The sequence below is a fragment of the Schistocerca gregaria genome, chromosome 1 (assembly GCF_023897955.1).
Source record: "Schistocerca gregaria isolate iqSchGreg1 chromosome 1, iqSchGreg1.2, whole genome shotgun sequence".
Taxonomy (NCBI): domain Eukaryota; kingdom Metazoa; phylum Arthropoda; class Insecta; order Orthoptera; family Acrididae; genus Schistocerca; species Schistocerca gregaria.
The window spans coordinates 100,171,451-100,243,539 of NC_064920.1; positions in this window are offsets into that span (position 1 = coordinate 100,171,451).

Genomic DNA, 72,089 nt, shown 5'->3' on the forward strand with positions numbered 1-72,089 from the left:
CGAAGAGGGCATCTCACGTTTGCCCTTGTGACCGTTTCACATCGTGTAATAGACGCAAATGAAAGATTATCAAACGGTCGGACTACTACCTCTCCACCTCTTAACTTACTCTAATGATGTCTGACGCTCTCAACGTTTCTACTACAAGTGGTCGTTAAAACGCATATTGCTCTTTCCTCATTACACCTTGAAACACGTATTAAAACATCCAAATAAACAGAACATTACACTTCGCATGTAATTTTATGACAGAAACGCGTATGTATTCGTTTGCCACGATTTGATTGTGTAACATTACAAGAGCCACGTTACTGATTTCAGAGTTGTTAAAGGACTTGTACAAATATTTCTAGGCGAAGACAGACCTGATTATGTACTTCTATGCCGTGAAACCGGTTGCAGCAACCTGAGCGACCACAGTAAGACTGCGAACGCACGAACAAGAGTAAATGTTACTAGCATGCCAATCACGATTCAGTACACACTTATTTGACACCTAGCTCGCATGCGTGTCTAACAACACCTCGAAAGCCATGGGTCAAGTCAGTCAGGTACGAGTCGTGTTTCTTGGATTCTTAAACTCATTCCATTACCTAACACGCCAAAACGTAATATAAAAAAAAGAACCTTGAACATCGTTGGGAATATATGGGCTATTTAGCCCCGACCCATGTATAACGTTTCTCGTATTCCTTTGCACATGGGCATTCAAGTAACTTCCCTTGTCTTGTGCATGTGCATAGATAGCGAGTCAGGCTTGTAATTGAGAGACCGTTTGTAGCATCAGTTTATGGCGGGTCATGGCCCATCAAACATAGGCCGGTGTGAGGTGGAGCGTTTACCATTAAGTTTTACTTTGTACACATGTACTGTTTTTCTTTTTCGTTTATAAATGTATAGCTACTGTTTTTTAATCATTGACAAAGGTCTTCTTACGCATTTGTGAATGTTATTGTTCTGAAGAAGGTGTAGTTATATACGCCAAAACCTGGGTTAACACTTAACGCAGGCCGTTGTGGCCGAGCGGTTCTAGGCTCTCCAGTCTTGAACTGCGCGACCGCTACGGTCGCAGGTTCGGATCCTGCCTCGGGTATGGATGTGTGTGTTATCGGTAGGTTAGTTAGATTTAAGTAGTTCGAAGTTCTAGGGGACTGATGACCTCGTAAGTTAAGTTCCATAGTGCACAGAGCCATTTGAACCATATTTAACGCTTAACGCAAGGTGTTTTTCTCGCAATCGAGGAGGGTTTTTAGTTTGTTAATAACTTAAGGGAAATACAATGGATCGTGTATCAAACTAGGAAAGTATCACTGTACATGGTACCACCACTTATTCCCTGGTAGAGCAGGTACTAGGTTGTTTTGAGTGGATGATCGACAGATGAAGTACTTTGAGACATACCTTCACGGAAGTCTGGTGGCTTGCCGTTAGTGCTGCATATTAATAGCTTGTCGACCGTCTCCATAGTACGTCAGTATTTTCACACAATATCCATGTTTCTATTATGAAGAAATATCTGAGGAAGAGTATGCTCACACATTCAGTGGGATCGCGTATTTTTTCCGAGAGGCGCTAAGATTGGCAACACAAATCTTCAAAAATGTTAAACTGTGTAGGTGATTTTATGAACCCTTCGTAGGCAAGGTTTTTTTACACGTTAGGCCGAATGCTTTAAGGCAGCATATTCAACCAATAATAATCTGGAAAACCTGTCACATGATGCTAGCAGTGTATGGTCCAAACTGTTTCTCTCTGGGGTTTTTAAGATCACCATTGGGGACTGCTAAAACTATTATAGAGGTCAAACAGGCAGAGCCATTGCTACTAGATATAAGGAGCACATTCCAACTAAAAGTGGTGACGGCACGCGAGGTTCCTCCTTCGCGAAGCACCTGATCCAAATGGCACATGAGCCTAATCCCCTAAACAGCACGGAGTTACTTCATAATTAGATTAATGTTATTCGATTACACATCCTGGGAGAAATTGTGATTTTGAACATCTGCAACTAGATAATGATGAACTTCAGTTAAACAAGAATGTTTTGAATATTTTATGATATTACTTAGAATATCATGACCAGATGAAGATTGGTTGGCTGAGTCTGAGCAGTATTTCGATGTTGGCGTAACACAGATGGTCCGTGTATGATGTACGAATGCTAGCCATTACTTGAAGGGATGTCTAAAATACACTACATTTGAGCACATGAAAATTTGGTATAAGATTCCCATCAGGTGGTCTTTCCACATACGGTGCATACATAAGGTGGGTCACATGGTTTTTAAATAACTAAGAGACCTGCATCCATCCCATAGACAATTAGCTATATTCGGCTTCTTAGAATCGCAGCGTCCGTTCGATCTCCGCCACCAGTATACGAAATTGCATCCCCAGGACCGCTTTGATTTCTCGCATTTCTTCTTAGTCTATTTTGACCTCCTCCTCCCCTCCCCCCGTCCCCGTCCCCGTCCCCGTCGTCTTCCTATCTCATAGGGGTGTTATATACCGCTCGTGTGGGTTGACATTCATAGTCAACCTTTCTTCCTCACTACCCACCCTCAAAGTTTTAGATCATCTTTTCTTTCCTAAGTTCACCTCTTCCCTTTGTTCTATCCATTTGCTGACTCCTAATCCACCTGCGTGCACACCCAAATGTCAGCTTACTAAGGCTGACTGGAATCTTTACTATTCCATGGCGAGCTTTCCAAGTTGTAATGGCCAGGAGGAATATCTTACAAACATTACCCTTATTGCCGCAGAACCATCCATTCTCTGCACTTCCTATTACTATACAGTGACGTAGTCCCATGGAGGAGTGAGGATTGGTGTGGGGTGAAGCAATTCGAGCATGGAGGTGTGCTCTCCACGTTTCTTAACGTCATCTCTAACATTCTGCGTGGTGTCAGTCTGTTCTATATCGTGTCTCCATACCACTTTCGCCCAACGACGCTCTGAGCGTGTTGTTTTAGGGAATTTACTAGTTTGAACCTGGGACCTGTTGCTGGTAAGGAGACGCTAGACCACACATGACATGTAGAGTTCAGAGGAGTTCAGTGAGACTAGCTATGATATAACCAAATACTTAATGATATCAGCGTCAGATCCACTGCACACCCTGTAAAATAATCTTAACGCTAACTAAATTTAATGGAAGGGGTTCAAGCCTTTCCTATTTTTAGTTAGCTGGTAAAATAACGTCGAAACAGTCAAGTTTACCATTGGGAATTTTATTCTACTCACAAAACATTGTTTATAAATAGCACTATTGATAAAAGGAAATCTTTTAATACAGGGTGGTAAAAATCAACTGCATTCAACAAAAATGTTAAAGAATATCCCCTGAATGGGATTCTAAGTTCTACAATGGATCGAAGGATGACCCATGTCATATATCTATAATATAGGTTTAAATTAAGTTTCCCGAAAGAGAAAACTATCAAAATGGTCTACAGTGACCCTGAATTATCATTAATTACTTATCTAACTTGTCGTAAATTACAGTGGCTGATGTGGCTTCTCAGTAACTATGTAACAGAAAAGTCATCGCGTTTCAAATTTTTACTTCAAGTGGGAAATGAGAAATGAGAACACCATGAGCTTTAATTGACGATCGACACTAGTATTACGCAAAAAGGGGGTGTAACAGATGAGACTTCTGCAGTTCTGAGTGAAGCTTTATGGGGTGTTATGCGGCATCGCGCGCGTTGATTACCTTGTAGGTGTTCGTTAGGGGGCGACTGGCAGCACAGCTCCGCTTACCTCGCTGTCTCTGAAGCAACTCTCTCCTAACTTCGTTACTACAGTTTATTGAAGTTGATTAAAAAACTATCTGGCTGTGTTTTCATCTGACCAATCAGGTTCTCAATGTTAACCTTAAGCTCCGCCTACAAAAATTCTGTCTATCCAGTGAGAAATGTTACACTTTTGGTGGTGGGGCAATGTTTTTGAAGTTGGCAACTTAACAGGGACACGAGAAAGTCTTACGTTGAAACTTGCGGCTGGGGGGGGGGGGGGGTCCTAGCGGTTAGCTGGCGACGTGGGTGTCTGTCCCTTAACGTAGGGCCCTCCAGCTTAACACGGTTCTTCTCTTGGCTTGATCTCGTTTCTCCCCTCGGAACTGCGTCTGTCTCGCGGTGGGAAGGTATGACATGCATTTAGGCATTCTTGTGTTAGTATGTGGTTTTTTATTTGCTCACTCGTTACCCTTATTACTTTGGTTAATTTAATGTCACGATTAATTCGGAGTTATGTGACATACTAATGAATTTGCTTATTATGTCAGGGTCTTCATGGAAGGTGTTGGATTTGCCTAACACCTTACATGTCTTCTGACTGCAAAATGCATTAATTAAAATTAGAAATGTGCACCATGCCCTCGTGTTTTTCTGGATAGCTAAAACGCTAGCTGGATTTCATTCACTAGTTCTGTTAACTGTACTGCTCCCTCTTCCTATAAGTATGCCAAACTCCGACAGCCCTATGGGACTATAATCCATTCCCCAGTTTCAGACTTGACGCTAGCAGACTGTCATCTTGGATACTGTTGGTATCAACACCGAAATCTCCGCAAAATAGCGGCGTAAGGTCGTCTCTCACATTGTCACCCGGCCTCCTTCGAAAGGAAACGAGCGGAAAAGGCTTAGCCGATACTACTCCTTTCTCTAAATCGTGAGTGCTACAATGGCGCCTTTTCCATGTGGGAGCTAGATTATGCTCCTCCACCCCAGGGTCCGACGCCGTTAAAATTCGCATGTTACAGCAGCTTTTCGTTGCGGGCAAGTACTTTCTGCTTAATACGTGCAACTGTATCTGAGAAGAGGTCATGTTTCCCCGATGTTGACATGTAGCCACTTTCACACACATACCCAAGCCCAATAGTGACAAACTTCACTTCTAGCTACCACCAAATTTTTCCCACCAGCTGTGTTTGTAAGAAGATGGAGTGTACGATTCATGCCCTGATGGTATTATGGCTCGGGTCTCTCAATTTACTAACCACTCCATCGAGTGGACTTCGAGCACGCTTTACCTCACCCCTCTCGTTCTTTTATTACCTCCGATGATGCCTGTGTTGCCCGAGTGACGACACCTGTTGACAGACGGCATCACCGCTGATCCTTCCTTCATAGGAACCTTGTTATCAAGCCTCTCTGAGGTTTGGACTACCTCCTCTCAGGCCTCTCGTTACGAAAATAGCATTATAGCTAGGTTGCGTATTGGCCATTGTCCTTTTAGCAATCGCTATTTGTTAAGTGGTGCTCCCCACAACTATGTGCACACTGTGTTCAAATTGTGTGTCCCCCTCATTGCCTGACGGAATTACCTTTAACTGCCTACGTTATCGCTTTTTGATTGTTTTCGGCCGTTTTAGCAACCGATACGCTGTCATCCACGATTTACTTTCCATCCGTCGTTGCAACATGGCGAAGGCCGTTTATTTTTTATTTCTGGACCTAGTTTCTCTAAGACGTATTTTGTAGACATTTCTCCACGTCCCTCGTTTTAGCTGTGTTCTCTTCCATCGACTGGGATTCTGATGTAATCGTTTTTGACTCTTCCCTTTGTCTTCGTATTGTACAATTCTTCGTATTCTCCGTCCTAAAACCAAACAAACCAGCAGTTGTGTCTTGAGGTAGACTTGGGTGCTGAGGAGGGGTAGCCCACATGTACTAGTAACAAGGACTACTCAATGAATGCGTCAAGGAAATCTAATACTCGTTTGGCAGTGGTGAGGCCAGAGGATGGCAGTAGCGTGGTGCAGGAGCCAATCGTGTCAGCTAATGAAGCTCATTCTCAAGATACAGCTGTGGTGGTACTGTATCTGATACATGTCACCAACAATCGTCCATGCAGTAGGATGGAGACCATAAATCATAAATATGTTCTTTGAAGGTGTTGCTCGTGGCATAATACGTTGCGGTAAGGCAGATGAATCACCCACTGTGTGTGTTGTCTGACCTTTCTGGTATGTCCGAAAAAGAAAACCGCTGCACCTGTAATATATTTACGCCTTGATGTTATTTTTCGATATATCTGATACGTATGCAATGTGGATGCACTCTAGATCAGACTTCTTGCAGGAATTAAGCTAATGCTGCGAGCCACGACGATGGCAGACAGGAGCGCTACAGAAGTGGTGTGCGACAACGTGGGCGTTTGGGTTGAACGAGAAACGTATCCGGACGGGTGGGACGATTAAGGTGACTGCTGGCGTGAAGGAGTAATCCGGTTTAGAGTCTCCGCCAGGAACAAGTTTTGACACATCACCAGTGAATTATTTGAACGCCCTCATGCAGTTCTGCTCGATTTTTCTCTTTCATCACGTATTTTTCGTATCCAGACGCTTGTGAAGTTATTTTAGTTTGACTACAAAATACAGTGCAGCATACCGTAGTCATGAATTTCTGTAACTTATCTTCCTCATCTTGCAAATCGAGGAAATTCGCCAATGGTACATCGGCTTCCCTGCTACGTATTAAACGTAGTCATAATTAAGATTTATCGTTTGTTACTGTTTTCATTTAAGTTCTTTGGATACTTTAATGTACATCAGGTGCATCAAATTGTAGCGTTGATTTTTATTTTCATAACTTCAGCACACATGAACACTGACAGACGTTTTAAGTTAATAAGGGAAACGCGAGAGGAGTGCCTTTTGATACAGGGCTTCGTTCGAGGGAGCAAGAACTCCTATTTAAAAAGAAATGTGGATCCCGGTGGCCGATGCAGCTGCAAAATCGTTCCTGTTGTACCTGAATGGGAGGCTGCCGGCCCAGTACTGCGATGGTGCCTTTGCCCGTTGTAGTTCAAACAGCACACAGCAATCACGTCAAAGTTCTGCATTCAAGTACGTCATTTGCCTGTGCAAACTAACTTTTCGATAATTCTGAACGTTTAAAATCAAATGAACGTGAGGTGCAGCTGAAAGAAAATAAAACATACTTTACATTTCAGTCCTGCTCCATTTCCTCATGATTACTTCCCGTTTAAATTGTTTCTAATGAGCCTTGACGGAATCAGTAGCACCTGTAAAATTTATCCCTCAGAACCCAAAGAAAAAATGTAACAGTTGTCTTCTACACAGCGGCATTGGACATTCTACACAGTGAAATGAAAGGTTATAGCGGAGGAAGAGTTATCTAGCTTTAAGGTATTAAGTAAGAATTTTCTATTACTTTTCTTAAAAGTATGTGAAACGAACTATAGTTCTACTAAAGTGAGGCAATATCTTGCCATGGTGGTCATGTGTAGTGGAACAGGTGTAAACCGTGTCGGATACGAAATAGTGACATTACTGCAACACAAAATTTCTGAAAAGTAAAAGTATCTAGAGTGGTTGTAGTACATTATGATTCTGACACAAATGTAGGACAGAGTCATCGCACATGCTAGCCATTATTTTTACCAGTAATTTCTTTGTTTCCAAGTAAAAGTTAATATGCCATGCTGTACCGTCGTTACGTGTTGTATCATGACACAGCAACCACACACATTAGCCTCCCTAAAATACGTAATACTCTAAAGCAGCAGAAGTAATGAGAAACAATAACTCACTGATCACCTCTACTTGAAATGCTGATTCACAACGCTATTACACTTGGGCATCACGCAACACTAAACTTGTGGTACAGCAGCAAGAACAAACAATAGTAACTACTTATGTGTGATGCAGTGATCAGACAAATCATTTCAGTTCCAACCTATCTGGCGCAAAGAAGAGTGGTTCTTTTAATGTGCAGTTTAGTTATACCTTGGCGTAAGTGGCATGCTAACAGTGTGCCCTCGTTTGTTACGGAATCATCCGTGCGAGAAATCATATATATAAACAAAAGTAAAATAATACTGTTTCAGCGAGATGCCCAACCTGAGACTAGGAAAAATAGCCTGAAGCACACGTTTCTGATCCGTATTTTGGATTCAAAAATTTGGACCAGCACTGGCTGAGTTAGAAGCCGTTTTTTCTGTCGATTATGTTTTGATTCTCAAATTATGCCGAATTTTCTAGAATAACGCCTTTACTCACAAATTTTTTGGCGTTTTAATAAATTACATGATGCATGTCTATGCCCATAGGTCCATCGTAAGATGCTAATCGCGAAATACAAAATAGATTTGCTTCTGAGTGAGGTAAAATGCCATTTCCTGTTATGAGGAAGTTGGATATTACGTTTTGTGTTTCGTTACTCATGGGCGGTAAATAATTGAGGCCAGTGCAAACATCTATAACAGGAATCGAATTTTTAACGTTCCGAGGTCACCTTACGTTGGTTTCTTCATTCTGTCTGGAGTGTGACGAGTGAACCGACGGAATGGAAGCACTTGAGAATTCAAGACATCCAGAAACAAATGGCTCCAGTGTTCCAATCCCGTAATTTGGAGGGGGGTACATGAGATCTGAAGAGTGCATATTGAAGTGCCGAAACAAAATAAAGTAACTTCTGAAAATGCACCTCTGTTTGGAAAATGTCTTTGTTAAACGTTTCACCATCCTCTGTTCACGTTCAAAATGGATGGACAGGGGATACTTCGTAGTTTTAAGTTCCTTTCAACAAAATGTTTTTCTATGGTGACCTCAAAACATTACAATACTCTATCGTGTTCGGAAGGTAAGTGCTCCACCGTTTTTTCCGGTGTTTTTCATTATTTTCCTCTCTCGATTTACGAAATGCGAAACCTGACATGAGTGCGTTAAGCTTAAAGACAAACTATCGTAAATTTATCAGTACAAAGTCTAACTATTCGCAATAATGTTCCCTCTCGTGCTCTAATTATTCTTGCGATCGAGAGGTTGCAATGGAAACTACTTCTATGGCTAACAATATTCTTCTCGGGTGTGCAGTCCGATCATAACTTGTTCATGACAATACTTCCGTGGTGCAACTCGCAGCGATCTTCAGGTGAGAGTGCTGGTGCACGATCTCGCCGGAACTGACTTCCCAGCGCAAGCAGCGGCCCCTATATAGGCCGCAGAAGGCCCACAACGTGTGCGCGAGAAGGTGCCGTAACTGCCCTCTAGCGCAAATAAACATTCAGAATTCTGAAAAGGTATCATATCAAAAGTATTTTTCGTCCGGCAGCCAAGATTAGAGCGCTTCTTGGCTCTTAAGAATGACTTGGGTTTGAGGAAGCCCTGTATGTACAAGATTCCTTGCGAATGTGGGAAGGCTTATATTGGTCAGGCAATCCGTATCATTCAGTACCGATGTGTTGAGCACTAGCGGCAAACACCGTTGCTTCATCCTGAGGAATCTGCAGTGGCGGAACACTCGCTCACCGAGGGACACAGACCTAGACCCAGACCCAGACGAGACCCAAGTGGTTGCCCCAGCATCTCACTATTGAGACTGTGTTGTAAAAGAATCCATGGAGATTCGTTTATCTCGTAATCTTGTTAACAGAGACCAGGGATATCGTTTACGTAAGACTTGGTACCCGGTGTTATCAGACATAAAGAAACAGCGGTCTGTGTTTCGAACGTCGGAATAAAATTTAATTTTTTTAAATTTTTGATAGGCGAAATAGAGATCGCCGTTTCCACCACTGGCAGCGCGGTATATTTATTTGCGCTAGAGGGCAGTTACGGCACCTTCTCGCGCACGCGTTGCGGGCCTCCTGCGGCCTATATAAGGGCCGCCGCTTGCGCGGGGAAGTCGATTCCTATCACTACTTGGTGGCGAGTATAGACTAGGTTTTCCGTGGCTTCATTGCAAGGGGGTGCAGATATGCAGCCAAGCGAAGTGATTTTGAACACGTTTCCTGAAAATTTGTCTTTAGCAGCTAGCTCGGCAGACCTCACGCAATGGAAATATCTTTCACCTTGTAGCAAAAAACAGGCCGGACCTTATCGACAATGTCAGTACATAAGCGGGAATTAGCTGTCACGATGTCATTATAGCAACTATGATTACGAAAGTTAATAAACCAGTCAAGAAGGCTAGAAGAGTGTTCCCACTAGTCAGAGCAGTTCAGCAGTTATTAGCATCTTAGTGAAATTGCATTATTTAGTTCCAGTAAGACTAACGTGCAGGCATTGTAAGCGAATTTTAAGCACATTGTAAATCTGGAGAGTTATATGCCTATTAAGTTGGTGAAGGACGGGAAAGACCCACCGTGGCTCAATAACTAAATTATTGGTGAGGAAGCAGAGGCTCATGCACTCTTGGTTCTAAAGAACGCACTAATGACAAACTAAATTCAGTAGAGATTCTTGCTGCTGTGGGAAGATCTACAACGTATGTTAGAAGCATACAACAGATACAGTCTTCGGGTAAGGCAGAGAACCCGAGAAAATTTTGGTACTATGTGAGATCACTAAGCGGGTTGACGGCTTCCATTAAGTCAGTTGTTGGCCAATCTGGTGTCGCAGTTGAAATTTAGTACTGTGGATTTCGTTTTTTTATCTTCACTTTCAAGAAATCGTTGACAAAGGAGAATTGTGCAAACATGCTGTCACTGGACCACAGGGCAGACGCCCGCGTGGACGACATAGCAGTAAGCACTACTGGGGTTGAGAAACAAGTGTAAGGTTTGAAACCGAATAGATCACCAGTTCCGGATGGAAGCCCAATTCGGTTATACAATGAGTACTCAACGGCGTTGGCCCATAGCCTGGCCTGCATTTATTGTGAATCTCGCGCTCAGCACGAAGTCCCAAGTCAATGAAGAAAAAAACATGAAAACAAAGGTCAGATATCTTCAGTGTATAAGATGACTAAAAGAATGGGCCCGCAAAATTACCGACAAATATCCCAATCTTTGGTTTGATGCAGAATCCTTGAACATGTTCTTAGTTCGAATGTAGTGAACTTCTTAGAGAGAGAGAGAGAGAGAGAGAGAGAGAGAGAGAGAGAGAGAGAGAGAGAGAAGCTGATATTCACTAAATAACATGGTTTTAGAAAGCACTCACAGTGCTAAACTCATCTGGCCAACTGTGGACGAAGGTCGACAGGTAGATTCCTTATTTGTAGATTTCAGGAAGCATCCGTCACTGTGTCCCATTGCAGGCAGTTAGTTAAGGTACTAGCATGTGTGTGAAGTACACAGATATACGAGAGGCTCGATTTCTTAAATAACAGAACCCAGCATATTGTCCTCGTCGGGCAACGTTCATTACGGACGAGGGTGACGTCGAAGCTGTCGTGTACGGTAAGGTGTCGAAGTTGAGTGACTGTAGGAAGAGACAAGACAACTTACGACGGGACCTTCTGGGAGATGCACCTAGTTATGGGTTCCACGTCGCCTGGTTATAGTGTGGGTAGGTACCTACCACACCCTAAAATTGTAGGTGCCAATGCTACCACGTTTATGAAATATTGCCTGTTAACGTTTTGGCAGCTCTTCATACACAAAAAGGGTGAAGTGCTGCGGCAAATGAGCGAGAAGGCGAGTAGGCAAGTGGCAAGCGCGCTGGACTCCCGTCCACGCAACCCTGGTTCGAGACTCGTCCATGCTACCTTTGTTTCATTTTCTTCAAATGCCTGTTTCAAACTATAACTAATCATGAATATTCCACAACGAACTGATTAAAATAAATTACAATCCTCTATAAATCAAAATTCCTTTAACAGGAAATTAACCGTAATGTAATTTCTTGAAATATTTCTTTATTGTTATATTTGTTTTTGCTGTGTTTTCAATTTTGTTCCGTTGAGGTAGGGAATATTAAAAACAACGAATGAGGGATTAAAAATGTGTTTCATTTAATGGAAATTTAATATTTCATATATTTTGACGAGTAGATTACGACGGATGATACTTGTTATAAAAGAAAAAGCATTTGTACTTTCGACACCATGAACATTGTCCGAATGCTCTTCTATTATCGTCGCAATCGCATCTTTATTTTCTGAAGCCCGCAGGAAACTCCACTGCATTGACGATATGGAATACTTTTTGCAATGAATCTAGCGGCGTGAAAACGGAAGTAGTATAGATGGGTCTCTAACAAGGGTCACCTGGACGGGAGTCTAGGTCGCTTGCCACTCGGCTACTCGCTCACTTAGCACAATAGAGTAGCTTTTGTGTATATAAAAAGCTGGCCAACCTTTAACAGGAAATATTTCCATTATTTAAGAAACGAGACTGCATTGGAAACTACAATTTTAGGGTGTGATAGGTGCACACTCTCACTATAAGCAGGCGAAATATGAACTCTTAACTCTATGTACCTCCCAGAAGGTCCCCTCGTTAGACAAAATTTCTGGTTGGTGTGATGAATAACCGCTAGCTCTAAATGTGGAAAAATGTATATTCTGCCAACTTTCTTTTTCACTGTTTCTACCATAACTGGTTCCGTTGAAGTTTTCGTATGATGTGTCGCTCTCTTGGCCATAACCACATGTAATTCTGTGAATGTAGAAGAGAGATGTTTCTTTTTAGTGTTCTTCCGTGTTCTGTTCTGTGGACCTAATACGGAACATGTGCTTAGCAAGAGGATCACTGGGCAGTGGAACCCGAGGCAACATGTTCCTCAATAACATTCAGAAATTAATTTTTCATTGAAAGAAAACTCATGACTACTAGCAGAGCCATAAACAAGAAGTTACACCAACTAGGAAGACACAAAGCAAGTCTGCGATACATAAATTAATGAAGCTAGACTCAGTGAAGGTACCTACAAAAATAGGCTACAGATTATAAAATATATAGCTATTCACAATGTTAATGACAGACCAATAGTAGGCAAACTAAATCCCAAAATTGAAACAAAAATGCAAGGGATACCTTGGAAGGAGAAAAGCGGATCGTGCCAACATACAAACACAGAACACAGTCACACACGAACAGGTAACATGGACAACAACGGACAATGGTACCCTCACTAAACACAAAGCAGCTCATACGACAGATTACATATGAGGCAAATGTCGAAAATCATCTATTAAACAGAAACCTCAACTGAGAATAAGTTCAGAACAATCAGTATCATCACAAACACAATAAATCCACTATTTATAGAGTGGCATGTCAAGTCTGCAATTCTATTAATACTCCAGGGTGTAATATGAGAGAAAGTACAAACATTTAGAAATGAGCGATAGGGTGCAGAAACTCGCAGGGCTAGATGCCACAGGTCCTGGTGTGTGGAAGCTTGCCAGACACTGTATCAGGGAGAAAAAATACATTTTTACTGTACAAGGATCGGACAGTCTAGTTTATTACGCGAAGGGGAAGGCAGAGTTTGTGCCCACAATACTTGCAGCGGTATTCATGCCGAATCTGGCTCCTCCAGGTCCAGTATTCCCACTTTAAAGGGAATAAGAGGTTGGAGGACTTTTAGATCAGCCCATGCGCGAAAAAATCAGACGTACCTGTACAAATATAATTACTTGAGCTATCAAGCATGTCAATGCTAGGAAAGCGCCTGGGAGAGAGCCTCCTAGAGATCACAGACAGAGCTGTAGAATGAATTGCATACACAACGAATGCCACCAAACATACCAACAATTCCCTCACTTCTGGTAGGCGGCCTAGATGATGATGTTCAGGAAGCCAAGGAAAGACCACTCCCTCCCACAATATTACCGACCGATCAGTCTGCTGTGCTCGCTGAGCAACGTTGTTGACAACGTAATATTAAAAGGCTACATTAGGCACTGCATCGCCAATGGCAACCCAAGACCGGAACAAGTCGGCTTTACGAATTACCACTTAAGAACCTAACTCCTCCAACACAATACACGACTACAACACGAACAAAGCCGCAGGGGCAGTGTTCCTGGAATTCGGAATACCTTCGACGGTCTCTGGAACAGCGGCCTTACACGGAAACTAAGCAATGCTGGTTTCCCTGACTGACTTACGTCTCGTACACTCATATCTGACGAACTGATGTTTCAACACTATCATGCACGGAAAACAATCGAAATCACGGTACGAAGGCTGGAGCGAGCCAGAGAAGCATCTTGTGGCCCATCTCGTTCAGCCTTTACATGAATACTTTCCAGTAACTCAGAACGCGACGTTATGGATCTACGTCGATGACACTGCCATCCTTGCCGAAGACGGGAAATCGTGAAATAAATTCACAAATACAACACTTAGCACCCAGCTGCAGAAATTCAGATGTATCCGCCTACATCATTAACACTACTAACACACTACTGTTGCATGACTTCTCTCAGCAACAAGGAAAGTGCTACTGCTCTTAAAACCGGACCTAAATATAACAGAGGGTTTCTTCCCTTGACACTTTATCCCTCTACCCTTCAAACCGCTACTCTCTGTTCAACTGTGGACTCAAGCTATCTCCAGATGAGTGCGTATGAATGGCTGATAACCTGACGTAGGCTAACATCGCATTATGCATACCCTTCGGCACCTCACTCAGTGATAACTAACCAGTATGCAGATACGGCAGCAGACCGTTTGTTGGCTATCATGGCGGTGTGGGAGTGGAAGGACTCCCACTAGAATAAAAAGAAAAATCAAGTCTAGGTAGCCGACAACGCATGACCAAATGTGGCGTGTATGAAAAGCTTTCGGGTTCATCTGTAGATCGTCGAGACACAAAGTAATGTTGTTGTGGCAAGTGAAGTGTGCTGGAGTCCTTTCAGCATCTGACGTTGTAGACCGAGGCAGTTCTTACGAAGAGTTTGAGATCGATATCATAGCTACGTATAGCTCTCCCCGTATCGAGGGAGAAAGGAAGTGTATACCAATGATTTTTATAAGGGTGAACAGTTAATAGTAACAGTTTAACCATTATTATTGAAACAATGATACGTCAGATAGTTTAAATGAAAATCCACGAAGTAACTGGCAACAAAGTTTTTTGCGCATGCAAAATTTCCAACCCACTCCACCAAGGGGCTCTCCCCACAGGCCCCATTGCCCCAAGTCCTCATACCCCAGGAGGATGGGTATCTACCTCCTTGGTATGAGTGAGGAGCTAATGACACAGGCATCAGCAGAGGTATCTATGTGGTCAAGAGGCTACACTGAGCATACATGGCACAACCACAACGGAATGGTTACCGTTGCTGGTTATCAGGTGCAAAGAATTCCATGGTCATCATCGATATAGGAATCTACACCGCATAGTGCATTGTCGAAAACGCATCCAGTAAGGTGTCCTCGCTCAAGAGATGGAGAATGGGCAGGACTGCAATGCGACAACAAGGAATATGGCTAAAGATCTCGATGCACGATGGACGATGGACAGGATGCACATTGTATGGCGCCCTTCTCCAATGGGCTTGCTCTTCGGGGAAGTCTTGGAGAATGGATGCCAAACCCTACAGGGGACTATTACATCGAGGCCAAACCGTGTGAAACTCCTTTTAGTCACCTCGTGCGACAGGTATGAATACCTCAGACCTATTCTAACCACAGGACCCGCAAAGGGAAACCAAGTGGATATGGCAGCAGGACAAACCTGGTGTACGGTGAACCACGTTTATGGGGAAAGTCGAAAACAACTAAGGGAAAGTGTGTCAACCACATCGTCCTATGTGTGGCAGCAGACGTGGGAGCTCAGAAGACCACAGACGTATTCCTACCGCGACGTTCTATGGTACTACTGTTGGCAGTAGTGTGTGGAGGACTGATTAAAAAATCCCGACTAACGTTTGTGAACTCGCCGAAAGACAAAGGAGTATTTCAGCCGTTACCGGCTGGGATTAACCGAATTCGATTTAACTTCCAGACAAACAACAGCTGATCAGGCTGCTCTGTACCCTTAATTTATGAGATCAAAAGCAAATCGAGTTACGGATAAGAAGTCAGATGAATGCTGAACATAGCAATAGTCGAGCTAGGAAGGAGGCGAGGAACTCCCCCGACTACACCGGCTGATATATTTTATTTGTACCAATGAACTATGGAGAGAATGTTATATGTTTGTGAAGTATCCAATCGGTAAAAGGTGTGACAAGAAGTGTCGACTTGTTTAGCAGCCCTGCTTGTTTCAATGGAGACCTGCCTAGTTACCTCATATATATAGAACTCAACTGTTTATGGCCAGTAACTGGTAGATATCCGACAGGTCTTCAGCGATCGCCGTCAATCGTATCTGCGTGTTCTGAAAGCTCATTGCAAGTGAGAAAACCCAGGGATGAAGTCTATATCTGATTTACCGATTTCAAGTGGGTCCATTATTGCATACACTTTAAGAGCGTGTTCAGTTGCATAAGAGATCAGGATGCCAAAAACCCGTCCACCTGGTAATCAGCTGGCGTAAAATTCATGATGGCTAGAAAATGGCAAACAAGGAACTGTTGACTTCGAAATTATGTGGGGGGTCCCCCCCCACAAGAATGTTCTTTCTCACCTACCCTATACAGCATAAATGTGTATGCACTTGTGAGTGTGAGGAAGGTGGAATTGTGACTGAGGCCGCTGGTTCTCTCCTTTCTGCCTGTCTTTTACACAGTGTAACATTTGTTATACTGTTGCTTTGAAAGAAACTTTTCTCCGATGGTAGTGTAACACCTCAACGTGTGCACTGGAGAAACGTCTCTATACATACACCTGAAGGACAAAAGCCAGTAGCCACTAACTAGGAGGAGGAGGAGGAGGAAAAACAAGCAACAAACAGTTGAAAATGCAGTGCCATCACTAAATCTTAGTTCAATATGTTTTAGTCCATGTATACTCAGAATATTATCAATATATCGTCAATTTGTTCAGTTAGGGCTTTGTATACAGTAATCGTTCATTTAACTAATGAAGTAACTGCTCTTCAGTATCCACGCGTATTACTACCTTTGACATAATTATCAGTGAACGAGGGTCTAAGAGCCAGATACCAGCTACTGGTTCCTAATTTATGGCTTTCAGGGGCAACAAATATTTGATTTTCGTTAATTGCAAAATTAAGAGTGAATTTTAGAATTTAAATGCTATGAACTATTTGTTAACATGTATGATGTAGTGGTTATTGTGTAATAGAGTAGGCAACTACTACCGTTGAAATTTACTTGCTTCTCGGCGGAGTAATTGGAAAGGCCGAAAATCTTGAATTTTATTCAACCAATGTTTTAGAATTAGACAATCTAGCGACTTCACGCTAATATTAAGTAGGTAAAAAAGGAAATTTAGTAGTAACTTTAAGTTCATCTTTAAGTCACATAGTTAACAGATCAACTCATTTACGAAGCAATACCGAGTTTGCCGCTCTTATACATGGGAGTGCGGAATTTTGAAAAACCTGTGGTTTACTAGTGCATTTGTGATGCCTCTATGGGAAGGTAGACAACTTTCACCGAGCAATTGCGGAAACATGGTAATATCACTACTGTAATATGTTTGTATTCAATATATCAGCACAGTGGCAGTGAGAACTCTAAATAGTAACTTAACGAACGTCTTTGCTGTGTAAGAGAATGAATTTGAAGACCAATATCTGCATAGCACAGTTTGATCAAACACTTTATACATGTGCGTATACTATTATACACAAAAATCTACCAGTCAAATTCTACAACCACACTGTTAGTGGTCGAATTCTCAATGGAAAAACGGCTGTAAATTTTACACACCATACTGGACACTTAGTAGTAAAAGTTTAACAGCTTGCCACAGTGCCTTTACAATCACAGTGCCTTTACAATCACAGTGCCTTTACAATCACAGTGCCTTTACAATCACAGTGCCTTTACAATCACAGTGCCTTTACAATCACAGTGCCTTTACAATCACAGTGCCTTTACAATCACAGTGCCTTTACAATCACAGTGCCTTTACAATCACAGTGCCTTTACATTCACAGTGCCTTTACATTCACAGTGCCTTTACATTCACAGTGCCTTTACATTCACAGTGCCTTTACATTCACAGTGCCTTTACATTCACAGTGCCTTTACATTCACAGTGCCTTTACATTCACAGTGCCTTTACATTCACAGTGCCTTTACATTCACAGTGCCTTTACATTCACAGTGCCTTTACATTCACAGTGCCTTTACATTCACAGTGCCTTTACATTCACAGTGCCTTTACATTCACAGTGCCTTTACATTCACAGTGCCTTTACAGTCACAGTGCCTTTACAATCACAGTGCCTTTACAATCACAGTGCCTTTACAATCACAGTGCCTTTACAATCACAGTGCCTTTACAATCACAGTGCCTTTACAATCACAGTGCCTTTACAATCACAGTGCCTTTACAATCACAGTGCCTTTACAATCACAGTGCCTTTACAATCACAGTGCCTTTACAATCACAGTGCCTTTACAATCACAGTGCCTTTACAATCACAGTGCCTTTACAATCACAGTGCCTTTACAATCACAGTGCCTTTACAATCACAGTGCCTTTACAATCACAGTGCCTTTACAATCACAGTGCCTTTACAATCACAGTGCCTTTACAATCACAGTGCCTTTACAATCACAGTGCCTTTACAATCACAGTGCCTTTACAATCACAGTGCCTTTACAATCACAGTGCCTTTACAATCACAGTGCCTTTACAATCACAGTGCCTTTACAATCACAGTGCCTTTACAATCACAGTGCCTTTACAATCACAGTGCCTTTACAATCACAGTGCCTTTACAATCACAGTGCCTTTACAATCACAGTGCCTTTACAATCACAGTGCCTTTACAATCACAGTGCCTTTACAATCACAGTGCCTTTACAATCACAGTGCCTTTACAATCACAGTGCCTTTACAATCACAGTGCCTTTACAATCACAGTGCCTTTACAATCACAGTGCCTTTACAATCACAGTGCCTTTACAATCACAGTGCCTTTACAATCACAGTGCCTTTACAATCACAGTGCCTTTACAATCACAGTGCCTTTACAATCACAGTGCCTTTACAATCACAGTGCCTTTACAATCACAGTGCCTTTACAATCACAGTGCCTTTACAATCACAGTGCCTTTACAATCACAGTGCCTTTACAATCACAGTGCCTTTACAATCACAGTGCCTTTACAATCACAGTGCCTTTACAATCACAGTGCCTTTACAATCACAGTGCCTTTACAATCACAGTGCCTTTACAATCACAGTGCCTTTACAATCACAGTGCCTTTACAATCACAGTGCCTTTACAATCACAGTGCCTTTACAATCACAGTGCCTTTACAATCACAGTGCCTTTACAATCACAGTGCCTTTACAATCACAGTGCCTTTACAATCACAGTGCCTTTACAATCACAGTGCCTTTACAATCACAGTGCCTTTACAATCACAGTGCCTTTACAATCACAGTGCCTTTACAATCACAGTGCCTTTACAATCACAGTGCCTTTACAATCACAGTGCCTTTACAATCACAGTGCCTTTACAATCACAGTGCCTTTACAATCACAGTGCCTTTACAATCACAGTGCCTTTACAATCACAGTGCCTTTACAATCACAGTGCCTTTACAATCACAGTGCCTTTACAATCACAGTGCCTTTACAATCACAGTGCCTTTACAATCACAGTGCCTTTACAATCACAGTGCCTTTACAATCACAGTGCCTTTACAATCACAGTGCCTTTACAATCACAGTGCCTTTACAATCACAGTGCCTTTACAATCACAGTGCCTTTACAATCACAGTGCCTTTACAATCACAGTGCCTTTACAATCACAGTGCCTTTACAATCACAGTGCCTTTACAATCACAGTGCCTTTACAATCACAGTGCCTTTACAATCACAGTGCCTTTACAATCACAGTGCCTTTACAATCACAGTGCCTTTACAATCACAGTGCCTTTACAATCACAGTGCCTTTACAATCACAGTGCCTTTACAATCACAGTGCCTTTACAATCAAAGTGCCTTTACAATCAAAGTGCCTTTACCAACAATTCTTTGATTGAACATATTACAGTCAAAGAGTCAATCAACAATAGAGCTGCATGAAAGAACAATAACATGTGAAGAATATATGAAGCATATGTGACGAACTATTTTCCCATTAACATTGTCTGGGCCTGTTGGGTGTTTCCAGGCGCCTTATGTTCACAACTCATGTATCACATGCATCCCCTCAGTGATATCATCTGCTAATATTACACTCAAATTAAGGGAGCATGAGACTGTTTACTCCTCATGGTAATTGGTTTCTTTTTATCTCATCCTGTATCACAGATTGTTGACGTCTCTAAATGTAATCCAGTCTGAAACAACTGACTTTGGAATGTGCATGGTAGTGTCTTCACACAATACTCTGCACTGCTGATTGTCTCCCTGAATGAAGTGTTTGGTACAAATGTTGTCACTCCATGTTACATCAGATGTCAGATTACTGCTGCTGTTCGTATTTTATGGAATGTAAACACATGGAAACCTCGACAATGTCTCACTGAATGGCCATGGAACATCTGCAACAAAGTAATTGTGCTTGGCTGAAGCTTATATCTTGCAGTGTATTCTGAGCCAGCTGTTTCCATATTAAACGAGTGTCTACTGGTACCACCATCAGCCGATTACAAGTTGACGTACCAAAATGTGTTGCAGTATCCACAATATGCTGTTGAAAGCACTCATGAACCATTCTTTGTAACCTGAGACACACTCTCTTGAAATGCTTGTCCTATTGGCACGTGATGTCAGTTTCTTGTGGAAGACTGCATGTGAAAATACTTCACGCATCTGCTCATTTGGCTGAAATTTTTATTCCTGTTAGCGGAGATAAAGAATAATTTACTACAATGAGGAAGCATTATGTTCTCCCAGTAGTAGTAGCAGCAGCAGCATCTGTGGGAACTTCTGTTATGTGTATAATTCCTCTTGGTTCGTTCAGTATCTTCTGGGATCCCGTGTACTGAACAGCAGTTTGGAACTACAGTTAACTTTGGTACCTTGAGAAACGCGCCGTCACCATGTTCCGTCCTTGTTTTCACTTCCGTCGTTTCTCCACATCTGGCATCACAGTAATTACTCGGCTCTGTCCGTCTAGAGTCGGCTGTCTGGTGCTTAGTGTCACTGGTATTTTGGAACAGCAGCCTAATCAGTCTCACGTTTATTCACTTGTCATAAAGGTCACTTCAGTGATGTGCGTAAGTGCTGTGCATTTCTCCAAGACCATCTGTGTAGTTGTGAAACGAACATGGGGTTACTGGTTCCCAGGTAACCTAATTAATTCCTTCAGTGGAGACAACTGTTAGCAGTGAAGGTTCCCATTGAAGGTGGTTCACATTTTTCTCGCATTTGCTATACTTCACTATATGGAATGTGAAGCAAGCGGAATGGAGAAAGCTTTCCTCAAAACGATCAGTCTTTGCATGTCACATTTGTTCCGTTTTTGAGTTCACCTGAGTGTGGCACCGTACTATCACTCTTATGTACACACCGATTTTGGCCTGTAGTGACCACAGAATCTGTTCCTCATACTTTATATCGGGAGACTTGTTTTCGGACTTCAGTGCATGTATAGAGATTCTTGCATGGATATGTTACTGGTCGTACCATATAGACCCCAGCTTCCAAGACTAGTCCTCGTCTTAACAGCTTTCACCCCTCGCAGGGCTGGCTTCACCATACCTGACGAGTTCTTCTAACGCTGCTTCCCCACAGAAGGTAAGAATAGAGGATGAAAATGAATGACACCCTCGGGCCTCGCAACCTAATACCGTCGGGGTCGAAAAAAACAAGAGTTGGTCAAGGGAGGCCGACAGGAAAGACAACAGAAATCTGATAGGCAAAGACAATTAAGCTTCACTGCAAAGTGAGCAGTTATGTAAAAATCTGAAGCTCATTTGGAATGTAGTCTAAGACTAATTGACAGAGGAAAGAAATACTGGTGTGTTAAAGATTAGGCTACAATTGTCAATGACATATTACAAGACTCGTGGAACTGACAGTGTTTGGTAACATCATCTTTTCTATGCACTAACATACACTCACAGCACTAAACACAATAAACATGATTTTTCAAAATTCACCGATATTGCACAGTCGTTTTACATGTTTTGTATTTGGTTCTATAAATGTGAGTAATCTTAAACATCAAAGCTGCATGTAGGTTAAATCGTACAATTAGCTGAACATAAAGATAACTCAGTTGTAGTGCTTTTCTATCTCACTGCTGAAACAAGAGGTACATTATGTTAGATCCAGTAATAATACAGAAGTAATATTCATCCAACAAATTTGATTACTCGAGATGTATAACAATCTTTGTCTAAAATAGTATATTAAATAAGTATCCCTTGAATGTGTGATATATTATTTCTGTATTATGCCTCTATAGAGACATTGGAAGTAGAGAAGCTTTACATATGAATTGGTTTAATCAGTTGAAACACGTTCTACGCCATGATAGTACATTTCTCTAAAAAACAACACACATATTAAGGTAACTACTGAATTTAACAAAGGCAAAATATTTTAACATCCCATATAAACAAGTTATACTACAGAAAATAATAGTTTCGGCACAGTCCTCAATGTGTTTCTGTAATACTAAGGTAAAAGTTGAAGTTTCTCAAGATTGACCAAGTTTAAAAGTTAAAAATAATATTTACATGTTTATGAACACACTGTCGATTGTACATACACCACCTTTGTCAACAATTTCTTCATCAACCATTTACCAAGTTTGATGGTACTTTGTTATTTGTCAACAATATTCAAATACTTCTTAAAAGATTGTTGCGGACTGTATGAATATCGTTTATTTATTGCACTATTGGACAACTTATACTATGAAATTATGAAGTACATTTAAAAAATTATTAACACTCAAAACATGTTTTTAGTCTCTAGAAACTTTAAAACGAAATGAATATAAGCTCTTCTTTCCAACCGAAGTTATCGATCGTTATTTAATTACGAGTATGTACCGTGTAGCAAGGCATGTGGTCCATAAAACCGAATCATAAATCCAGATGCAAAGCCACATGCTCATAACATTATGTACTGTACGAAATACAGAAGGACAATAAGTAAAAGATCCATATGCAGTTTGAATGGAGGATGAAGATTCTGTCCTTGCACTGCATCACTGTATCATGTGTTTGAAAATTAATTCTGTATTCCAATGTAACAACTAGAAGACAACGTCCTCACATGCTGTAACTACAGACAAAGGCGCAGAACAATATACAATTCTATCAATGTATGCCCAATGCATATTACATAGTTTGCTGGCATGCCAATTAGTGGGTTAAATCTTACATTCCGAAATACGTTTTTCGTGACGTCTGCTGCATTAAAACTGTTGAAACAACTGCGTGGATATGTACAATATATGCGAATAAACAGAACTAATATATGTACATTTCAATTAAATTTATTCCTTCACATGTCCAAGAATTACATACTACATAAACATTATAAAATACCCCTCGAATTAGCGAAGGACGAGTTGGGAATCAGGGAGGGCTAATTTTGTCAAATTCCTTGTCCCAGTCGTAATGCAACTAACAGCAGCAGACATGTCACCTAGTTATGAATGATCTGAATGTTAGTATTATCTGCCACAACTTAACTAATGCACCAATCTGGATGTACAATTATTCGATTAATTTTAATGAGAAGTATATTAACAACAAAAATGCGTCCTATGGGCTAAAAGTGCACATATATTTAACGAATAGGGATGGGTTAGTGCATTTCAGGCACAAGTTGCAAGTAAAATTATCATAAAAATATTGATTAATTTTGTTAAATGCAAAAAATTCCAGCTGTGCTTTCCATGATTGGTAGAAAATAATTGTATACTCTATATGAAATTTTAGAAATTTGTCCAAATCATTACATCAATACCCTAGACATTAAATACGACATTGCACTATCTCACTGAACCGTAACAAACTGTTATACATAAATATTTCTACCAATCACATTCTATTACAGTTCTTGAAAATAACGGTAGTGTCAAAATTTCAGTTATGATAGTTACGACACATTTCAACGACAGTATATGCAAATGACAACTAAAAAATTGTTACATAAATTTATCGGATTATTGCTACATTCAAAGATTTCCTCTCAACGTGAAATAGGAGTGTCGTTCCTTTCTTCAGGATCCTCCAAGCAAACAAAGATTCCATTGACAACTACAACAGATGGATGATTTCTTTATCAGGTTATGAAAGATAAACCTACGTGGAAAATCATCCACTTTTACAATATCTATTCTCTCGCTGTCTATATTTTGATACATAATACAACCTATACCTAAATTCAGACATATTTACCTAAGAGTCTACCATAAAAGAAGTATCAGAAGCTGCGAAATGGTCGCGAATTTATCTGGGACCCGAATACAGTACAAATTGCTTTTACTTCAGATCTATCATCACAAATGTTCGTCACGTGACAACCTGTTTCTTTTTGTGATGTTCTTCAGTTCCACAGCGAAGTATGAAAGAAACACTAATATACAAGGAGATTGTCTACATCTTAAAGTAATAAAATAGTCCATAATTCTAATCATTACTGAAATAGATATACATTTGTGCTCTGAGTTTTGGAGAGGCATTCCTGCGGATCTGAGGATCGTCATAGACCGAAACCAGCGGTAATATGACCAAAAAATGGTGCCCTATTTTAACATCAAAGGCAAATGGCCAGAAAAGAGCAACACGGCTATAATCTCACGTTAACTTATATTTTACTAGGCAAAAATTTATTACTGGAAGTATTATGAAAAAACACCCAACGTTAAACATTTAGAAAAGAACTCCGGATGGAAACAGTAGCAGTCATTATAATCGAACCAATAAACCTCACATTTAAGGACTGTGATTAGTTTTTCCGACAGGTACCTTTCCATTGCTTTGCAAATGAGTTGAGTTACATTGTGACCGTAAGCATGTAAACTAGAATATAAAATTAGTAGACGTTTGAAATTATGACCTAAGTTTGTTCCTAGCAAGCAAGTTCTCAACATGAAACAGTGGATGAACAGAGTCTGGGTAGTTTGCACTCCGCTTGAGGCAAAAGCTCTGTTTTCAACATGTTTATAAAGTATGTCTAAGTGGCGTATATTGACCGAGTTTTGTAGGTATATTCAGTGTTATGCGTCGATACTGTGTACGAAATGTGGTTTTAATACATTTAGTAGTAAAGAAGTAATAAACTAAAACGTTATGTTTGATTGTGGAATTATTCTTCATGAGAAGCGAAAATGCTGAAAGGGTTAAAGTTTTGTCTTTCATTTTCGTTTTGGTTGTAGGTAAGCGAAAGTAACGTTCGTACAGGTTCGAAGTTTAACGGATGTTCGCAATCCGAAAGTGCCCTCATTCTTAAATACTGGATGAATATTGTTCTGATGTCTTGCGGCAGCACCGCTCATGTTCTGCTAATTGCTTTCTATTTGCATAATGCTTGTCTTGTTTTAATGTCGGAAATATGATTACATTTTTAATGGTTTATGATTGCCAATTCATTTTTAAGTTAAGTCAAGATTTATGTGGAATATTTAAAATCAAATGTCTGTTGCGTCTGAAAGCCGTTAAATAAGAAGCACAAAACTGTTGCTGCGTCTCACGAACCAGTGTAGCCTTGTAGTAATAGCCATGAGGTAGTCTGGTGGGAAACCTGTCTTGGGTGCTCCCTCACTGACTTATGCTAATGGTTCGAAGCAACATCAACTATGCTGGTTGGAGTTAATAATAAAAATGTAGAGTAATCACCACATTCAACCTGTACTTGAGACAGTTGGTCATGCACTGTTCAAAGCAATTCACGTATACTCCGGACTACAATGGAAACGTCAAATTCATCAAACCGTGAAGAATGAGCTGAATAACTTACGTCAAGAACACCCACTCACATTTAAGCCTAAAATGTTACAGAAACGGCTTATTTTGCATCTGTGTACTATGAAGTCATACATAACCATCTCTTAAGGGAAATATTCTCTGGCTCAAACTATATTGCTTATTAAAGTGCTTACAGCCTTGTGTTACGATGTCTAAGAATCTCCTGTTGCGATTCTTTCCGGTTAACAAAATAATTTTCCACTGCTTCAGTAGATTTTATTGTTCTCATGTGTTTTGCTATGAAGCAGTGTATTCTGTTTGACCACAAGAACGACAGTTACATAGTATGTTCCTGATGCAGGGAGATGCTACGTATTCTGCTGTAAATTTTTTCATTCGTTCTCACACTAGCTTAGAAACATACGCACTCTGAGTGCTATCACTCGTTGTGCTCTGCTGACCAATATGTGAACAGTTTACGGAAGATACAGCGAGATCGATTCACAATTCACGGCTGTTAACGGTTATGTTTGAGGGGTCGATGTGTTTTTAACGCCCTTAGGTGTCATATTTGAAGTGGCCTATATGAGGCCCCTGGGTGGTACGATAGCAACACAACAGGCTGTCAGAAAATAGTTTTTGATGTCTTGAATAAATGATACGTGGATACCAAAGCAAAGTGATAACACTACATAAGAGGCTCTTTTCCAGAACCGAACCTCTAGAATAATGGTGTTATGTATTATAGCGTCATCTGTACATTCTGGGTATTAGCAGAACCAAGTGCCCACCTTTATGATAGATGTTTTACACTGAAGTTATACATATAATAACCATCAACTATGCTGTACAGGAAAAATACCGAGATAAGTCATAGCCAATGAAACCCATTACAACGTCTATGGACTAGCTGCAAACGTCAGCAGTGGAACTGAGAATGCTCACCTGCTATCCGATTCCACAAACGACACTATGCTTTAAGTGACAAAACTGACCCACGAACTGTATGTAATCCCTATAAACCATTTTGTCTGATTTATGCGCGTTCTTCGAACATACCGACACCCTGTAGTATGTTGTAGGGGCCTTAACTGTCCCCATATGTACTGGCGTAATGGAAGACGTAGTACCAGTGTTGAAGTCTTACTGAACTAAGCTATTGGAAGCTTCGATTTTATGTTGTGTTCTGAAGATAATTTCTTCATTTCAGCAGCTGGGCAACTAGAGTACAACTTAGACTAATATTTTTTTTATTGCTGACGAACCATCGCTTGGTCAGGAGTCTGAATATCACATTTCCGCAACAGTCAGCACTATCTCTATTCATTAGAACTCGGGTGAAGTACCACATTGATAACCACCATTTCCTATGCCTGAATGGAACCTTAATAAAGTAATAAAACATGACAACCTTATAGACAACTGCGTCTGTGTTGTGTTAATCGTGCTGAATTTGGCCACCAGAACGTTGGCCAAACGATATGAAAAACAGGACGTAATTCGTTTCCGATATAAGCAGAAGTGGACACGTTGATGTAAATTTACTGAGTAATAGCTGCAGTTGTTTTAACACTGTCATAGAAGGAATCAACACTGTTACAGCACATGCACAAATGTATAGTCAATACTACTTTTTCCGGATGCTGTTTTAGATATTCTGTGTGTTAAATGTCAACCGAAAAAGGAATATAGGAAGACTACGACCAAATTTCAAAATATCTTAGCCGTAGAACAAACACAGGAATGAAGAATAAGGCATAGTATGTGAAGACCGGACACCAGCTTCCATCCAGTACTCGGGCTGAGCACCGAAGTTTGCTTGGACAGTCTTTAAACATTTACCTTTATCTTATGTAATATTAATGTGGTACTGAGAGGAAGACTGTCGCTTCTCCCTAATAACGAGATTCAGTTAATAATCCCAAAAATTGGAAAGAGAATTAAAAGCATACGTTACTAGCCAGTCTCCTCTTTAAGCATCTGATTATCTAGATCCATGAACGTACAATATGTTTGCGATATGAAGTGTAGAAATTCTTACGTTAAATAGGCCTGCATCCTGTTAACACAGAACAATTTTAATGTGGTCAAACAAAAACCAAGCGAACAGTAACAGACGAAAAAGGACTTTAGAGTGCATCTGGTGAAGAGAGGGAAGTAGTCAGGAGTGTTCAAGGATATACGTACAGGCTTTTGCCGCTTAAAAACAGTTTCTCCTCCTGCTGTTTCATTGGATTTCTTTTGTCCAGAGGCAGTCGACACAGAATTTTCGTGTAACGTAAATCTAAGTGACTAGAAGCACTTAAGGAACCGGTTCGGGAGCCGTCTATTGAACGTGTTACGCTGTAATTCCAGACCCAGTTTCAGGACAGCCACCCAATATCGGGGAAACTTTTGTTATGCCACAACATTAATTCAGAACACACTAACACCCAGTTTGCTGTAGAATATAGTTCTGATACTGTCCTCTCGAGATATGTCGATTATTGTGAGAAACACTTTTGATACTGACTGTTTACCACCTTCCACTCGCCACGTATCACTCATTGGTCTTTCAGGTCCCTTCTACGTTGGCTTCACAATATCCCCAATTTCGAGAGGCCTTCGAAAATTGGGAACGAACTGGTATAGCAAATGGATTCAGCGTTACCGTCGTCGAGAACATTAAACCATTATCATATACCTTGCCCATTACGTGAACACCTACACAAGCCGATGATTGAATATTTAAACGCCACCTTTTACCATATTACAAGGTGGTTTCAGAGCAATTATGTTTACCTTCTGAAACTTATTTTGAATTCCTGTAATTCTCATACGTAAAAGCATTGGATTTGAATTCCTTATGTATGCATCCAGTATGAGTAATGTTGTATATGGAATTAATTGCAGAAGTTTTCTAAGTAAGAATGGGTTTTCAGACATAGTTCGAAGTATATCGATTTCAAGAGATCTAGGATCATTATGTGAACGTACATATGACATGATATACTGGGTATAAAGTTATGAACGGTAGAATCTAACAAGAAAGCTTATTCAGGGAAAGTGAAGCAACTATTTTCAGTATTTTATAACTTATACTGTTACGAGCTAGTGAACGGACACAAAACTGAAAATCGAGCCGTCTGTAACGTCAGTCTCTTATTGAAATATATGATTACTTGGGACCTTTCGACTAAATTCCGTTGTGGTGTCGTTTTACAGTTTTGATTATGGTTTTTTACACTTGGTTACATTGTCTTCGTATCCACACATTCCTCTTTGCGATACCAACCTCGCTTCTTCATATTTCCCTTTACCTTCCTAATTCCCTCGCAAATGATCTCATCTACTCCTCCAGAACTTCACTCGCCTTCACCTCCCCTTACTTTCTCCCTATATACCAGTAATATACATCACGTTTGTTCTATAGTTCGTTTTTATGTATTTTATATAGAATGAAGTCCTATACAGTGCAGTATATGCCCATTGTATGTTTCTACGTTTATATATTAATTCTGTCTCTTGTAACCGAGTCCCTACGTCCAACCAACGTAACGCTTTATAAGAAAGACAGGGTGGTAGATAGCGCACGTACGTCCCAGCCTTGTCATCCGCACACTACCCCAGGTTACAGGTGGACTGCTTCGTGTTCTGCTGTTCTCTCCATTACGCATACTCCGTTATTAGTACGTAGAATGAATATTTATTCCACGCACTAACTTACCTGATGACAATTTCGTCTCACACCATTTTTGGGACATACCTATCATTTCTTTTACGTATAGTGGACACAAGTGTAATCTCCGCATTCATCTCAAAATTCAAACGTTCAGGAGCCTGTACGGTTTCACATCGTGTGATAGTCCGATATAGTTTTATCATCATTCATTTGCGTCAATTTCCACACCATTACATGTTAACTTAGTGTAGCGACGTCAGACGCTCGCCGGACAATAGGATTTACTGTTGGCTTTATTAAGTCTGACTACCATCGGTGGTTACGTCAGATATTGCTCGCTTCTCATTTCCTCTGACACGCATTAAGCCGTTCAGATAAATGAAATATTGGATATGTATGTAGTTTTGTAATAGCAGCACGCATTTATCCGTGTGCCATGAGTTGCTTGTGTAGCAGAAACTTCTCTGAACTTTGTAGTCTGGCTCTGATCAAGGGGTTGCACAGTAATTTCTACGCAGTTGTACCACTGAAGGATTACAATAAAGGAGTTAACGCACGAATTGGAGTGAATTTTACCAGCATTATTTGCTGGTTATGTTTCAATTTGAGTGTTACTTTCGTCATGTGTAATTACTCTACCTGTCGATGTCTTACAATGTAAATAATTTATCGCCGAAGTAACAGTAAATACTGCTAATACCTTGATCTCTGATCCCAGCATCTATCAAGTTCGTCAACATTTTATACTCAATCCCACCACTACATACCTGAGTAAATCCGCTGAAGTGTAATTTGGTGCCTCGTTATTACAGGACGGGTAATGGGTTTTTAATCGAATTATAGCGAACTGAGATCAGAGGAAGAATTCTACTTACTCTTCCTCGAGATTTTGTTCCTTTTAACGCTGCTTTGCCTGTATCCACGCAATGGGACCACCACGCATCAGTTCATCCCTTCGTGGCTATTTCCCCAATTCTGAAGAGCCAGATTCGACGTATACACGGTCTGTCGCACATAATAAAGTGCATTCCGATTAAATTCACACGTCTGATGTTTTTCTGGTACAAATCGTGTCACACCTACAATGTTCTGTACCTACTGATGTACTTCTACAAAATTTCTCCATACATACGGAGAAGCATTTCGGCAAAGGCGTCCCTGAACTGGAGGACTCGGTGATCTCAGTGGTAGCTGCCAATCATTTCAGTATGCATTACCCACAGAAATAGCAGCCAACTGCAGTGCGTATCACACGGCTTCACATCGTTTACACGAGGGAACTACCACCTAAGCTAACTGGAGAAAACGGAACATTTATCGGTAGCGATGAATGGCGTCGTTGAGATGTAACAGTACACACACTGGCTGTCGTCCTAATCGCTCTATTGGTTTCTCACATTTTGGCTTTTTTGTATGAAGCAGATCGTGCCTTTCGGCATCATGCTGCGTATCTAGTCGAGATTAGTAAGAAGATGTGTTATTTTAGAATCAGTGGAGCAGCTCGAACCGTTGACCATTTATTTCCTGCAATCTGCCATCATGAAACATGGAGACTGCGAAGAATGAATGTATCAGTGTTTCTCAGTATTTCAAACATCCAGCTCTACCGACGCACCGCAGTATGTCCCCAATCAGTGCTTATGAATGACTATCAGCAGTTGGTGGCAGCCTAGGAAATGCAGAAATGCACAACTTTTAAAATGTTCCTTCAAACCGGTTGCATCGAATAGTCCCGTATTAATGTCAATTGTGCCCGTCAGCTGGAATCTTTACATCAGGCTCTCGATCTTCGTTCAGTTTTCATCTATTACATCCTACACAGAATTTTCCGGGGTTAGCCCCTCGTAACAGGAACACCGCAGATCCGTGAAATGAAGGACCATGACCAGTGGCTGAAGGTAACACCAGCGATTAAACGCGTCATCAATAGGAATAATACAAGGGGTTCACAGAAATGAGTCCTGTCATGCAATTGTTAGATCATAGAATGTGTTCTAAGCTCAGAAGCTACGCTTTGTCCCTGGTCCCAATCCTCCAGGTCTATCAAAAGATTCGGAAAACATCGATCATGTGAGACCTATGTCGCACGCGTCTATTGACACCACGAATGCGTGCATCATGTACGTAGGTACGGCATGTCTTGGCTTTTGAAATTAACTTCAATCCCTAACACACCACAACTTACACGACACACAGTCGTATGCTGCGTCTAACCAGGAAGCACCACCGCACATGGTATCACCACTTACTCACTGGTAGAGTAGACACTGTATTACGGGTTGACGATGATCAGCAGATCAAATTATTCCAGGCATACCTCCAGCGAAGTGTTGTGGCTTTCTGTGTATTTTTAACCTTGTCGACCATCTCCATGTATCTCACGGTTTTTACACACTATTCATGTATATTATGAAGTAATATCTGGGGATAAGCAGTAGCCAGCGTCAAGTCTTACTCTTAGCTCACTTGTTTCATTTGTAAGTAAATTACTAACTTCTTTCTGTGTTTTTGGGTCTTTCAATTTTTTTTACACATTTCAGGCGTATTGTAGTATTTGAGAGTTGTAGCGTCGGATTTTATCACCCAAATAGTGTAAATTCCCGTAGTCGTCAGTCATCTGTTTGTTTTGAACGGCTTGTGAGATAAAAAAGGGAAAGTTATCTATGGATAGGGACTGCACCTGTAGTGTACAAATTCATGGGGAATTGGCCACCGTCCGTTAAGAGCTGGATGATGTCTTGGCTGTGGTGGATAGGCTACAGGCTGTTGACCTGAGCCATGGTGGCACTAGGACACCCGAGGCAAGCTCTTGGGCGCCTCTGGAACCTGCAGTACCGCCTGGGATCTCTGATGCCACTTCCCCCACTGACTCCACCATCCTGCCGGTTGACACTTGCCTGAGAGTGATCGGCGAACCGTGGCGGTATCGGCAATACCTTGCCGGAAGGCGGAAGTTCGTGCTGTTAGTACGGCTGTACCCTTACGCCTCCGTAACTCGTTTGAGGTACTGCCCGCTGCTGAAAGTACTTCTGAGTCTACAAGGGCGGCCTCGCCTGTTGCGACAGTGGCCCGCCTTCCTGAGAGGAGGTATATGGCAGCTACGGACGGGAAGACAATTTGCACTCCATGTGCATACCGGGGGAGTCATCCAAGATGTGGAAAGGGTCCTTCCGGATGCCATGAAGAGTGCAGGGTGCAGCCATCTGCAGGTGGTGGCTCATGTCGGCACTAAAGATTTGTGTCGCTATGGATCGGAGGAGATTCTTTCTGGATTCCGGCGGCTATTTGAGCTGGTGAAGACTGCCAGTTTTGCTAGCGAGGTGACGCAAGAGTTCACGGTCTGCAGCATCGTCGACAGGACCGATTGCGGACCGTTACAGAGCCGAGTGGAGGGTCTGAATCAGAGGCTCAGACGATTCTGCAACCGTGTAGGCTTGCGCCATATGGCGGTGCGGTTTCGGGTTCCGATAAATAGGTCAGGTTTCCACAACACACTGGAGGCGGCTACACGGATAGCAGGGGCTGTGTGGCGTGAACTGAGCGGTTTTTTAGATTAGACAGCCTCGGGAAAGATCAGAAAGGGCTCCACTCTCCAAGGGTACAGGGAAGACAAACGACGACAATCGACCAAGCAATAGTAGGCATTGCAATTGAAAATTATTGTAGCTTTATTGGGAAAGTACCAGAACTTCAAGCATTGATAGAACGCGCTGAAGGTGGAATCATTGTATGAGCAGAAAACTGACTATTTACAGAGGCGCCAACAGTGTTCAGAAAAAATAGATTAAATGAAGTAGGGGACTGTGTGTGTGTGTGTGTGTGTGTGTGTGTGTGTGTGTGTGTGTGTGTGTAGTAATCATAGTGAAGCTGAAATAGATAGTTCCCGCGAATTACTATGGGTAGAGGTTACACTGAACCGACGTACAGAAATAATGGCTCCTTCCACCAACCCCCCGACTCATAATAGCTGAACGGTTCAAAGGAAACCTGAATCTCATTATATATAAGTACCCCCACTCATACCGTCATAATTGGAGACTTGAACCTATCCTCGATTTGTTGGAGAAAATACATGTTCAAAGCCGGTGGTAGCAAGGTATCACCCGAAATTTTACTAAATGGTTCCTCTGAGAATTACTTTGAACAATTGGTTCATGAGCCGACACTAATTGTAAACGGTTGCGAAAACTCACTTGACCCTTTAGCCATAAATAATCCTTACCTAATACAGAGCGTCATGACGGATACAGGGATTTGTGAAGACTAGGTCATTGTAGCTACGATCAAAACCATATCAAACAAAACCACTAAAAATAAACAAAACATCTGTTTATAACAGCAGATGGGAACTACCTTGATGCCTTCCCAAGAGGGAGTCTCCATTCCTACCAATCTAATTATGTAAGTGTAGACAAGATATGGCTAAAATTCAAAGATACAGTATCAACAGTAATAGATGTAAACATACCGTTTAAGTTTTAAGAGACCATGATCCACCTTGGTACACGAAACACGTCAGAACACTTTAGCAGAAGCAACGAAAAAAAGCATGCCATATTCAGAACGCAAAATCCCTAAGACTAGCTATATTTCGCTGAAGCTCGAAATTTAGTGCGGACGTCAATGCGAGGTGCTTTCTATACTTTCCACAATAAAACATTGTCTCAAAATATGGTAGAAAACTAAGATTCTGGTCGTATGTGAAGTACACCAGGGCAAAAAAAAGAAAGTCAATACAGTCATTGCGCGATAGCGATGGAATGTTACCCATGATGGTGCCACTAAAGCGGATTTACTAAATATAGTTTTCCGTAATTCCTTCACGAAAGAAGACGAAGTAAGTATTCCAGAATTCTAAACCCCAACAGGTGTTAGTAGGAGTGACATAAAAATAGGTGCGAAACTAATCACTTAAAGGCAAGTCTTCCGCTCCAGATGGTATACCAATTAATTCCTTTTCAGATTATGCAGAGAAAATAGCGCCAGTCAACAACTCACTTGAGAAAGGTCTGTTCCCGAAGACTGGAAATCAGCAGAGGTCACACCAATATTCAAGAACGGAAATAGGAGTAACCCATTGAAATACAGACCCCTAACATTAACCTTAATTTGCAGTACGATTTTGGAGCATGTACTGTATTATAACATTATGAATCACCTTTAAGAGAATGTATTATTGATGCACAACCGTCATGGATTCAGAAAATAGCTTCCTTGTGCAAAGCAGCTAGCTCTTAATTCCCATGAAGTAATGGGTGCTGTCGACAAGCCATTTCAGATCGATTCCATATTCCTAGATTTCCAGAAAGCTTTTGACACTGTGCCTCACAAGCAACTATTAATCGAATTGCGTGCATATGGAGTATTGTGTCAGTTGTGTGACGGGATTCGTGATGTCCTCTCAAAGAGGTCAAAATTCGTAGTGATCGAAGAAAACTGAAACGGTATCTAGTTTGCTGCCAGGTAGTGTCACAGGCCCTCTGCTGTTCCTGATTGACATAAATGACCTGGGTGATAATCTGAAGAGCCAATAGATTGTTGGCAGGTGCTGCTGAAATTTACCGTCTAGTAAAAATTATCAGACTACCAACTCCAAATACAAAATGATCCAGAGAGAATTTGTGTATGGTGCTTAAAGTGACTATTGGTACTAAACAAAGACAAGTGAGAGGTCATCCACATGGGTACTGAATGACCACCACTGACACAGGTGTGATACTTCACGCAATCAACGACAGGTGAAGAAATGGTTTAAGAGTTTCGTTTCATATTCCATCAGTAGAGTGTAAGAATATATTGTGATGAAGACTGGTTAGGAGTGATGGAGAAAATAAGAAAATTGCGTTGGACCCACTGCTCATATTGAGAAGGAACACAATGATAGGACATCTGTTAAGACATGAGGGAATGACGTCCATGGTACTACAGAGAACTGTAGAGGAAGACAGGGATTGGAATACATCCAACAAGTAACTGGGAAAATAGGCTGCAAGTGCCACTCTGATATGGAAAGGTTAGCACGAAGGACAAATTTCGTCGCGTACCGCATCAAACCAGTCAGTAGACGGATGAACAAGAAAACCTTGTGTGTTTCATGAAGTTCAAATACAAGGTGGCGAAGTAGGAGAGCGGCGAGTGTAACGGAGCAGCGTTGCAAGCAGATAGCTTGGCAATTGTTCCTTTTGGCGGAAAACTAGAGCATCGCAGATATTCGTAAGCGCTTGCGTAACGTCTACGGACACCTTGCAATGAACCAAATCACCGTGAAACATTAGGAGAGGTGCTTGCCACCACCGCAGGAAGGTATTGCAAAGCTGCCTGATCTCCATCTTGTGGGGTGGACGGCAGGTCACAGACACCCTGCTTCTCAAATGATGATGTACTGACGTTCACGAGCTGAGGTACTTCATGGTGTGTGCCAGTACGGTTCTTCACCGCCTAATGGAAGATCTTTAACACCATGTTTTTTGGCACAATGAAGAATGCACTCTGCGAGAGCCAGTTTGTGGTTGATGGTGAGGTTATTTCAATTCAGTCTCATTGAAAGGAGATTATGCAGAAAATTGTTTTCCAGCCAAAAGAGCAGAGAACAGGATGGTGTACTGAATTCCTAAATAACACCAACCAGCTTTCAGAAGGAGACGTTCCACTGCTCAGTGAATGAACCTCAATTTACCGCAGCACACACGTGTAGGCAGATTCGAACCATCGAACAGTCATGGAGACAATAATCGCTTTAGTATACGACTATGTTCAGGAACATTCGGTGACACTCATACATCAGCTGTTAATCTGATAAAGATTCTGGCCTATATCAACGACTTCTGCACGATGGGTTACCAGCACTCTTGGACAACGCTATTTATCCTTGCAGGAAAACGACATTGTCTATGCACTATGGGCCACCACTCCGTCTTCACAGGTCGCGCGATAATACATCACCACAATTTTTCGTGGACGATGGACAGAGAGAAGGTCTGGTCGCACGACCTTCTCGTTCATCGCACCTGACTCCGTTGGACTCGGTGAGATCATCCAGTCGACAACGTGAAGACGTTAGAGCAGCACTATCAAAACATGTGACCCAGCCCGAAAGAGGGCAGGTTGATTTGACAGAAGGTGTGATTCATTGTGAAGAATGATGAAAGGGGTGTCAGTGAGTGATAACTTCTTTCAACACTGACAACAGAACTTACTCAATTGTAGGGCAGATAGGAATTAGCGGACCGATTACACAACATTTCAAGTAGTAAACGTTCCTAAACTTAAGGTTGTACAAATGCGTTTGCTGGTTTTGGAAAATATTACCTTCTGCAGCAATATTGACGCTTTTTTCTACCAGCAGTATAATAAACTTGCAGTATCAGAAATGCAAATTTGCGTGTTCCTCGAATGATGAAAACTAGAGAACCTATAGAATTTCTAGTATTGCCATTATACAAAGTGATTCAGTTTCCCCTACTGCTGGGTTTATTGCAGTCCGCAATGCACGGGAATACCACATGCAACCGATTTTCATATTCGGTTTCTCACTATACACAAACCGTTAGTCCTACATAAGAACTGAACAGAAACTTTTTTGTACTAGGATACGATTTCGTTGAAGACCACAGGTTTTCGAGTTATCCAAGGATAAGGCGATTATACGTCACTTTTGTACGTTTTTCTTGAACAATTCCGGAACTTTAGCTTCTAACGAAGACGCCTAAACGCACAGATTTTAACAAAGTCAGATATTCCACAACAAAGGTACAGTTTATTTTTGTGTAGGACTAATAGTTTGCTTGTTGCGAGCGAGAAAACATGGGAATGTTACGTGTTGTATACAGGGTGGACCATTGATCGTAACCGGGCCAAGTGTATCACGAAACAAGCGTCAAACTAAATAACTACAAACGAAATTTGTCTACCATGAAGGGAGAAGCCAGATGGCGCTGTGGTTATCCCACTAGATGGCGCTGCCATAGGTCAAAAGGATATCGACTGCGTTTAATAGGAACCCCATTCTTTATTACATATTCTTGTACGTAAAGAAATATGGGTGTTTTAGTTGAACCACTTTTTTTCACTTTGATAGATGGATCTGTAATAGTGAAAACTAAAGACTAACAGGTAGGTTTTTTAATTTGAACTACAGATCGTAGGTATGTTTAAACATTTTATTTCGGTTGTTCCAATGTGATAAATTCACAAAGGTACATGTATCATTTCTGAGAACGCCTGCTGTTACAGAGTGATTACCTGCAAATATCACATTATTGCAATAAATGCTCAGAATGATGTCTGTCAGTCTCAGTGCATTTGGCAATACATGTAAGTACATTCCTCTCAACAGAGAGTAGTTCGCCTTCCATAATATTCGCACATGCATTGACAATGCGCTGACCCATGCTGTCAGGCATTTTCGGTGGATCACGATAGCAAATATCCCTCAACTTTCCCCATAGAACGAAATCCGGGGACGTCAGATCTGGTGAACGTGCAGGCCATGGTATGGTGCTTCGACGACCAATCCACCTGTCATGAAATACGCTATTCAATACCGCTTCAATCGCACGCAACCTATATGCCGGACATCCATCATGTTGGAAGTACATCGCCATTCTGACATGCAATGAAACATCTTGTAGTAACATCGGTAGAACATTACGTAGGAAATCAGCATACATTGCACCATTTAGATTGCCATCGATGAAATGGGGATCAATTCTTCTCCTTCCCACAATGCCGCACCATACATTAACCCGCCAAGGCCGCTGATGTTCTACTTGTCGCTGCCATCGTGGATTTTCCGTTGCCCAATAGTGCATATTATGCTGGTTTACGTTACCGCTGTTCGTGACTGACGCTTCGTCGCTAAACAGAACGCATACAAAAAAATCTGTCATCGTCCCGTAATTTCTCTTGCGCCCAGTGATAGAACTATACAAGACAATCAACGTCGTCGCCATGCAATTCCTGGTGCAATCGATGTTGATGTAGCATTCTCAACACCGGCGTCTGAGATTCCCGATTCTCGCGCAATTTGTCTGCTACTGATATGCGGATTACCAGGGACAGCAGCTGAAACACCTACCAGGGCATCATTTGTTGCGGTTCGTGGTTGACGTTTCACATGAATCTCAACACTTTCTGTTTCCGTAAGTAACATGCACTTGGATGTCGTCGTCCAGGATACCGAGCAGCATACATAGCGCACACAAGTTGGGCATTATGATCACAATAGCCACACATCAATACGATATCGACCTTTTACGCAATTAGTAGGCGGTCCAGTTTAACACGGGTAATGTAACACAAAGCAAATACCTTCAACACTGGCGGAATGTTACGTGATACCACGTACTTATACGTTTGTGACTCTTACGGTGCCATCTATCACAAAGCGGAAATTGGTCCAACTAAAAGAATCATATTTCTTTACGTACCACACGAATATGTAATAAAAAATGGGGTCCTATTTAAAGAAACGCAGTTGATATCTGACCTATGGGAGCCCCATTTAGCGGGCCAACCATAGCGCCATTTGGTTTCTCCTTCCGAGTTAGACGAGATTCGTTCTTTGTAGTTTTTTCGTTTGATGCTTATTTGGTCATATATTTGGCCCGGTAACTATCAATGAACCACCCTGTATATGAGAAAAGTACCACCATAGATTTACCTCCCCTGCCCCCCCCCCCCCCCCCTCTAAGGTGCTCCTCGCTCTTTGCGGGTTCGTGCTTCGTTACTACGGTCCATCACCCTTTGCTTCATCTTTCACCTTCCATGCTGCATTTCTATCCTCTTCTTGCTCTTTTTCCCTCCCTTGGGAACATGTCTGGGCTGCTTTTCGGTATATATTCTGCTTTTTCGGTTGTCAGGATCAGAATAATCTCCATTGTTTCCTTATTCTTCCTTCACCTCCTATCCTTGCTCCGATTCGGCGTTTTAAATTCCTATTTTTCTTCTTCCTCCCAATGTGCTCCTGAAGGCCGGCCAATGCGTCTTATGTGTAACAGGTGGTTGGGTAATGAGTGTTTCACAGCCCCAGGTCGACAGGCAAGGTTCGCACGTAACACCTGGCACTGGCCAGGCAGAGGGATGGTTGGTTGGCGAACTGTCACGTTCCAGAATTGCCGATCGGTCCTGTGTCAGGATTACGGGAAGTGTGATCTTAGGTGCGAAACATCACGTAAGGCCCCTTCTCAAGGTGGCCCTAGTCTGAGGGAGGGCGCTATCAGAGACGCAGAAAACAAGGTGGATTTTCTCATAATGAGCCCATCGTCTGCAGTCAACGGCTATGAAACTGAAGCAGTATGAGGCTAATGATTCGAAGACAATCTCAGCTGCACCACGGTTCCTCGTGGTTTCACATACTGGGAACTAGGCGTCTTTCCCTTCGGTAAATCGATTTGTTTATCAGAACTGATACAATTGCTGGCCCTGTGAAATCCGACTCGTTTGAAAATGGCGCTTTGCTTTTCGATATTGCTTCTGATGATCAAGCACACCAACTGCTTGTAGCTTCGCGCCTCCATGGCAGTCTTCTTGGTGTTGAGGCCCATTGAATGCTCAATCCTTCCCATTGTGTTACTCACACTAGGCTGGTTTTCTGGCTTGGTCAGGCAATCGAGCAAAGGTACCTCTCTGATCAGAATGTCAGTGCTGTCCATCGAGTGATCAAGGAAGCTGATACATCCTTAGTGCTCACATGCAGTCTAACTTTTGGTATAGTGGTTCTTCTGTCAAATGTCAAACATTAAGTTATCACAGTCAGACCATACATTCCAGACCCGATGCGCTGTTACCAGTGTCATCGTTACAACAACGCTCTTGTGTCCTATTGACACGCAGACGAATGTGTAACATGTGGTAGTGATTCTCAAGAGAAATTGTTTGCAGCCTCCTTCACGCTGCACTAAGAGCCATGATGATCATGCCACCTCCTCCCGCCGTTGTTTTTTTTATCTTGATGAGCAAGCTTTCCAAGAGTTCCAGATGAAGGAAGAAGGGCCGTACCCAGCCACACTCAAATTGTTATCTAGTCGGAAACCCCGGTATCTAACGTTTGGCACCTACTCTACTGTTCTTGCTCAATTTCGCTCCATGAAGGACATGGCCACACAATTTAGCACCACGATTGTGGAACTGCCCATTGTCATGGTAGCATCCCCTCTACTCCATCTGTGCAACAAGCTACCGAACGTTCGCCTGAAGGAGCGACGTCACCAGCTACACTACTGCAAACAGTCAAGGACAGAAGGAGTACTCAAGACTTCCACGTCAGTCCAGCCAACCATCATGTGAGTGTCCTCTGCTAAAAAGGAAAGGCTCAAACAAATCAAAAGCAAATGGTTTTCACGAACTTCGAACTCCTCTTCGTTGGTATTGCCCGTGATACTCTCGCCCAGTCGACCTCTATGCTACCAGTGCAAACAAATACTTTTTCTACCCTGCACTCCGCAAGTTAACAGAAGGTGAATGCAGACTCTTCTGTAGACCTCATGGATCTGGCTTCTGTAGCCTTTGTGCCTGTGTAGCAGCTGTTCTTCGAACGCTGGCGCAACAGCCACTGAGGTGACGACGCTTTATTTTTCCTCGTCATGACTCTCCTCCAGCGGAGCGTTTGTGGCCTTCGGTCAAACGAAGAGGATTTATAACTGCTCTTAGAATCGCTGTGTCTATTTCATCTCTGCCTTCAGGAAACAAAATTGCATCCTCACGACCCCCTTTAAGCTATTGCATTTCTTCCTAGTCTATTTTGACCCCCCCCCCCCCCCCCGACGTCATCCCATTTCATGGGGGTGTAATGCTGCTCATATGCACTGACATTCGTGGCCAAACCACCTCCCTGACCACCCACCTTCAAGCTGTTTCTGTTCTTCCTTAGTTGTCCTTTTTTTGTACCATTTACATCGACCCATCATTTCATGTCACCATAGTAGACGCCCTCAAGTTTATTGCACTGCTGCCTCACCCCTTTGTGCCGCTCAGTTACTGATGTGCATCATCCGCTTTGGGTTCACCCGGAACTTGTCTGAGAGGTGCCCTCTTGGTTGAATTTCCTAAACAACTTAACCCTTTATGTCGTAAAAGAGGAGAACTCACGCGGCTTTCACACTCCACATACACCAGTTCCCATTTCGATCTATCCTGCACTGCCCAGCTTGCCCCTCATCGGAGGTGGCAACTTCTCTCCGAGAAATACTCGAGCGACCAATTCTCGTGTACTAGCCGTTTGCCGACTATTACCCCACCTGCGTGGACACCCAAATGGCAGCTTACTAAGGCTGACTTGAGGCTTTACTCCTCCCTGGAGACCATTCCCAGTTGTGATATCTTAAACATTACCCTTAGTGCCGCAGAACCTTCTGTTCCCTGCACTTCCTACCATACAGTTTCCCAGTCCCGTGGTAGACTGAGGCGTGGCGTGACGCAATTTTCGTGTGGAAATTTGCTCTCCGCGTTTCTCACCGTCATCTTATGATGGAAAATTGCATTTATTAAGAACGGATGTGCGCACAATGTCGTGTTCTTCGGGATAGTAAAAAAAGCTAGCTGGATTTCATTCACTAGTTCCGTGAACTGTTCTGCTCTTTGCTACGTCCTGTAGGCCAAACTGTGATGGTCTTATGGGACCATGATCCTTTCTCCAGCTTCCGGCCTGACAGAAGCAGACTATGTCATCGTGGACACTGTTGCTATGAACACCACCTTAGGCCACAATTTTTCGGAAGTTTCGGTCTCCTACATTGTCACCCTGCATTCCTCCACAGGAAACGAGCGGAAGAGGCTTGGCCGATACCCCTCCTTCCTGTAAATCATTAGTGCTACAATGGCGCCTTTACTATGTGGGAACTACATCATGCTTTCACTTCGTCCGAATCGTCCACCCCAGGGCCGTATGTTACAGTACCTTTTTCCTGCGGGCAAGCACTTTCGGCCTACTACCTGCAACTGCATTCGGGCAGAGGGAATGTGTCCCGGGTGTTGACACGTACCTAAGCCTAATAAGAACAAACACCACCCTTCCAGCTGCCATCAAATTTCTCTCACCAGCTGTGTTTGCAATGTTATGAAATTTATGATTCATGACCAGCTGGTATGGTGGCTCTTGTCTCGCTGGTCGGGAGTGGGATAGTAGAGAGATAGTATGATTGTGGTTCGATGAACCCTCTGCCAAGCACTAAAATGTGAATTACAGAGTAGTCATGTAGATGTAGATGCAGTTCACTAACCACAGCACAGTGTGGGTTTCAAGCACGCTGTACCTCAGCCTACTAATTCTTACCCTCTCACCGGTCTGCCGTCTGTAAGCTGGTGGTGTCAGTTTGGCATCACCGCTTATCCTCCCTTCAGTGAAACAAGCTCCGCGTTATTAATCCTCTCCCACAGGTTTAGGCAACCTCCTCTCGGTCCTCTCGCCGTGAGAAGGGCATATTAACTAAGTTGCATATTGACCTCTGTCCTTTTAGCTGTCACCATTCGTCAAGTGGAGCTCCAACATTTCGTGCACGGAATGCCTTTTAACTGCCTGCGTTACTGTTTTCGTTTGCTGTCTTAGTTATTAACCGTTTTAGCGACCGATATGCGGACTGTCGACCGTGTTTTACATTTTTGTCGTAGCAGTAAGCCGAAGGCCATTTATGTTTTTATTTCTGGACCTTGTTTCTATATGGCTTATTTTGTACACCTTTCTCCTTGACCCTGTTTTTAACACCCTTCTCTTCCATCGATTAAGATTGGGGTGCAGTCGTTGATGACTCCTCTGACTCATATTCTGCAGTTTTGACATGGGCGCGTGTGACCCTAGTGGTTTTTGCGCCCTAAAGCAAAACGAACAAACATTTGTGTCTTGTGAATAACGTGGGTGCTGAGGAGAGGTAGCCTACATGTACTAGTAACAAGGACTACACAATGAATATGATGAGGAAAGTGTATACTCGTTTGGCAGAGGTGGGACCAGAGGGTGGCGGTAGCATGCTGCTGAAGCTAGTCGTGTGAGAAGTCCATTCTCATGATTTTCTGAGATATATATATCGATGAACCGTAGTCCATGCAGAAGGATGGAGTTCATAAATCGTAGATCTGGTATTTGAAGACGTAGTCGTAGGGGCAACTGAATTACCCACTGTGTGTGGTGGTTGTTCTGGTACGTCCGAACGAACTACCACGACACGTATGATAATGTATTTACGAGTTTATGGTATTTTACAATATATCTAAAACATATTTTGTGTTGATGCAACCCATGTCACTCTTTTGGCTGGAATTAAGCTAATGCTGCGAGTCGCGATGTTGGGTGCCGTGGCGCAGGGGGGAGGGGGGTACAAAAGCGGTGTGTGAGAAGGCGGGCATTTGGGTTGAACAAGAAGCGGATGCGGATGGCCGGGACGATTTCTGTGACCGCTGGCGTAAAGGAGAGATCCGGGTTCGAGCCCCCGCCCGGCCCAAGGTTTCACTCGTCGCCACTGAATTATTTCAACGCCCTCATGCTGTTGAGCTCGATAGTTCTCTTTCGTCACCTATTTTTAGTATCCAGGCGCTACTGAAGTTATTTCAGTATGACTATAAAATACAGTGGAGTTTTGTAACATTTCTTCGTATTTTAACCCATGGACATGCACCACAGAAGTTTAGGAAATCTACATTGGTGTCCCTGCTACATCTTAAACTGCATCAAGAAGTAAAGTAAGAATTATTGTTTGCTACTGTTTTCATGTAAGACCTTCATATACTTTGAATGTACATCAGGTGTATCATAATTGACATCCGTTGCATATTTTAATGAATGGAACTTAACCATACAATATCATGGAACACGCATTGAAAATTTATAAGGGAAACGCAGCACCAATGCCTTATTGATACAGAACTTCGTTCGAGGTAATAACTCTTTAAAAAATATGGATCCCTGTGGCGGCTCCAGGTGAAAAGTCGCTCCTGTTGTACCTAAGTCAGAAATTGCCGGCATTGCACTGCGATGGTGCCTTTGCCCGTTTAGGTTCAAGCAGAGCACCGCAGTGAGGTCTGCATTTCGCAGTCTCGTACCGCATCTGCCTGTGCAAACTAACTTCTGGATCATTTTAAACGTTTAAAATCTAATCAGCATGAGATTTGGCTGAAACGAAAAATAAAACCGACCTTATATTTTAGTCGTGGTCTATTCCCTCCTGCTTACTTCCTGTTTAAATTATTTATAATGAGCTGTGAGGAAATCAGTCTTACCTGCAGAGTTTTTCACTCAAAACCGAAAGAAAAAGTATAATAAATATGTCCTCAGTAGAACGCCCTTTGACATTCTACATAGTCAGCTGAAAGGTTATAGCGGAAGTACTGAACTAGATTTAAGGTATTTTCTTTGTTAGTATTACGCAATGTTCGTGTAACGAACTACTGTTACTGTACGAAAGTGAGGCAATGCCCTGCCATGGTTGTCATGTGTAGTGGAACAGGTATAAGCTGTGTCAGATACGAGATAGTGACACTCTTTCCAGGCCAAATATCTGAAAAATACGAAATATCTTCAGTGGTTGTCTTACTTTTGTATAGGAGTCATGATGTACTACGGAGTACTGGCACATGCCAGGCTATTTTCTACACTAATTTGTTTGTTTCCAAGTGAAAGTAGTTTTGACATCTTGTCGAATGCACTACTTTCGTTACGTGTCACGTAACGTGACACAGCAGCTGCACACTGTAGCTTGTCTACAATACATGATACGCTCAAGCACCAACAGCACTATAGGACTTATGAGGGGTCATGGGAAAAAAGGACTCCGTAATCACCTCTACTGGAAACGGTGATTCACAACGCTATTGCGCTTGGCCATCACGCAACACAAAACGCCTGGTACAGCAGCAGCAGCTAGAACAAACCTTGGTAACTACATATGTGTGACGCAGTAATCAAAGACTGTTCATTTCAGTTGTAACCTAACTATACAGGAATTTTCGGCAATAACGCCTCCAGTTACAATTTTTTCGTTTTATTAAAAAACACGATGCAGTGTGCGTATGCAGTTGCCAATCACCTCGTACAACGTTTAGATTTGCTCTTGAGTGAGGTGAAATGCATTATCCTGTTACGAGAAAGTTAGGTATTAGGTTTCGTATTTCGTGAATCGATGGCGGTAAATAACCAACACTGAAAACCAGTGAAAAACTTATCTATAATAGGGAGGGTATTTTTACCGTTCCAAAGTCACCCTACGATGGTTTTTTCACTGTGTCGTGAGTGTGACGTGATGCGGGACTACAGAATGAAGCTCTTGAGAATTCACGACGTCCAGAAACAGATAGCGGAAGTATGGCATTATAAATAATTTTCGATGGGTGCAGATGAGGCCTGAACATGGCATACTGAGGTTCTAAAACTGGTGTCAAAAATAGAATAACTTCTTAATTTGCACTACTGTTCAACGAATTTCTTTGGTTAACACTTGACCAGCCGCTGTCAACGGTCAAAATCGATCAATAGATGATACGGTGTAATGTTAGGTTCCCTTTATCGATATGTTTTCCATGGTGACCTCAAAACGGAGGAAATGTTCTTTCGTGTTTGTCAGGTAAGTTCTCCAGCGTTTTTTTTTCCTGTTTCTCGTTTTTCCGCTCGCGATTCACGAAATTCCGAACCTAAAATGACGGCGTTCAGAATAAAGACAGATAGTCTACTGATCACAAAATATGACAAAGTATTCGCAATGAAGTTCCCCAATGTGCTGCGCCCAGAAATGTTCTCATGCGCTAATAATTCTTGCGACCGAGAGACGGCTGAATTCTGAGGTGAAGAGCTGTGAGATATTTAGCCAGTCATGAATCATTTATCAGAAAAACGGGTGAAGAGTTCATTGCAGTTGACAAAAATATGTCTCTCCATTGAGACTGAAGTAGAGGGCGACAGATAGGTGGTCGCGTATAACATGATATATGAAACCAATTTAATTGTTGGATTTATGTGCTACCCGATTCCCCCGTGACCGGTCTGGAGTCCAACTCTGTGGTCAGTAAAAAGTAAATATTCACGTCATGCATTACTAGTTGGAGGTGAGTATAGACTGGAATCTCTATGGATTCATTGGGGGGAGAACAGATAGGTACTCTAGTCAAATGCTTTTGAACACGTTTCCTGAAAGCGGTCTTGAGCAGGTAGCTCTTCAGCCAACACGCAATAGAAATATCTTAGACCTTGTGGAAACCAACAGGCCGGACCTTATCGACAACGTCAGTATGGAAATGGGGATTAGCTATCATGATGTCTTTGTACCAACTACTGTCACGAAAGTTAATAAATCAGTGAAAAAGGCTAGGTGAGTCTAGCAATTAGATCTCAATTACACAGTGAAATGTTATATAGTTCCAGTAAGAGGAATGTAGAGGAATTATGAGTGAAGTTTAAGCACATTGTAAATCTGGAGAGTTATAGGTCTAGTAAGTTGATTATGAATTAAGACCCACCATGACTCAATAACTAAATTCGGAAGATGGTAAGGAAGTAGAGGCTGCAGCACTCACGGTTTTAAGGAGTACGAGGAAATGACGAGAAGCGAAGTTCAGTAGCGATTGTTGCGTTTGTGGTAAGATATACAGTCTATGTTTGAAGCATAGAACAGCTACCACCGTCTCGTCTTAGCAGGAGGTAAGGCAGAGAAGCCTAGAAAATTTTGGTCCTATGCGAAATCGCGAAGCGGGGTTAAGGCTTCCATTCAGTCCGTTGTTGACCTGTCTGTTGTGGCAGTAAAAGATACCAAAACGAAAGCCACAGTTTTAAATTTCACGTTCAAGAAATCATTCACACAGCAGAATCATGCAAACATACCGTCATTTGACCATCAGGCAGACGTTCGTATGGGTGACGTGGCAATAGGAGTCACTGACGCAACGAAACAACTGAAAGATTTGAAAGCAAATGAATCACCAGGTTCGGATGGAAGCCGAATTTTTCCTTACAATGAGCACTCCACGGCATTGGCCCATTGCCTGGTGCATTTATCGCGAATCTCTTGCCAAGCACAAAGTCCCAAGATCATGGAAATAAAGCGCATGTACCTTTAGTGTTTCAGATGGATAAAGAAATGGACACACAAAATTACAGACAAATATCCCTAACTTTGCAACAAACGAAAATCTTTTAAGATGTTCTCAGTTCGGATGTAGTTAACTTCCTGAAGACTGAGAAGCTGAAATGGACGAATGATCATGGTTTTAGAGAGCACTGCTCGTTCGAAACTCAGCTTATTTTCTCGAATGATCTACTGCAAGCCATGGACGAAGGTTAACAGGTAGGTTCATTATTTCTAGATTTCCGGATATCTGACACGGCGCCCCATTTTACGCTGTTAACGAAGGTACGAACATATGAAGTAAGTTCACAGATATATGAGCGGCTCTAAGACTTCTTAAGTAACAAACCCCAGGCTGTCCTCCTCGGCGAGCGTTCGTCACAGACAAGGGCAACTTCGAAGCCGTCGTGTAGGGCGACGTGTCGAAGTTGAGTGACTGTAGGAAGAGACGACTTACACACAATTTCTAGTTGGGGTGATGAATGATAGCTAGCTGTAGATGTGGAAAAATTTAACTTAATGCGGAAGAATAGGAAAACCCACCTGTAATTTTCGGATTATTATTACTAGAATGCTACTTGTGGCATTCGAGTCGTTTAAATATCTTATCATGATGGTGCGAAGCGATGACAGTGGTAGGGAGACAATTTCGCTCGCGCGCGCGTATGCGCGCGCGTTGCGTCCTATTCTTCAGTATTGTTCGTGGCGTGTTTTGTATCCATACTAGGTCGGATTGAAGGAAGATATTGACGCAGTTCGGAGACGGGTTGCTAGATTTGTTACGGGTACGTTGGAATAACACGTGTTACGCAGATGCTTGGCTATCTAAAACGGGAATCCTTGGAGAAAATGAAGAGATCCGACATTTGAAGGTGACTGCCGCCAACGTATCTTCGTGGTCCTTATGCGGAGGTATATAGACAGTCGTTTTCCCCTCGCTCCGTTTTCGAGTAGAACAGGAAAGGATATGACTAGTGGTGTTACAGAGTAACCGAAAGGCGTCGTACTGTTGACTGCGGCATATCAATGTAGATGTAGATCCACTCTCTTATCACAAGAAAGTCATTTCAGGAGACGCAAGCGCATATGCATATTACGTATTAGTCGTTTTATACCTGACTATGGACCCACAGGGTTTAAAATACAAAATGTAGTTTAATAGAAGAGAAAATGTGTGAACTGAATGGTCACGTTAACGTTTGCCATTAAGTAGATCAAATGTAAAAACTAATCTTTTTATGGTACTGTGTGATGGTCTTATTTCTTTTCAAACAAAAGTTTACAATGAGAAGAAAAATAATAGAAATATGACTGGAATTTATCGCTTCAGTACAGGTGTGCGTTTTTTAGTTCACGCAAAAAGTACAGTCAAGGAATTGAAGAAATTGCATGAACTGAAATACTTATTAAGCTGAAAAACTTCAAACAAAAATTCCGTCTGATAGTGATGATATTATACCGTTCGTCGTCACATAACACGTCTCATACTTAAATTGTCAGAGTAACTATACACGTGAACCAGTTTTTAGTTAAGGATTCTAAATGACCAACACATAAGGTGGGAATATAATTGAGAACTGAAATATTTATCGCCAGGAACCAAAAATTAACACTGAACCGAAATCTTAATTGTGAATGGCTAACAAATTTTAAGCTGGTGAGTGTTGAAGTTATACTTTCCGCGTCTTAATCGAGGTTATGGCGTTTCGCCCAGATGTTACCGCCGCGTCCGGGACGTTTAAGATGATCCCAATTCCTCTAACTGTCGCGACACATGAACAGTATAATTTGTCTTTCTTTTGAAGCATATATTAAATGTAGATTGTTTTATTACTAGCAAGAAGAGAAGGCAGAACTACGTTAATGATGGGAGCGTAATCCGTGATTTTTGGCTCGTTCGTACAGGGTGATGAATGGCCGTGCGAATGTATCAGTGAATCTATGCCTTAATTTGTTTCGCGTTCCAATATTTCTTTGAACGATACCAGATTTTGTAACAGGACGTAAGAGTAAATGCAGGTTCTTTTACTGACGATGCAATATGAATTCACGACTGTAGCAATGGCAGCTCGTCAGTAGAATCACTATGCCAGTATCTTCCAACTAACTCGCCCTCATCGTTAAGTGGCAGCCGAAAGAATTGAAAATAGAAGTTAGGACAAGGAGTAATAATTACAATAGTAACGAACATTGTATCTTTCAAATAAATGGTGCCGGCCTAATTAATACAAAGAAAAATACGGAGTTCCTTCTGCCAACAGTTCAGACAGAGGACGAAGAGAAAAATTTTGAAGAGGAAGCCTTAAAGATGAAGTAGATTTTTTTTAAACAAAATCAGAAGGAAATCAGATTGTATACGTTCTACAAATATTCCTAACGTCATCCTCTATCTCTTTTACATCGACTGCTGGTTCCTGTATCGTGACAAGTTGGTGGCCAACTTTTTTTTATGGAGTACTTCGAGGAGAAGGCCCTGGAATTTGCAAGCTTGAAGCCCACAATGTTTTGGAAGTATGTTGACAATGCGTTCGTAGTGTGGCTCTATGGTGAAGACAAGGATTTTTAGACCATCTTCAACCCATCCACAGACTAATTCAGTTCACGATGGAAATCGAAAAACATGGATGACTTCCATTTTTGGATGTGCTGGTAAGGAGTGAACATGATGGCACCTTAGAAGACGCGGTTTATCGAAAACCGACCCATACAGATTTACATTTATGTGCCAATAGCTGCCACCATCCTTAATGGACGAGGAGTGAACTCAGACCTCTAGTACACCCAGAACATGTCATTGCTGACGAGAGCAATCTGGAGGACGAGCTTTTACACCTGGTAAGAGTTTTTGAAGCCAACGGGTACTCACAACAGCACAAGCTTAAGTCGCTACAAATGAAACCAACTGTTGACTTAAGACAATAACGATTAAAATCGATGTGTTTTCTGCCGTACTTGGGAATCCTACCGTCAGAGATAGGACGGATCCTCAGTAAGCAGGAAGTGAAAGTGATTTTTCGTTCTCCACCAAGGACAGCAGCACTTTTGGTTCCTTTAAGGATGATTTGGTGCGTCGGAATCCTGGGCGTTTCCAAGATCACCTTTGAGTGCCGCCGTTCAGGTATCTGACAGACGACACGTACTCTCCAGGAGAGATGTACAGAACACTGCAGGTACACCTGGCTCTTACAACGTAATAAATCGGCGGTGACCGAGCACTGTATTGACATTGGGCACTCTGGTGTATGTTAACGTCCGTATTTTAGCACTGCCCTCATCCTTCTGGAACTCAATAGTGGAGGAAGCAAATGAAATTAGCTTGGCGACAAATTTAATAGATATAGCGGCTTCAGCTTGGTCAAACCTTGGGATCTGGCAATTTCTGTAATAACATCTCAAGAACGTCGCAGGTCGCTGTGATACATCCGTATGTGTGTGGATCGACTAAGCAGCCATAGATATATTTCCATGGATATGCCAGACGTCTTTGCGCCGATTAACTTCTCTAGCACCTTGTGTATCTGTGGCCGCATGTGCAGTGGTGCGGTCCAAGGCTTTAAAAGGAAGGAGCAAGTGCTGGAGCGTCCGTCATCTGCTCACTCTGAAGACGGTATTCAGCTGCTTTATTATGAGAAAAAAGTCAAAGTTATGCGGCTGCACGCCCGAAATTTTATTGATCAGTATTTGCACCGCGAACATATGAAGATGTACGATGTTCACAACTGTACACAATTGTTTTAATTTGAAGTATTATATACAGCCTCTTTTTTAAAAAAAGTATTTAGTGATGCAGTAAAAATGAAGGTTCTAACACCTTGACTACTGAGGGTTTCTTCCAGTAATCGTTGGTCTTGTTTTCCCTGTGATGGCTGTGGCATTAGATATGACACCCAGTACTGTAAAACTAATGTCAGGTGTTTGTACCATTTCAGTGGAAAATTACGACATTTTTCAGCTTAGGACTATGGGATGATTGTAAATAATCCATTGTAATCTCTAAGTACACGAACGGAATTTTGCACTCCTACCCTATGTGATCTAACGTATCACTACACATATCTGAAAGTGACTTACAAGTTCATGGTGCCATGCTGGAATTGAATATGATATTGCCCCACCCTCTGCCTTGGTGACAACTTCCACTCTAGCAGGCATACGATCAAGCAGGTGCTGGTAGGTTTCTTGGGAAATGGCACCCCATTCTTCACGAAGTGATGCACTGAGGTGAGGTATTTATGTCGGTCGGTGACGCCTGTCATGAAGTCGGCGATCCCGAACATCCGAAAGGTTCTGTATGATTCAAGTCAGGACTGCAGTCCAGTCCATTACTGGCGTGGTGGTGTTGTGTCAAGCAAAGCATCAATGAGTGCAGGCCTCCCATGAAAAACACGACCATACCGTACCACCACCGCCTCTGAATTTTGCTGTTGGCACTAGACACACTGGCAGATGACGTTCACAGCGCATTTGCCATACCCTCACGCTCACATCGGATCGCCACATTGTGTAGTGTAACTCGTCAGTCCACACAACGTACTTCCACTTTTCAGTCGTCCAATGTTTACGCTTCTTACACAAAGCGAGGCGTCGTTTGGCGTTTACCGGCGTGGTTTGTGGTTAATGAGCAGTTGCTCGACCATGAAATCCAAGATTTCTCACCTCACGCCGAACTGTCTTAGTACTTGCAGTGGATCCTGATGTAGTTTGGAATTCCTGTGTGATAGTCGTAATGTGTAATAGGCAGATCTAGCCAGACCCTCTTCAAATATCGGTGGTGTCTGCCATTCAACAAACGAGGACGGCCTGTACGATTTTGTGCTGCACGCGTCCCTTCACGTTTGCACTTCGCTATAATGTCGGCAACATTAGACCTAGGGATGTTTATGGGTGTTTAAATCTTGCATACGGACGTGACAGCACTGCCACCCCATACCGGAACACGGGGGAAAGTTAGTTTTCCTCTGGCCATCCAGGTGGAAGACAATGTGCACCCGACATCAATATCCATATGTTGAACCAAATTTTCAGAAGTAAAATGCTAGAGTTACAGGGGTCACATATTGAAGAAACATACATTATATTCCTAAGAATAATACTCCATTTCGAATCAAACAATTATATTTACATGTAGGTAATGTAACTAGTTCTCAGAAGTTATTGAATTGTCGTAATGCTCATAAAATTCAGTGGTAGTCAAATTTTAACATCAGTAGTTCCACGGTAGTCGCCGGATAGCTGGTGAAACGGAATTATCACCATCCAAGCACATTCACAGGTTTATTTCTGCCTGAATGTCTTTGGTAGAAGCTTTCTAGCAGACATACTATTATGTTAATAAATCTGCATACTATGAAATATCATGGCGTACGAATTAAGACATGAACCATTCTAGAACCGAGAAGGTCTAAAATGCCAATGGCTTAATGTGTGTTACAAGGTACATTGAGGAATACCAATGTAACCACCTGTGACAGATTGGAAGAGCGGGTTGCCACTGGTTCTGAGCGCGCAAGACGTCCTTAAATTTAATGTTATGACGGTAAAGTGCATTGAACTGCAACATGGGTTGCGAGTAGCCAAAAAGTGGTTCACAACCCCACAACAGACCACCGCCCCACACCGATCCCAGGGCAAACCGCCTTCAAAACCACACACAGGCTGGCCGGCACACCGTATGTAGGGCAGTCACGACGAGACTGCAAAGTCGGTTGAAAAATTGTCTTAATTTGAATAGTTGCACAGCTGCCAATAAAATGGACATTTTGGATACTTTTCATTCAATTACAAATGTAAAATATAATTTGTAGATGATATCCAGAGAAATCAAAGGAAGAGAGTAATATTTTGGAGGTGGTACAGATTACAAGAGCTAATAAACTAACATATTCAGAAGTACTGAACCGATATACCCAATTCGCCGAGTTTTAGTTAATTTTTTATGTTTATTTGGAGTCTTTCGAGTAAATTCAATTATGAAGACGATGTATAATTTTACTCATGATGTCTTGTAATTCGTTATATTCTGTTTCCGTACCCACTCATCCCCTCTCCAAGTTATTCCCTTCTCCTCCCGTTCGAGTTTCCTTGTGATCAGTCATGTCGCTCCTCCAAATATCTTCACCAATATCGCCCTGCCAGTAGTACTTACTTTTGGTCATTACTAGTTTACATTAAATCTGTCTTATTTTTGTACTTTATGCTAACACTCCATTACAACGGACTATTATGTCCTCTTAGTTATGTTACAGCAACGAAGTGTGTTATCGAGTCCCAAGAACGAATCAGGATGCTGCATTTTCCGAACCCAGTTTTAGATAACGCACATGCTTCGCACTCTTGTTTGGGCATCACGCCGGTTTACCCTGTCCCGTGTTCTGCTGCTACCTAGACTCACTTTCGTCACTGAGGCCAAGGCGCACTTCATCCCAGGACGCCCAGTGTGGCTGTCTTACCATTACGCGGAATGAATGTTCGTTTTACAAAGAAAGAAAACACACACACACACACACACACACACACACACACACACACACACACACACACACACACACACACACACACACAAAACCTTCCAGTGAGACATTTCACCTCACACTTGACATATCTGATGTTTATGCCTCGTAACAATGGAAGCAGAGTACACAGATGTATTCTCAACTGCCATACCAAAACCTGTGTGTTTATCAGCCTACATGACCTCACGTTACTACTCAAGAGTCCGACATTATCTGCAGTATCTCTACTTTTTGGTCTACTCTTAGCTCCCGTTGGAGCCACCTCACTATTACTTTCGCAACACTTTTCGAGGGACGTCTGGTCCTTTACGAACATGATCAGTGACAACTGGCTTCATTGAAACTCAGCACCACTGTTGGTTGCCTCAGCTAATGCTGCTCACTGTAGCTCCGAACGCGCATTATGTCACGTTATTTATCACGTTAGACCCTGAAATTACTTTCATTGTCGTGGTTGATGTCTTACCAATTTGGTCACCAAATTTTGTTTTATAGTGTTAAGACCTGGCTACTTCTTGTCTCACAAAGTAATAGTAAATGAGACGCATACATGTGTGCCGTGAGAACTTCGGACGTTCTGATCTTGCTGAGGTGTATCTACAATCAGGAGCTGCTCACTCGTAGCAAACCGACAGAAGCCCTTCGGTAAAGGCGTCGCTGAACTTTAAGACATGGTAGGCGACGTTGGTTAAGTAATAGCGGCCAACCATTTCTTAACCTATTACTCTTGACTCTAGCAACTTCATGTGGTACACGTCACAGGAGGTAATAAAGGTTGTAAATAGGCTACCGCTGTGCAACCAGACGTGGAATAACGGAACAGTTCCTGGAGGTATGCTGGGAGCACCAGTTGACGTCTCTGGTGGGTTGAAGACCTGCTTCGCTGCTGCGACGCCAAACATCTGCGCAGCAAGACCGTGGACATGCGCAGGTGGCAGGTGCTGCAGTTGGCTGCTGTTCAAAACCACTGGCGCCGCGCTCATGGCCGCTCTAGCGGTCGTTCTTAGTCATTAACGGACTTCAGCAATGTTCACCTGGGGGCTGGATTTGCGTATATAAGCCTTGCTTACTTTCATTTAGGAACGTCGCAAGTCTTTGTTTGTCTGGAAGTGGGTATAACAGAAAATCACAACCTACTGAATAATAATCGGTTTCATTTGCTGCTCTACCTTTTTACATCGTAATTCTACAAGAACTTAGGTCCCGTAACATCCATCATGCTCGAAGTAGGGGCATTTTGACAGTTAAGCAATATCATCCAAATAGGAATGAGGACTGTAACCTATCAATATTACGCAATGTTGAGTCAGTTATTGTAGCCAACGATGCTTCTAACATAGCGAGTGAATAATGTTTCCCTGTCACCACACAGCTGGGAGAATATGTCCGGCAGCCATACAGACCGCAGAAGCCCTACATAGTTCTCATAGTTGTTGGATACTCATTTTTGTTTGGTGACGAGAAGAGAGTATGTAACTGGTAGTAAAATTCGATGGAACTTAAGTTCTTTTGATCAAGATGGATTTACGAACAGATTTTACTATGGATACACTACTCACCATTTCTTGCAGCGTTAACCAGGCTTTGGAGTTCGTAGACATTGCTGGGGCACTAGTGGTTGCTTCTAAACTGCTGTTTACGACCTAATGCACAATCACAATAACGAAAATTAGTAAAATTTTTCCTCGCAGAAAAATTTGCTAACTAGGTAATTATCTCACATTTAGGCTAAATGTTTAAGGGCTCATCTGCATGCGAAATGTGTAGTATAATTTTCCGCGCTGTCCGAGACTTGACATTAAGCGATATTGAAAAGTAGTGTGTAGTTGCCGTGAAAAAAACAGTGAATGCTTTAATATTTTACCTCTGCTATGACTCCTCTCAGGCTACTTAGAGTGCTGAGTGTTTCCGTACGGGCTCATTTTGTCATTGCTTCGTAACTCCTTACATTCGTTACATACTGAACATACGAAGATTTGAAGAGTCACGTCGACATAGTCATATTAGTAAAATACTGGCAAGCAATTATTACTTATGTGTGTGTCTTCATAATTTATGGTTATTTGTGATTTCAGGGATCTCTATTTTATTGATTTCTACGTCCTCCGTTAATTTTTGTAGTTTTAACAAATATGTTAGTGGCTGTGACACTGCAGAAATTTGTGTACAGTCTGATGGAAAATTGTAAAGTCCTAGAATAAAATCACTTCAAATGGCTCTGAGCACTCTGAGAGTTTGCATCTGAGGTCATCAGTCCCCTAGAACTTAGAACTACTTGAACCTAACTAAGCTTAGGCCATCATACGCATCCATGACCGAGGTTGGATTCGAACCTGCGACCGTAGCGGTGGTGCGGTTCCTGACAAGCGCCTAGAACCGCTCGGCCACTCCGGCCGGCAATGAAGGAACTGTAAGTCAATCTTGACGGCAATTTTACTGCAGGAAAACCATTTATTTATGAAATCTTGCAAGGCACACAGCAATGCCATAATACGTAGCAAACCCACGACATAGGCCACTGATGCCATTTTTAGCATTCCAGACAATGCTTAAGAAAACTGTACATTCTGAATGCTTTAAAATATTATTGATTATCTGATCCGCATTCTCATCCTGCAAGCGCTGAAGCGTATTATTGATATTATTTATACATGTGAACATTTATTCCTAAGGCACGAGCCCCACCCCCTCACGACATCCTTTTCTCCATCGAAATTATATACGTTATACCGCTCAGATTTTGCACTATCAATAAAATGTTATTCTAAGCTAAAGACACCACCTGTTGCCGCCACGCACGTGTGAGATGCATTCCAGACCGACTATTTTAATGTGCTGAAAGCCTGTCTATGGAACTGGATGAGACATTCAATCAGTCGAAAAAGCCAGGTCACCTATGAGGACAACCTCTCAACATGCGAAGTAAGTCTAAAATTACTTTATCACTATTGCTGGAAAGAGGAACCACTCACAGAACCTGACATACCTTGGAATGTGGTATGACAGCATCTTGAAATAAAAGTCCTTAGACATGGAACTATCAACGATGTGTCAACAGACATACTCGTAAAACGTTTTAAAGTGGAAGTGAATGAGTCGTCTGCCTCGACAGTTTCGGAGTATGTAGCGCCAGTTTGGAAACAGTAGGTATGCGTGCACTCCATAGTTTTAGTTCCGAAACAAGAAGGCTGCGGCCATTATCTTAAATAAGCCCAGTCATTATTGGGGAAGAAATATACCACGTAGTCGACATCAGGGTCGGTGGATGCTGCTTTCAAGGCTGTCACCTACTTGTGTGGTGCCCAGACAAACAACGGAGTCGAGAACAACAGCACTGACTGTTCTGTCTGTTGTTTGTCTAATATTTTGTAAATTATGAATGAAACCGTGGTGTAATATTCTGCAGTGTTTAATTTTTGTTAGACGTATTAGCGTGGCAACAGTGTCACACCAGCAAATGCTACGAAGTTAAATATGTGGTGCAGTCAAATTTAGTTGGATTAAAGTTTCAATCCAGTGTATTATCTCTATTTCAAGAGATGAAAATGTTAGAATGGGATTATAACAAGCTTGGTTATTTGAGTGTAAATGCGATGTTAGATTATTTAACGAAGATAAATTGTGACTTTAACTAATGAACAATAGGCAAAGCACTATAGTTGTTCATAGAAGAACGTAACTGAGCAGTAAGCCATGATATGTTTGAAATGTGTGCCTGAACAAAGGAATTTTGTCTTTAAAAGATCGTAAATTAGAAACATCAAATCTAATAATGATATCATGTGATCCGCTGTGATGATACAAAGTACAAATTATGTAACAAGAGAGAGATTATCGTAACTAAAATAAAGGAAACAGAGCAATTAAGAGGGATGAGCCGTGCGTGGCTCGTGTTCCTGCCATCATGCTTTTAACACCCTGTTTTTAATGTACTTCGACATCACTACATTAATTTAAGTTACTACTGTCACTGAGTTGCTGTTTTCCCTGACTCACCAGCACTAGCAGCGCATATCCAAATATCCCCCCCCCCCTCTTAGTATGTTTGCTCTACTGCTGTTACTTCCCAGTCATTGTCTGTCGTCAGTGAGTTCGGGTTGAGAGTTCGTGTCAGCCAATCACTTTGAGTGCATCTGGAGTGCAGTCTGGACCTGCCAGTCGGGGAGCTGCAGTGCAGCACTAGTGCAGTCGGGTTGGTGCAGTGGTGAGGTCTGTGTCGACATGGCTCGCCTGAGCATTGCCACCAGCCACCACTTGAGCCGGGCAACAGTCGTTGAGGATCGTCTTTCGACGGACGACGCGTTTTGGCTCACAGATCGGGAGTCAGGTGCGCGCGGTGCGCGCCGACTACCGATTGTCTTCGTGCATACTTGGTTACTGTTGGGTATCGTTCAGGTCTCCGTTCAAGTGTATGTCAGGTTGTGTGTGTAGTTGGTGTTAGTTCCACTGGCGACTATTTGAGATGTTGTCGCCATTGTGACAGTAGTCGGTCACTTGGGCGGATCAAGAAAGTTATCTCCGGTTATCTCCGTGCGGTGCAGTCGGCTGCGTCCGCTGGCGGTCCCTCCTGCACAGTGTCAGAGCGTGTGTGGAGCTCTCCGATCGCTACCAGCTTCTTGGTTCACCGCCCCAGGACATCTAAGTTAAGTAGTGGTTAGTGGCAGTAGTCGGCAAATTTAATTGCTAGACGTTCTTGAGCTTTTAAGTAGTAGAGAAAATGGATTTCGGTCAGTCGAGTTGGCAGGAATCACGTGTGTGTGTGCAGTACAAGACGTCAGTGGGAATGATATGACGTAATTTGTGCAGGTTGCACAACTGTGAGAGTAGTGGGGGAGGCGAGTAAAATTAAAGGGTTTGCACCTCTGCAATTTGGTGATGCCTTCATTGTTCCCTAGGAGTACCAGCGAAGCAGACGTTAACAGGTTATAAGACGTGAGGCATTAGGTCGTGAAATGAACAGCCCACCATCGTGTCTGGAGGATTCAGAGACAGGGAGACAGGCCATTAGTTTTTACATTCCGCGCTGACCAGTTGCAGCTGTAGCGGCGCACCGAAAGGTAAGTCCTAAATGTGTGTGTACAGCCTTTTTATTTAGGAATTTTAGTAGTGTTCAACCGGTGTTCTTTGTGTTTTCTGGTGAAATAATTTCAGAAGAACTTATTGGGAACTGATTTCGGATTCGTTACTGTGTCATTACACGTTTGATTTTCTTTCCGTATTAGTATTTTGTTATATTGCGGTTTGTTGTTTAATACTGTTAATAATAGTAAATTACCTTGTGGAGTAGGTTTGCCATTATTGTAATCAGTTTTTTAACATCTTATTGTAGTAGCGGAACTTGAATGAAGTAGTTTTCTTGTTTCCATAACTGTAAAATTTTAGCGTAAGTGAGAAGTGTGGGCTTTGCCATAGGTTCGCGAGTAGTGGATTGCGGTGTGAGACTTTATCGAAGTATTTTTACTGGGGGGAGGAGTGGGGAGTGAGATAGCCAGTGGGCATTCTGTCGAGATCCTCTCCTGGAACTGCAGGTTATGTAACAAGTGTAAGTTGATAAAGGAGCAGGAGCGTAAGATCGGTGCCCTTCAGCTGCAGTTAATCTGCGCAAGAGCAGCTGGACAGGATGAGTGAGAAGGGGTTTGGGGAATGGGAGCTGGCTGTTGGCAAGAGATCTGCTAGGAGGAGGAGATTTTCAGATAGTTTTACTATTGTTGTTTGCAATATATATGACCAACTATCAGTGTCTGGTTGAGAGGAATCTCTAGTAGCTGTAGATGTAGGAAGTATGCAGCAGACCTCTTCAGTTACGGTGGCTAGGACAGTTGAAAGTCTAAGAGAAAGAAGAAGGTTCTGCTGTTAGTTCTCATGGTAGAGGTGTAGGCCAGCAGTTGCATGAAGTGTTGGGGAGTGAATACCAGGTCACCATCATTGTGAAGTTTAATGCAGAATTGGCTCAGGTGACTTCACATAGGGGGGGGGGGGGGGGGGTTTATGTAGGGATTTTATCAAAGAGGATCAGGTAGTGATTGTGGGTGGGGCTGGTAATAGTATTGATAGGGATGGGGTGTATTACAGATGGTGACCTTGAAAAGGTAGCCACTCAGAATGGCAACACGAATGTGCATTTCGTGGAACTGTTTCAGCGTCTCGATCGGCCTCATCTTAATACAGCTGTCAGGTGTAGTAACATGGGACTTGGGGGTGCGCTGATGACCGAAGGCATGGGTCACGTTTCAGTGGTGCCGGTGGAGACTAATAGCAGGACGGGTTTCTCTAGGCATGGCCTGCATCTCAACAGGTATGGCAAGGGGGTGTTGGCAAAGCTTATAGGTGACAGCATAGGTGCGGGTGGTGTGATCATACATGGGAAAATTCCTGCAGTAGCGGGTGTTAGAGCTGCACCTTTTTTAGCTTGATGTCAGCTGATAGGTATTCCTGCTTAAGGAAAGTCTCTAACAAGGAATCACTTTCGACAAAGCTTAGATATCTAAGTACTGAGGCAATTAATATATTTCATCAAAATGTACAAGGTATTAGAGATAAAGTTAGTGAACTGCTTATAGATATTTACTCTGAAATTATTGGTACATCTGAACACTTCTTAAATAAGGAGATAATTCAGAGGCTTCGTTTACCTGGATATGGGTTGGATGGCAGCTATTCTAGGATTCCTTTGCGGTGTGGGGGAGTAACCATGTATGTGAAAACGCCATCAGATTTGAGCCTATTGTTTCAAAGTACTGCACTGAAAATGTGTGTGAATGTTGTCCAGGTGTCATTAAATTTAGTCGAGCTGAACTTCTTACTGTTGTTATTTATAGATCTCCAGACTCCGATTTCACAACATTTTTGCTAAAGCTAGAGGTGGTTCTTGGTACACTTTATAGGAAATACAAGAAGTTAGTTATATGTGGTGACTTCAATATTAATTGTGTAAGTGATTGTGCAAGGAAAAGGATTCTGGCAGACCACCTTAATTTATATCATCTAATGCAAACCGTATTCTTTCCAGAGAGAGTGCAAGGAACAGTAGAACAACCAGACAACATTTTTGTTCGTTCCCCATCACTGGAAGGGCACTATGTTAGCAAAAAGGTGAATGGACTTTCATATCATGATCCATAAATTTTAACTGTAAAAGATTTTTGTGCTGCAACACATGTTCAATATAGTTGTCAACTGTTTAGGAAAGCTGATCCACTTGCTGTAGAGACCTTTGTAAACCTTGTCAAGGAACAAGAGTGGCACGGTGTTTATAGTGCTGATACAGTAGACAATAAATATAACACTTTTCTGAAGACTTATCGTGCTCTTTGAAAGATTCTTTCCGTTAGAACGTTCAAAAAAGGGTACTAGCACAAACAGGTCGCCTGGGTGGCTGACTAGAGAGATAAGAATATCTTTAACAAAGTGGCAATTATATCAAAATGTTAGAAACAGTCAAAAATCTAAGTGCTGCAGCCCATTACAAACAGTATTGTAAGGTGCTTCAAAAATATTATTAGGAAGGCAAAATGTATGTGGTATGCAGATAGACTAGCTAAGTCTCAGGATAAAATTAAAACCATATGGTCAGTCGTAAAGGAAGTGGCTGGTCTGCGGAGACAGGTCAAGGATAAAGAATCAGTGCGTAGTGAGAATGTCCGTGTTACTGATAAGTTGCATATATGTATATTACTTAATAATCACTTTCTGAACGCAGCAGGTGAACTAAATAGAAACCTTGTCCCAACAGGGAATTATTTAGCGCTCTACGAAAAATGTGTTCCGAGACAGTTAGCTGAAATGTTCCTCCACGATACTGAAAAGATGGAGATTGAGTTAACAATTAAATCACTAAAGACCAAGAACTCTTATGGATATGACGGGGTATCTAGCACAATACTGAAGTACTGTTCTATGTATGTTAGCCCACTACTTCGCCATGTCTGTAACTTTCCCTTTAGGAGTACTCGGTAGGGAAGCCATTTTATAAGAAGGGACACAGGGATTATGTCGACAATTTTAGACCTGTATCTATGCCATCGGCGTTTGCTAAAGTTATCGAGAAGTTTGAATGTAAATGCTCCAGTAACCTTATACATACACATAACTTGCTGTCAAATATACAGTTTGGTTTTAGAAATGATTTAACAACTGAAAATGCTATTATCTCTTTTCTCTGTGCGCTTTTGGACGAATTAAAAAAATATTTCGAACGCTAGGTGTTTCGATTTAACAAAGGCTTTTGACTGTGTTGATCACAAAATATTACTGCAGAAGTTGGACCACTACAGAGTAAGGGGCGTAGCCTGCAATTGGTTTGCCTCTTACCTTAAGAACACAAAGCAGAAGGTAATTCTCCGCAATATTGATAGTAGTAGTGATGTTTTGTCCCAGTGGGGCGCTGTTAAGTGGGGCGTTACCCAAGGGTCGGTGCTGGGGTCACTGCCGTATCTTACTTCTATAAATGAAATGCCTTCTAGTATTACAGGGGATTCAAAAATATTTCTATTTGCTGATGACACCTTCGTAGTGAAGGATCTCGTGTGTAATTTTGAAACATGTGGCGATACCTGTAAGACACCGCTAGCCCACGCCTCTCGCGGTGTGCGTTTAACCCCATTTAAATGACGCGCCAAGCGCGCGCCCAGCGGCTGTACGATTAATTAAATAATCGGCGTGAATCACAGTTGAAATCTCTGGTCCAGAGGGACGTGTAGAGGCTGTGGTCCAGAGAGAGAGTAGAGTCAGTCGAGTCTTGTTCGGTCTTAAGAGTCAGTCGAGCTAGAAAGTGTCTCGTGAAACGATCATTCTGTGGATAATGTGTTCTTTATTATTATTGTTCTATATTCTTTTATATGTGTTGTGTTTTCTCCGATGAGTAACAAAAAAATATAGGTAAAATAAATTTTTGTGATGTCCATCAATAAGTTCATTCCAGTAAAAATAGAACCACTTCCCTTCACCTTTATTCACCCTTTTTTCTTTCCTTACAACAACAAAAAACAAAAAAAATTAACACACCCTCCCTTTTTTTTTTAATTCCGGACATCACACTGGCGACCGTGACAGGACTCGAACCTGCAATCTTCAGATTTTACTGGAATGAACTTAACAAGGGCAAATTAAAGTAAAATCATACGTGTAGTAATATTTATTGTCTTGTACATTGGATAAAAAACTGTAATTTTCTCTTTCATGCCCAATATGAAAACGAGAGCTAACGTTGTTTCAAGATTAACAAGATTTCTGCAAGCTTCAACGCAGCACGGTGAGTAGTGCAAAAGCATTTATTCTGCTATGCCATTGTCCAGCGTGCGCCTCCCGCCTATGCTAACTTTTATTCCTATTTCCCATGCCTTTCCCTAAACAAGAATCATACCCTTTGTCAATGGAATTTCTATTATTGTAACATTGAAATTCAACAGTAAGATATGCAGAAGTCATTGTTATGAGTCAATCCTGTTTGTTACGTCATGTCACCACTTTCAGATTAGCTACGCGAATACGGTTACAACCACAATAATAATTCATACATTTTTGGAAATTCTATCAAGTAATAGTTATTACCGTCTAACTATTTAAATTTTATTTATCTTTTGTACTTTGCAAGCCATCGCCATTCTGGGTGTACTATTTGTATATTTCACGTTTGTTAATTATTGGCAAAAATGGAACAACAGCAACAGCAAACTGATAACGGTGATGCTACTGTATCATCAGCATCTCCTCCCCTAGGCTTTTCCAGCCCAGAATCTATGGAATTTACTGCAGGTGTATCACATCAAATAATACCAAGTAACGAAAGTAATTCATCAGGTGACACACCCAACAATCCTGACCCTATGGAAAACGATAGTAGAGGTGTCCAACTAGGGATTTCCCACTCCGATCCTAATTTGCACAACGCTAGTGAAAGGAACAATGATCCAAACATTGATCCGAATCAGTACGGAATTTTAATACAACTTCTTACGCGAAGTATGGATAGCATCCTTAATGAAAGGTTTGATAAACTAGATACTAGATTTGATAAACAGGAGCAGAGTACAAAAGAATTAATCAGCAAAATCGATCAATTGTCTTCTGAGGTAACATCTACTCTGGAAAAACAGGCTAACCACATCTCAGAACTTAATTCAAAAACGACACAATTGACCGAAAGTTTCAACGAATTGTCATGTCGTGTAAACACTCACGAAAATTCCTTTGCATTTCGGAATTTGTCACTGTTTGATATTTAACAGTCATGTAAAACCAAGTTAGATCAGGTCACGAACGCTCAGACTCAGATCAATGATCTAGTTCAGAATTTCGTGCAAAATCAAACCACCTCACAAAATAAAATTTCGATGTATATCGAAGGTATTACTCAACAAGTTAGCGTAGTATGCTTACAACGATTAGAAATGGAAGAAAAAATTTCCCATTTGGAGGAAAAAACAGAATCGCTTTCTTTAGAGTGTAACGCAAACATTGCAGAAAATTAGTGCACGAATGTGGTATTTGCAACAAGGTCATTGAGCAAAGGGTAGAAACCGCTACAAAAGAGATTTTACACCAGGCCATGTCGCAGGTGCAAACCGAGACCAACACTTTAAAAACCAAATTTCTCAGTTATTAACTCCCGATTCTAACGTAGTTACTGTTCCGCCTACAACCCCACTCACAACGAGTGCACCGCCTAATTTCACTGTGCAGTTTGTTCCACAGTCTAACAGCGAATCACTTGCGAGCGAAAAACATCAAACAGAGCCGCTCTCAGTAATCGCACAAAACAGTAATTCTCAACCACCCTTGTGCCATGAAGTTTCACCAGGGAACAATAGTTCAGGCCCTATAGTGCCTGCCGGTATTGTTGACGATAACATGATTAAACATGCCTATTTTCCAACGTTCAGTTCCGATGATACCCAAGCGGTGCACCCGATAGTTTTTATTAGGTCTTTTGACGGAATGTTTCCGCACAACTGGTCAGATGCGGAAAAGATTTTTTTTGTAAGTAATCTGTTGAGGGGTCGAGCATCCAGATGGGGAGCTGAAATAAAAAGGCAAAATTTAACTTTCAAGCAATTTGAAGAGGCTTTTCTGCAGGAATTCTGGTCAGAACATGAGCAAAAACAACTTCGACGTGAAGTTCACAATCCCGAACCATACAACCCTCGTAAAGAAACTTTGCGTCAATATTTTGAAAGATACCTGGACAAAACACTTTATTGGTCAAAACCGGCCGATCTTGCCGAAGTGATTAACACCTTAAAAAGTCATTTACCCCTGCATTACCGGACAAAATTAATTGGTGTTCCGGAAACTAACATCAAGAAATTTCTAGATTATTTGAATGAAGTAGACCTTGTGTTTAGAGGAGATTCAGGGAACACTCCACATATTTATAATGCTAATTCCAACTCTCGCCAAAACAATTGCCGTAATTTCAATCAAAATAACAGCGGTAACATGTGGAATGCAAACCCGCTTCCTCAAAATCAGGGGCAAAAATCACTACAGCCAACTTCACACAATATTCTCAGCAATCTTGCTATCACCGATTCCAAAATTCCAACAATTACAACAGTTTTGGTAATGGTCAATTTTACCGAAAAAGTAATAGTAATGGCAACAAACGCAATGGTAGTTTCAACAACAATCAGTACTCCAGAGGCAACAACAACCGTAACCGAAACATCAACAATCAAAACAGACGTCAGGATGGAAGATACAACCCTGGTTATTTTGAGAGAAATTCGCCATATCAGCAGAATAATTCAAATTGTCAAAATTCTAGAGTCAGTTATCCACCCCCGCAGTGGGGAAACCCGAACTATACACCACACAACTACAATTATGTGTTTCCGAATGCACGACACTTTGTACCAACAAACAATGCTAATAATCAGGACTGCGGTAATCAAACTCCACCGAATACCAAACATGTCCATGAACAAAGGGTAAATATTATTGAGGTAAGTGATGACCAAAATGCGTCGCCTAATAACGCGGCGGAAAACATGAGCAGACTGGCGTAAGCGCCCAACCCCCGGTCGAGAACGTGAGCACGAGCGCAAATAATCTTGCAAATTGTTTTTTGAGATTCCAAGACGGACACACTATGGAACATGACCTTCTTGCCGAGAATAATAAGTCTAGTAATAACGACAAAGTAAAGCTAACGGTTCAGGCAACTGCTGTTTTATCGTTAGAGAAATACATTGTAGAAGTGTTATTCGACACTGGAGCGTCAGCAAGCGTGATTTCTAGTTCCCTGTACTTGGATGTAGATGAAGGTTCCAAACTTCCGACGTTTCCAGTGCAGAACTGCCGAATCATCGGTGCCACTGGAAACAAATCAAAAATGTCAAATTACAAGCTCTTCTAACTTTTGTTGTTTCCAACGTGTATGTTCGTTATCATTTCCTTGTTGTGGATAATTTAACAGTTCCATGTCTTCTCAGCATCGATTTCTTAAATCAGTATCGAGCAGTGATTGACTTAGGGAATGTTATCTGTCAATTGACGGTTGAAAAGCAAAGAATTTTGATACCTTTATCTAAAACAATTAATAACAACAATTCTTATCGGGACGTACGTCACTTGAAAGTACAATCTGTGCCCATCACTAATTTTTCTATGACAAACAATTGCAATTCTTCTTACAATGCTGATAGTAAAACTCTGTGGGAAAAGTGTGCCGAAGCCTACCATCTAACTGATTTGCAAAAACAGAATCTGTTTCACCTTCAACAATTTTCAGTAGTCTCAAGATAAACCTGGTATCATACGTGGGTATGTGTACAAGATGGATGTCAAACCCCACCTAACATTTTGTCGTACACACTACAATATACTGTGGTCTAAAAAACCAGCGGTTATGCAGGAAATTAACAGAATGCTACGTTGTAAAATCATAGAAAATTCGCACTCGCCGTATTGCAACCCTTTGTTGTCAGTTTCGAAACCCGATGGAAGCGTGCGTCTTATTCTCGATGCACGCGAAATCAACAAAATTATTATACCGGTAAATACTCGCCCCGTAAATGTGGACGAACAACTCTTGAAATTTCACAACGCCAAATTTCTGACTAATATCGACCTACGATCGTCCTACTACCAGGTTGTTCTACATCCTGAATCACGTAAATACACCGCATTTTTGTGCGAAGGACGATCATACCAATTCCGTGTTTTGCCATTCGGGTTACGAATAAGTGCAGGAATCTTTATCGAGGCGCTTGACGACGTCCTCGGGCCAGATTTACTTTCACAAATCACTCCCTATGTGGATGATTTAGTTGTGGCGACTGCCACCTGGGAAGAAGATGTCGATCTTCTAAGACAAATTTTGATTAAATTCGCCGATGCAGGCGTGACAATCAATTTGGAAAAATCAAGGTTCGCCCGACAACAGATTATGTTCCTTGGCCACCTCATCACGCCGGAAGGCATCAGGCCGGACTCTAAAAAGACTGAAGCAATTCGCAACTTTCCTGCACCCCGAACCAAAAAACAACTTAAAGCATTTTTGGGTCTTTCGTCACTTTTCAGAAAGTTCCTGACACAGCAAGCTCTTAACAGCCCACATCTTCTAAATCTTCTGAAGAAAAATTCCCTTTGGCGATGGACTACAGAATGTCAAGCCGATTTTGAAAAAATTAAACAATCATTAATCCACGCACCACTCCTCTGTCATCCGGACATGTCAAAAGACTTCTGCCTATCGACCGATGCGTCATCTTATGGACTTGGGTCCTTTTTGTTTCAACTGTCTGTTGAACATGATCGAACAATAGTAAAATCTATCAGTTTTGCCAGTCGCACCTTAACTGAATGCGAGAGATCGTATTCAGTTACGGAACGCGAGACCCTTGCAATTATTTGGTCTATGCGAAAATTTCAATATTTTCTCTGGGGAAAACATACACGCATCTATACAGACCACCAAGCTTTATCATTTTTACTGTCTTGCAAATTACTTCATTCCCGGCTCACTCGTTGGTGTTTGTCGTTACAAGAATACGATTCCGAAATTATTTACATCTCCGGCGAAACCAAAATTGTTGCGGACGCTCTTTCTCGTCTTCCGCACGATGCGAAAAATCTTTCTGATTTGCATGAGCAAACTTCCGACTTTCAGGTCATGTTAATGTATGACGAATCCTACAACCGCCACTATCACCGAATCTGCAGGGGTTTTGCACAGTTACAAGATGCCGATCCTAGGTGGTCTACAGTAAAAACAAAATTATGTCAGAATTCAAATTCTAATCTTCAAAATTACTACAAGATCAACAATGGTGTACTGTTTCATCGTTCCCATCTCGTGTCAGAGCGTTGGTTGGTATGTTTACCGGAAGCTTATGTTGACGACTTCATTTTGTTCACCCACAAAACCTGGGGACATTATGGCATTAATAAATGTGCCGCCAAGATCCTACGCTTCTGCTATTTTCCTAACATGCGACGTAGAGTCCTGCAGGTCATTCGCAAATGTATCATTTGCCAGAAGGCAAAATATTTGAACAAACGTGCATCAATTGAATTGCATCCCATTCTTCCAAAGCAACCGCTTGATTTGATTTCCGTAGACATTGGCGGACCCTATCCACAATCCCGCGGTGGTGCTAAATACATTTTGGCTATATTGGACGTTTTTACTAAGTATGTGAAATTGTACGCCTTGCGCACAGCCACTGTTGCGGCTATCATTTGACGCTTTTCGGCCGACTACCTAGCCCGCGTCGGAAAACCTGTCGCTGTCCTAACGGACAATGCATCGTACTTTACGAGTGCAAAGTGGAAATCATTTCTGCAAGATTTCGATATTAAACATGTTCTTACTTCCCGATTTCACCCACAGGGTAACCCCGTTGAGCGAATTTTTAAAGAATTTAATCAATTTATGCGCATCCATTCTTCTACAAAACATTCCAAATGGATGGAATACCTCGCTCCGTTCGAGTACATTGTGAACAATTTGCCACATAGTTCAACCGGATTCTCACCTGCCGAGTTATCAGACGAACCAGAAAAAAACTCATGGTCAAGTCCCCTGCCTAAGTTGTCTTCGAACGATATTTCTTTGCAGGAAAAGGTAAGGCAAGCTGCCATTACCCTGGCACACACTGCGGAGCTCCGGAAGAAAAAATTTGATAAACGGGTCAGACCGATACGTGTGTTCGAAATTGATGATTTGGTATTGCTCACAACCCATCCCAAATCTACGAGGCTAAAACGTTTGCTTAAGAAATGGCGATTAGTTTACTCAGGTCCATACCGGATCGTCGATATTCTTCACCCTGGATGTTATTTATTAGCATACCCTACAACACAGAAAGTTAAAGGACTTTACGCCCACCACCACTTAAAGCAGTATGTAAAGTAAGAGAAAGAGAAAGGATGTGCTAGTTACAGCTAAAATGTTAGTGTTAATTGTTAGTCAATGCAATAAATCATAACGCATTAAACTATAGCAAATCTACGTTAAACATTACATGCAATCCAAGAACTATTTAATCTACGTTATATTTACTATGCTACGAATAATTTGACTACTAGCCAAGGACAACGAAGTTGGCGACCAAACTTACTCCTTAAACAGGCATTTTCTAGAACAGGAAACTATGTACTAGAAAAAAGATTTTATTATGTTAATAACTGTGATGAATTTGAGAGCCACCAGAATGCTATAATATACGCCAGCATGAGTGAATGATTGTGCTGAAATGAGTGTGAAAGAATAAATGTGAATTTTAGTTTATAAGGTAGTTTTTATGATGATGATGAGGATTTCGTTGTGTGTGAGCCAATGATGCCACCACGTAGTATTATTTGATGATTTGCGATTTATATTGAAGCTGTTCTATGAGAAGAAAGGTGAATATTAATTATATGAAGCTGTATGAATGAAAACGATACGTGTGTATGAATACTGATAGATGTTAATGAGAAATGATTCGCCGTGTAGGCAATAAAAAAGGAGAAAGAAAAACTTATTTGGTATGTGCCCTATTTAAAAAACCATTATCTCACGCTTGGCATAAAGAGTGTGTGCTCTCCATCGTAACAACCTTAAATTTTGTACATAGGTCATTGTGGAGGAAAAATGTTTATCAGCCACAGCGAAATAAATAATCTGCTTACGTAGCGAATAAAAATTGCTGTCGTTATAGAATCTCATTCTTTACACAGGCTAATTGTGTAGTACCATGCATGCAGGCTGCCTTCGTAAGATTCGTATTCTACATTTACGAAGGACGTGTAATGGTTACGAACTTATGAAATCACTAACATTAACACTATTTAAAAAAAATGTTTTTATCCTGTGAAGTAATTTAGGTGAAATCCAGCACTCATTACTTGATACTGTGAGGACATGGACATATGTATTTGTGTAAGTGGGATAGTATATAAGTTATGCAATTGTATGTCATTCTGTCTGGACCAGAGTTAAGAAAATGCGACTCTCATAAAACAATTGCTGGGTTACGAAGTCTCCCGCTCTCTGCTCCTGTTCTCGACCAGGAAACAAAAACTACACGACTACCGGTACGACGTACAATTCACGATTAGAAGAAAACATACTTTAGTGTATGAGATTTTTCTTTCTCTTTCAGCAAAGTGGATAAGTTTTTGAAGATTTGTGTGTGAAGCAGTACGACGCAGCTGTCTTCGTGGACAAAGCGATTTTCTTGTCTTTATGGAAACTAAAGCGCATTCATTTTTCTTTACCTACAGGAAATTCATATATTTATTTTACTACGTGATACTCACTAAAGTACACCTCTTATGGAAGGATCCTATAGTCATTTATTAGTACGTTTACTGACCGAATTTTTTTTCAGGAATATAAACTACCGTGTCATTAAGCGCGTATTTACCTAAACATGACTGAGTCAACGAGTGAATTAAACCATATACGGTACCCAAATTGATTCTTGCAAAATCTTTGATTTACAGGAAGGGATTGACAATGATCATTGAATTTCTTTTTGCTTAAACAGCAATTCGGATCAACTTTAAAGGATGAAACTGAATACAACATGAATTGGCTTAAAGTCAGTTACACTTGCGCAATGGCAAAGTTTATGATGCATACGTTACGCAAACAGATACACTATTCGTCGCACACATGTGTGAAAACACTACTGTATTGATGAAGATTTTGTAAATATGAATATAACCCAGTCCTATCTTGATCCTACTCCCACCTCCTTGCCCACTGCTGGACGATGGATAGTGGGGTAGTGAGGTTTTTGCACTATTCTTTTGTATATTTTGTCCATTCATAATTTGCAGCACTTAGGGTCTCTCGTCGAGTTTTGCAGAATTCTTGATGGCAGATGCCATAGATTTCAATATTCTGTAAAGAAGGAGATAGTACTCCGTTAGTGAACATGCACAGCAAGAAATAGATGGCACAACCTGAATTTCGTGTACATAAATATGTCATGTCACGTCTAATTGTAAAATTTTGTAAATGTAAACAACTAGCAATCTCAATATAAATCTGAATTTTGTAAAGTTTCACAGGACACGACTAGCAAAACATGTCTAATTGTAAGTTTTTGAAGATGTAAACAACTAGTAATCTCTATATAAATATGAATTTTGGGAGAGTTTCACAGGTCACAACTAGCAAAATATTTCAATGGCTATGTAGCAACTTAGCTACGAAGAAGTTCATTTGTATTATGTATATTGAATTTCATGTCTATAGTAGGTAATCATTTTATGTATATGTACATGTCCATTTTTTCTATGTAATTTTGAACTTGCCTATTCAAAACTTAAATGTCCTCTTGTGAAGGCTACACACAAAACAGTCTCACTATGTGTACCTAATATAAAAGGAGAAAAGATGCATAGTGTAATTTTGCTCAAAAGTGATGTGTCTGTGAAAATGTGTTCTCAGAAGGAACAGGACGTCGAACCTCCCTTCTGAACAGTGTAAAAGAATCAAATAGTGTTGATAAAGAGAAATCAACCAGTCAAGAGTAAAAATATGATAGAAAAGTGTTTTCCGTACAAAGTTTAATCTCAAATTCTACGATAAAGTGCAATCATGCGTATCACAGTGATCCCTACCTTCGAAAGTGCTTGGAAGTCTGCGTTGTACGGTCTTCGGATGCGGCTACCAGTACTGTCGCGTCCGTCGTAAGGGGTGGCGCCGCCAGACGTGTCACCGCCTATTATACCTCAACAGCGGACCCGAGCGCGAGGCTGTACGCAGTGCCGCGGTGCGTGGTGGATGGACCATTTTATCGAAATTACTGCACTCGTGCACG